Here is a 72,089-nt window from a genome sequence, read left to right as displayed (position 1 = left end):
ACATTTTTCTGGGAATGTCCTGATTTCTTACTCACCTCTGGACACTTTGCTGGACATATGATTCTTGGTTAACAGTTCTGGTTTTGTTTTCCTTTCAGCATTTTGTAAATATTATTCCACTGCCTTCCAGTTTCCATAGGTCTAATGAAAAATCTGCTTATAATCCCTCATATGTGATGAGTTGCTTCTTATTTGCTGCTCTCAAGATTCTGTCTCTGTCTTTTGAAAGTTTTATTTGAAAGTGTCTATTTGTGATTCTCTTTGAGTTCATCTTAATTAGATTTTGTTGAACTTCATGGATGTTTAGAGTTATGGCTTTTATTATATTTGGGGAGTTTTTAGCCATTATTATACCAAATGTTCTTTCTGTCTCATTCTCACACTCTTCTCCTTTTGGGACTCCCATAATATATTGGTCTATTCAATGATGTCTCAAAAATACCTTAAGCTATGTTCCCTCTTTTCAATCATTTTTATTTCTGTCCCTCAGACTTAATAATTTCCATGGTCCTGATTTCAAGTTCACTGATTCTTTTGCTTTCTTTTTAAATCTGCCTTTGAATCCCACAAGTGAAGTTTTCATTTCAGTTGTGTTTTTCAGCTCCAGAATTCCTTTCTGTTTTCTTTTTAGGTCATTATTTATATTCCCATTCTGTTCATACATATTTTTCTTAACTCTCTCACCTCTTCCTATAGTTTTTTGAGCATCTTATGACATTTCTTTTAAAGTTTTTAATTGTGGATCTGCCATAAGGTCTTTTCCAGAAGAGTTTCTGTTTTGTTTTGTTTTTGTTCTTGAAATGTGCCATATTTCCCTTTCTTTGTATATTTTGTGAATTTTTAAATGAATTTAATGTGTTAACTCAAAATCTCATTCCCCTTCTTTCCCAGGACTTGTTGTTGGCTTTCTGTTGTTTTCTTTATTGTTTTTGTTTTGTTTTATTTTATTGTTGTAGTCTGTGTGCCAAGGAACACCATGAGGTGTAAGCTTCAGGTCTAAGACTTTTATAAGTCTGTCCCTTTTCTTGGGCATGTGTGGTCATTTTCTAATTTCCCTCATATATGCACCAGCTTTTGAATACTTTAATCTTTAATATCTGCTTCCCAAAAGGAGAAAAGAGAAAAATGAAGTGTTACTAAACAGCAAGAGGGGCCCTGCTGTTACCCTCTAGGCAGAATTCCAGAAGCAAAGGTTTGGTCATAAAAGAAAGGAGTCTTTATTTTAAAACTACACAATTTTGGAGACATGCACTAGTCACTTAGCCTATTACTTGAGGCTCAACTTTTTAACTCCTGAGTTTCCTTATCATTCCCCCTATTAGTTTTTAGTTATATTATTTCTTTTTTTATTTAAAAAATATTTTTTTTAGAGAGAGGGGAAGGGAGGGAAAAAGAGGGAGAGAGACATTGATGTGGATGTATGAGAGAAACATTGACCAGCTGCCTCTCGCATACCCCCAACTGGGGACCTGGCCCTTAACCTAGCACGTGCCCTGACCAGGACTGAAACTGGTGACCTTTCATTCTGCAAGCTGGTGCTCAATCAACTGAGCCACACCAGCCAGGGCTAGTTATCTTATTTATATAGAATTAGTTTACAAACTAATACAATGTAAGATACAAAAGCTACCCAATTTTTGGAGAATGGCAGGCTTCTGCCTCAGAGCTTGTCCCTTCTAGAACACCTGAAGAAGAATAACCCTGCCACCCTCTGCCAGGCCAGCCTGATCCTAGCTGTGCCTGGAGTTTCTCCTTCCATCCAAAATCCATCCAAAATACTGTCCTTGGGGAAATGCACGCAGCTGCAGCAGGATCATCCAGGCATCTTCAAGAAAGAGAGCCCAAAAGACAGTCTCTGCCTTCCTTTTATTTTAAATCTGCTGGCCCATAATTCCACATGCTCCAGAGGTACTCAGTTTCTTAGACAATCCTGTCCTAGACTGTTTACCATTGCCTCGAGCAACCTCCTCTTATTGTCCCTCCTTAATCCTCCCCAGTGATCTGATCTGATCTTTCTGTATCAGGAGTGAATGAAAGGATGCTGACCCTTTAAATTCTCTGGTGTCACTTCAGTTAGAGAGGAGGGGCTTGAAAAAATAGGAGAAGGTACATCAAAAATGGCCACTTGCCTCTTTGTCTTCCAATCTCCATGGTTGGAAGCAGCAATCAGTGATCACAGCACAGAACCCCAGTTTTTGAAGAACAAGTGTGTTTTGTTTTATTTATTTATTGTTTGTTTGTTTAGTCATTCATTTATTTATTAATTTCCTACTCTGGCTCCCATAAGCTATGTGAAAGCTGCTCCAAGGAAAGTTGCACAGCTACCTGCCATGGGGATGAGGGTGGGAAATGGGTAGATGCTATTGTGATATTAGCTGAAATTGACCAGAATTAATTCAGTTTATCATCCAACATTTCCCCTGGTAGCTGAAGGCCTCCAATAGACTCCAGAGTTCCACAATAGTTACCTCAGGCAGATTCTGCCAGTGTAATGATTGTCTAAGTAGAGAGTCATATTCCTGGTGCTTTTTGTGCTTCCATCTTCCCACAACCCAAGTGAGTATATTTTAAAGAGAATAATGTAGTAATATTGGTCTTTTTAATGAATAAAATTTTGATTTAAACAGAAGGGGATATATCCAAAGCTGGATATTTAAAATGGCTAGGTCAGACAGGAAATCTACAGTATGTTCTTCCATATATAGCAATGGAGATCCTTTTGGCCGCAAACTTATCCTAGTTTTTTCTTTCTCTACAGAAAACTGGACAGTGACCATTCCCACGGGACACTTGGTGGCTACAGTAGGAGGACAGGCTGAGCTTAGCTGCCAGTTATCCCCCCCACAGAGTGCAAAACACATGCAAGTGTCCTGGTTCAAGAGTAATCATTACAAGCTTGTTCACCTATACAGAGATGGCCATGAGCTGAATGGGGATGCTGCCCCAGAATATGTGGATCGCATAGAGCTTGTGAAAGAGGCCATTGGGGTTGGCAAAGTGACTCTCAGACTTCATAATCTCAGCATTTCTGATAATGGACAATACCAGTGTTCATTTAAGGATAGCGACTTCATGGATGTGGCCAGCATGAACCTGAGTGTAGCAGGTAGGTTTATGGTAGAACATTGCATATCAATGACCTTGTGGCCCCATAAGCTGAAATAGGTGGAAAATATATTATTTTTTTCTTTTTATTTCTTGTCTTTTTTATATTTTACAAAATACTTAAGGTGTATAAATAGCAAGAAAACCCCCTATACCTACTTTAAATATATACTATCAGTAAGTAAACAGTGCTGGGCGGGTGACCAAAGATAGTGTAATTTGTAGCTTGGATATGAAATTGAGTATCACCCCTTCTTATACCGCAGAATACAGATTAATGAGACCATTTTCCTTTCAATTTTCATTTTTGATCAATAGTTTATTTTTTATTGTATTTTTCCATAACCATTTATCCCCTTTATACCCTCTTCCACCTCCACTCAACTTGCCCCCCGCCCTGCTCAGTCACCACACTATTGTCCATGCCCATGAGTCCTTGTTCTTTTTAGCTTGATCCCTCCACCCCAACCCCACCTCCAGAGCTGTCATCCTGCTCTCCATCTATGACTCAACCTCAATAAAATAACTATCTTATTTCTGTCTCATTTACCCAGCATTAGGCTTGGAGACACAGGTCCATATTCAGGCTGCTAGCACTGGTGGACTTACGGTGGAGTGTAACTCAGGAGGCTGGTTCCCTCAGCCCCAGATGGAGTGGAGAGACAACAAGGGAGAGGTGGTTCCACATTCATCAAAATCCTATTCACAGGATGGAGCTGGATTATTCTACATGAAGATGACTCTTCTCCTCAGAAACGAATCAGAGAACAATGTGAGTTGCTACATTCGCAACCCTCTGTCAGGTGAAGGGAAACAAATAAATATCTTCTTATCTGGTGAGTGTTTGGTAAAGTTTACTTGTCAATAAAGTACCATATAGAGGAACTAAATGAGAATGTTAAAAAGCTTTGTACATTATCAAGCAGTATTTGAATGTGACTCTTTAAAATTGTTATGGGTGTTGGTAGACAGATATTGTCAGGTGCTGAGAGGAGGGCTTGAGAGGAAAAACAATTAGAAGGATAATGACAACCCATAACTGAAATACACATTACAGCTTTAAAGGGAAGTTCATTATTTCATTAGACCCTCACAATATTGTTAATGCAAGAATTTTCAAACCTGTAGAGAATTTTTATGTGTTTATTGTAGCCAAACTGATGACACGCCTGGGAGCAAGATCTCAAATGCTTGCAAGAATGAGTTTTACAGTTCTTTTTATATGCTTGGAATTAAGGAGGAAATATGAGGAAAATTACACGGAGGTGGGAGAAAGCCAGTGGGGGAAATCTCCATGATTAGGCTACATGATAGTTAACAAGATTGTGTGATCCATTGAGGGTGGTCATGCCTCCCAGGATCCTGACAAAGATTACCCTTACATTTCTAAGGTCTGTTAATCTAGATGTATAAGAACAATAGACATGGCTTGATTAAGGTGAAAATATACCTTTTACTAAAGAAGTTATAGGTGTAGGGTATGATTACCCACCATGACTTTCCCAGTTAGGACTCTATGATCAAATCACCCTGTGAGATACTTCTGGCCAGTGATTTATTACAGAGCCCCATTTTCATTTACAGTATTAATGTGTAAGCTTGACAAGTTTTTAGTTCAGTGACTTGAAGGATGTCACTTCCCTTCCTGACTATAGTTTTCTCATCTTAGAAAGAAGTATAATTATGCTGCATAGGTTTTTGTGACATGTTGTAATACAAATGTATTAGTAGAAGCAAAAATCTTTGCTTACTATTATTTAATATTAATAGTACTAATGCTGTCTTTAAAACTTCCTGAAAATTCAGTAAGAAAGGATTATTACAGCCATTTATAAGTAGCTAGGTGTTGAGAGAAGCCAGTCAAATCAACAGTAAATAAAATGTGGAACTAAAGCTGGACATCAAAGGCCAAACAGGAAAAGGCTATGTCCTATGTGTGACAAAGGTATACCCTTAGCTAACACCTATGCAGAGAAGTCTAGGTTGATTACAGGAATAGAGTAGTGGGTCTTCAGATATCACTTCAGGGAGTCTCTTTCTAGCCTGAATATAGGCACAATCTTTTATCTTAAAAATCTTTTCTAATCTTCTTGGAGGATTAGAAAATAGACTGAAAACAAACAAACAAAACAAAACAAAACAAAAGAAAAAAAAACACCTGTTACCCTGGTGAGATAGGAGTCTGTAACAATGATATGGGAAATAGGTATGGAGGAAAAGATAGTAACAGTTGGTAAGATTCTATAAATATTTTAAATAAAGTGCTGATGGAACTTACTGATGGATTGAATAAATAATGAAAGAGAGGAATAAACAATAATCCTAAAGGTAGGGGCTTGAGCCATGAAGGATAAGTTTTCATGTACTGAGATGGGGGAGTTTGTGAGAGGAGCATATTTTGGAGACAAGAGCATGCCTATAAGACATGCAAAGGAAACTGTTAGATATGCATTAAAGTTTTGTGGAAGAGACCAGCCTTGAGACATAATGTGAATGTCTTCAACTACAAAAAAAAATGGGAACAGAAAAAGTAGAAAAATAGAATCCTAGAACTGAATTTTGGAGCATATCTTTTAGATGTCCTTTGGATGAATAAGAGAAACCTGCAAAGTATCTGAGAAGGAATAAGGAAAGAGGTAGGGAAAAACCAAATACAGCAGGCAAAGAGCAATATTTAGAAGTATTTGTTTTGATGTCACCCTTTTATTAATGAGAAACATAATTTCCATTAAAACCTCTTTTTAATCTTCCTAATGTTTTTTATTATTTCACTAAAGATAGTTGGTTTCCTATGTAAATTAACAATTGTATATTGATAGATAAATTCAAATATTAGTTTCAAATAGAATTGAAATTAGAATAGGCTTTAAAATAAGCATAACATACAGAAGGTCCATAGGCACATGAAAAAATGCTCAACATCACTAGCCATCAGAGAGATGCAAGTAAAAACCACAATGAGATACCACCTTACGCCTGTCAGAATGGCCATCATCAACAAATCAACAAACAACAAGTGCTGGCGAGGATGTGGAGAAACGGGAACCCTACTGCACTGTTAGTGGGAATGCAGACTGGTGCAGCCACTATGGAGAACAGTATGGAATTACCTCAAAAAACTAAAAATGGAACTGCCATTTGAACCAGTGATTCCACTGCTAGGATTATACCCGAAAAATCCTGAAACCCTAATTCAAGAGAACTTATGCACCCCTATGTTCATAGCAGCCCTGTTTACAATAGCTAAGTGCTGGAGACAACATAAGTGCCCATCTGTAGATGAGTGGATCAAAAAACTGTGGTACATTTACACAATGGAGTTCTATGCAGCAGAGAGACAGAAGGAACTCCTGCCATTTGCAACAACATAGATGGAATTAGAGAGAATTATGCTTAGTGAAATAAACCAGGCAAAGAAAGCAAAATACCACATGATATCACCCAATACAGGAAACTAAAGAGCAACACAAACAAATGAACTAAATAGGCAAAGACTAGAACAGTAGTCAGTAGGGGGGAGGGGGGAGGGAGAGAAGGGAGTTAAATAAGGAAAGGGTCTAGTCAAGGAACGTATATGAATGACTCATGGACATGGACAACGGGGAGGGATACAATTGTGGGAGAAGGGATGGGCTGGGAGGGGGGAGCAATGGGGTAAAAATGGGACAACTGTAATTGAATAATCAAAAAATAAAATTAAAAAAAAGAGTCATATCTGATGCAATTAAATGAATAATAACTAAAATGGAATTACATAATTAATAAATTTTGAAGAAAAAAAACTTTCATGGACTATGTGAGCAATATTGTTATCATTTTTCACATTCTATATAATAAATAAAGATCTCATACCTTTATGCAATTCACAAGTATTAAACAAGTTAAAATTTAGCATAAATATGAAATCTGCACAAACACTGCATAGTAAACTTTGCTTTTTCTGAAAAGCTATCCAAAAATGTTGTTGCTCTCGTTAAAAAGTACCAAATATATGGTGCAGGCAAAAAAACAACCCAAAGGCAAATATGTAAGATATTTTCTTAATTATATACTAGAACAAATATATAATAATAGAAAGTAAAAATGCCCAAGGAAAACCTTGGAAAAACATTAAATGCATAAAATGCATAGTCACAAGCCAGATACAGAACCTACTTGAAAACAACGCATACTCTCTGTAAAAGACCTCAGAAGAACATAAATATCTGTGGAGGAAATATTTCGTTTTGAATGCGAATATTTACATCCATAGAGACAAAAACAATCCAAAATCAATATAGTCATTTCATTATAGTCAGTTATTAAATAAATGGTTTTTTATTATAATTCACATAAAATATATTCGTTTCAGGTATAAAACATAGTGATTGGGCATTTATATAACTTACAAAGTGATCACCCTGGTAAATCCAGTACTCACCTGGTACCATACATAGTTATTACAATATTATTGACTGTATTTCCTATGCTGAACTTTGTCTCCCCAATGTATTCTAGTCAGTTTTTTAAATCTGATAAAGTAAACTCTACCTCCTTATTTATTTAAACTTCTTTCTACCATTTATAGATATTCTTTCTTTCCTACTAACTTCAAAATTACTTATCAAACTATTTTTTTTAAAGGACATCCAAAGGATTTCTGTCTGAGATGTCTTTAAATGAAGAAAGTGATTAAGAATAATTTGTGGTAATTTATGACCACAGGCTATTATTTACTGTCACAGGAAAAGGCCATTCTACCAATAATAAAAATTAAGAAAGGGAGAATGAGACCCAGGTCATAAGGAAACAGTGTATACCAAATTATAATGTATGCATTTTAGTGCATTATTTAAAAGATGAAACAGTTCTTGTGTAATGTTGAAATAATTGTCTATACCTCAGGAAGAAAGACTCATGCATATAACTCTATGCAAAAATAAATTTCATATGGGTTAGAAGTTAAATGCTACAACTGAAACACACACTTTTGAAGGAAAATACTGTATTAGAAAGAACTTACCTAAAATGCAAACCATAAAAGGAAAGGAAGATCTATTTGTCTTCATTACCTTTACGCCCTAAGAGCTCCCTAGATCCTTAGGTTGTCTTAAGCCATTGAGCTTCTCAACTCCCAACATGAGTTTTGGAGTCCATGATTCCATTGATTGTTTCCTTTATAATCAGGGAGTGTTTGTACTGGAATATTAGCAAGAGACAAGAGAGACATTTCTTTCATTCCACTATTGCCTCTGTTTATGTTCTGTGCCAAAAACACTCAATCCCAGGCTCTGTACTTGCCAGGAAACTAGTTCCACTGATCTTTAGCCCTAGAGATCAAATACAAAAGTAATAAAATAAAAAGAATAAAGAAAATGCAGGATCTGAAGGGGAATCCTGCTTGTTAGCAGTAAAATTTCTAATTCAATAGTGGTGCATGTCATGGGTTTATTGAACTTCAAATTGCTCTGCTTTTTCTTTCAGATGCCCTGTTTCATCCACACCCCATCTGGCTGATAGTTTTAATTTCACTTTTGTATGTGATACCAGTTTTCATTGTTATGCTCATTGGCTGTCAATGTTTCAAAAAAACAGGTAACTGCTGCAACAAGGCTGTAATCATTTAGTGCATCTTGTTTAATGTGATGCCCATGTCACATGGAGTGCTTAAGCAAAGCTGTATGACATTTGTCAATACATGCCAAGCCTTACATAGAATGACTTAGGGTTTGTTTCTCACTTTACAAGTGTTAAACTTCATACCTGTCAATTATGAGCTTCCCAGGACAACGAATTTTTTGAGGAATGAGGGTCAGTATGTCTCCCAAACTACTTAGGCCCCCAGTTACTTCTGTGCCCCAAAAGGAGTGCTTTCTCTCTTAGATAAGAGTCTATTCCGTCAAAATGAGGTGGATCCAACCTCTGCTTCAGTCAGAATAATTTAGTGATGGACAAATCCTGAGTTTTGCTCTAGGATACATTTCATTTGGTCATAATATTTTTGCCTGCACAGATTGCCATTAATTTTTAAGATACTACCTCCATTCAAAGACTCGAACAAAACCAATGTGAAAAATAAATAGGTCTCTAAGCTAATAAGTCTTTTGTAACCAGACTGATTCCTTGGGTTTTATGGCTCAGGTGAATGACTATATCATTTTTCCTTATGAATATGTTACTGAAGATACAGTAGATAGAGTGGCCCATCAGGTACAAGGACATTAAAGACAACTTTTTCAAAAAAATGACCAAACTCATTTACAGCTGAGTAAACTGCTATATTAAGGATGTGAATTTGGAGCTTGAGTAGACAATTTAATGGAGATGAGTCAAAGGAGAAGATATAATCCATTGTGCTCATTTTTCTATCAGATCCTTAAAACCTGGTACCACACTTAGTCAGCTCCTACCGTATGCTAGGCATTGTGATAATCATTTTACAGAATTTATCTAAATTAATCCTAAAAGGCAGTGCTACTATTGTCAGCATTTTATAGATTAGATGTCCTGGCTCACACAGTCAAGATTGGAATGCAAAGGTGTTTGGCTCCAATTCTCATGATCCAATCACTGGGCTTCTCTCCAGTATTTGGTTTCAGGTTTCTGCCTGCACAGCTTAATGGTTGAGGAGGCTATCAACTCACATGGCAGCCTGTTACATAGTTATTATGGGAATTGCCTGCATTTTGAAAATCTAATCTACTGGTACATGTTACCTACCAATTAGCTTTTTCCCGCTTCCCTATGAAAGTTTTTTAATGAACTGAGATCATAACTTGACTACAACTGAGTTCCTTTAGAGTACCTGATTGTACCTTTTTTTACTTTGGAAGGTGATATAGATCAAAGAATAAACGGATACATATTTTAGTAATATACGAAAAAAACATTTTAATCCTCTCTGTTTAACTTGTAGAAACAAGCCGCTTGACAGTGGAATTCAAGCTGAAAGGTATAAGTATGTTCAGAGTCTGTGGATACAACAGTTTTTTTCTTTCAGCCAATTCAGTGTCACCACAGCTCCATCTGGTCAGTCTCACAGCCCTCAGAATCCCCACGGATCTGGTGAAGTCTCCTGGGGCCTCATGAGAACTAGGAACGGGAACTCCTCTTAGCCCGATTAAGAGCAACAAATCCAGTCCTCCCAGGCCCTGCCACCTCCCACAAATTAAATACGCATCCAGAGCCTGATCTAGATTGAGCGTACATGGGGCAATGACTGCTTTTTCTGATAATAGTCCTTAGGCCAGTGATGCCCCCCGATGCCTGCATTCCTCATTTATTAATTCTAACCCTCTCTCTTCTAGTGTGCCTACGTGACTTCATTCGTTTGTTGAACACAGTTTGGGCTCAATTAATATGTTTTGGAAGCCTTTGTATAGTGCCTGCTATGTATCTGCTATCCCGGAGAAGAGGTAAGTGGGTCAGTAGTGGGGGACTCTCTCTTTTCCTGGAAATCTGGGTTGTTTATCCAAAGCTGTATGACTCTTTCATCATCCCCAGGAAGAACAGTGGTTTGGGTGACATTACAGAGGACCAAATTCCAACACTAAGATTGTTGTGGGTGTCAAGGACTGAAGGTCCTGTAACTGCTGCCAATGTGCTCAACTGTGCTTGAGGACATAGCGCTTTCTGCTACAAGGAGGGAAAAACGTTCTGGTGGCAGAAAACATGATTGGGTCCAACCACTCATTTACTTTATTGGAGCCACTGATGGTGTACATTTATGACTCTAGGTCACCGTTTCTTATCTATTTGGGGTTTAGTGTCTGTACTGAATATATAATGTCAGACATAAATGTTTTCTATCTGAGTAATATTCACACATACCTCTTCAGTTTGCATGCAATTTCCGAAGGCCTATGAAACATTGAAATTCTTCCTTGGGCCTATTGCCTATGAAATGAGGCAATCACTTAGAGATCAAACTGATAGAAGAATATAATAATATTCAAAAATATTATATTGACATTTGACAATTCTTAATTGTCTAGAGGACTCTAAGGAAATGCATATATAGGTTAACTACCATTAAACAAGGGGGAAAAAGCCTTTATTTTACTTGAGACATTGTTTTCAAACCACAAAGGACAAGTTTAGAGCATTAGTGTGGTCACAGCAGGACTTTCTCTCTGTCCACTTAGTCCCTGTCCTCATGCTCCATAGGCCTTGAACAACAACACGCATGGGCCTTTTTTTCAATTCTTTCTACTGAAAATTGCAAAACCTTACCTTCAAACTTATTAAACCAATGGATAAAAACACCATATTTTTAGTACTAAAGGAAAATTAAGGTTTGTGTAAACAAATCAAGTACTTGGATAAAATGTGGGGGAAAAAACCAGTAAACACAAGTTAAATTTCCCCTGGATGCCTTAATTTCAACCAAGTCTTAGTTCTCCCTCCTGAAGATTCTTTAGGAGCAAATATGAAAAACCAAGAGACCAGGATACAGACCAACTCAACCACTGCAAGAGATGTCTGAGGCAAATATAAAATATTCCTGATTATAAAGGGAATCTCATTTTAATGATCACATAGCTGTGGTTAGCGTTTAAAAAAATAAATACCTAGAAATTGATCTGGGTCATGTGTTATGTATATGTCTAACTTTACAAGAAACTGCTCAAGTGTCTGTATCATTTTATGGATCACCAGCAATGAATAAGAAAGCATTTATTCCTCATGTTTTCCAATATTTGGTTCCTGTAGTCTCTCTAATTTTAGATTAGTGTTTGTAGTGGTATCTCATCTTGGTTTTAATTTGTCTTTTTCTAAGATTTCATATAAATGGAATCAGACAATATATTCTTTTTTGACTGGCTTCTTTTACTTGGCATATTGTTTTAAAAGTTTATTCATGCTTTAGCATGTATCAGTTCTTCATTCATTTTTATTGCTGAACAATAGTCCATTGTGTGAATTCAGAACATTTTACTTATCCATTCTTCAATTAATGTACCTTGGGTTGTTTCCAATTTCGGCTACTATTAATAATTCTGTTATAAACATTGAGTAAAAAGAAGATGAATATCATTCCATTTATTTAGATCTTACACAGTTCTTTCAACAATGTTTTATGATTTACATTGTACAAGTCTATTTTGTCATTCTATTCCTAGGAACTCTATCTTTTTTATCATTCTGAAATGTAACATTCTTTTAAAATTATAGATAACATACAATATTATATTAGTTTTAGGTGTACAACATAGTGATTTGGCATTTATATACTTTATGTATAATCTTCCCATCTTAGGCTCTATAACTTAATGACACTTGCAAATACTCTTTTACCACATGAAATACCAGGCATTACATTAGATGTTGACTATCTTTGGAGTCCATTATTCAGCCTGCTGCCATGTGCTGTCCTTTATGAAAATTGAACAATGACTCCAGGCCCAGAGGTCAGAGTCATGAGTCACAAAGAATTATCCCTAAGACTTGAAACCTAATGGAGTTTGCCTGGTTGAATTTTGAAATTGCCGAGAGTGGTAACTACGTTTTTCTTCTCATTTTCTCTGTCTTTCAATGGGAATGTCTATAACTATTTTCCTGTACTTATTGCACCATTATATTTTAAGGCAGATAATTTTTTTTTTTTTAGTTTCACAAATCATGATGAAAAGGAATTTTACCCTAGGACAGATTATACTCAAAGCCTTACTCATCTACCTCCAAATTTACTTAGTTTGTCGGACAATATCAGTTCCTTGCAATTGCAGGACTTAAGTCCAATTTCCTAGGAGATTATCTGCAGGGGACAGAGGGGCTGCCTGGATTTCTTCAAATGGTTTTTGTCATGATCTTCTAGCAATGGTGGGTCTAGTCCCTTTCAACATTTGAAATCTCTGACTTCTTCTTCCACATATTTCTGACTGCAGCCAGAGAAAGTCTCTGATTTTTTTTTTTTTTTTTTGGCTCATATGATTATATTTTCCCCACCTAAATATTCCTTGATAATCTCATTTCAAGCTTCATAACCTTAATTCTGTCTGCAAAGTAAGTCTCCTTTTTCATGCAATGTAACATATGTAGAAGTCCAGGAACAGGAGATTGGGTATCTTTGGGTGATGGCCATTCTGTCTATGACAATCTGTGTCATTCCCAAGTCTTTACAACTCTCCCAAACACAAAATCCACTCTACTCATCCAGGGTTCATCTTATTGCAACATCAACTCAAAATTAACAATAAGATAATCAAAGAATGTTAAAGAATCTATTCTATATAGTTGTTATGGTTGACTGAATTAGTCCATTTTTAGTACTAAAATAATAACTTCTAAAGAATAAATTATCTGTACACATAAAGTTACATTAAATTTTAGTTCCAGAATATTCTCTTACCCTAGTTCTCACTTCAATTAATTTTCTAATTTTTATACCTTTCTCAGTCTCTCTTTCAGATTCTCTGCTTTCCTTATACAGTGAATGGACAACTGATCTTATAAGTATAGTATTTGTGCTGATTATGTTGTATGCTGTACTTATCGTTTATTTGTGCCTGACAGTAAAAGGTAAGTGGTCAGGGTTAGTCATGACTCTATCATTTTTCCAGCACATATTTATATTCTATTTCTTGTAAGGCTTCACTTTCTGCCTGTTTGTTAGCCCAAGGTTCATCCTCTTTTCAGAGAAAAAACAACATAAGTCGTCCCAAATTATGTTTTGTCAAGTTATATATTTATATACTAAGGTTAAGTTGTCTCATCTCAAGTGCACAAAGAGCGACTCTTCTTCTGCCTGATCCTCAGACTTCTGCTCTGCACTTCAGCTAGTAACACACAGAACCCTAGCGGTGCTTCTCAGACTTATCACTGTCCTCCTGCAACATGTGGGTCAATTTTTATGTTGGCATCTGTATCTCTAGCACCCCCATAGATTAATTTATCCAGCACTTTTGTTATTCTATTCACTGAAAATTACTAAGACTTGATTCAACTTTAACATTCTTTAACTCTGCTCACCCTGCCTCCTTGAATGAATTTCATCATTTCTCCACTTTAGTTCAGCCAGCAATCTCAAGTAATAAGCAGGAAGCTAAAAATTCTTCGGATTTGTTTTTTTTGCCAAATTTTGATATGAATGAGGGCCAACAAGTCTTCAGATAGATAATTTTCCCCTAAAAACTTACTGTAAGTGAATTTAAATTCACAAAACCATGCGTTATTTCCATTGCTTTTTGGTATAACTTTCTTAAATGAACACAGTATTAAATGAACAGAGAATATCTATGTGTATCACTAGATTTTAGAAGAAACAAGAACAATATATATGAGATTCTAAGGGGTAAGTGTGTTTTAAGCCCACAATTTTACTTATTCTAATTACTTTCTTATAAGTAAGAGCAAATAATAGTCAAGGCCATAAAGAATTCACCATTACCATAGACTATATGAAAATGACTTAAGAAAAATTCAAATGGAAATGAGACTATATTAAAAATTAGATGAATAACTAATATATAAGAAATAAGTAAAACAATTTAATCAATAAAATTTTCATTTAAAACTAAATACACAGTATTGTAATAGTTGTCAATATAATGATTACTTAAATAATGTAACAATATATTAATAACCTAGTCACTGAACATCAATGGCTGCTAATATCACAAAAAGAAAAAAAGAATAACCTTGAATCTGATTAAACCTCTATTTTAACCTCTAATTTGTAGGACATAGAAAAAAAAGAAGAACATTTAAAAATATTCAGCAGACATTAAATGAGCAAAATGTAGACACGGAAAACACTACACAAGAAATGATCCACTCTGACCAGCGTGACTCAGCTGGTGAAGTGTCGTCCTGCAAAGCAAAAGGTTGTTAGTTTGATTCCTGTCAGGGCACATGCCTGGGTTGTAGGTTTGATCCTTGGTTGGGGCACCTGCAAGAGGCAACCATCAATATTTCTCTCACAAATGAATGTTTCTCCCCCTTTATTTCTCCCTTCCCTTCCCTCTCTCTAAAAGTAAATAAATAAAATTATTTTTTTGAAAGAAGTGGTCAAAGTTCTTCAATAAATGTTGCTAGAAAATAGAATGAGAAAAACAGAAGATTAGCATTATAGTTTAAGTCAAAGGCATATCAACCAATTACAACTTGTACATTTATTTGGATGTCTATTTAAACCAATACACTGTTGAACAAAAGTGATACAACTCTAGCTAAACTCATCAAGAAAAAGTATTGAGAGCCCAAATAAATAAAATCACAAATTAAAGAGGAAAAATTACAGCCAGCATCACAGAAAGACAAAGAATTATTAAAGAATACTATGAACAATTATTTGCCAACAAGTAGACAACCTGGAAAAAATGTATAAATTTCTGGGAGCACACAACTTTCCAAGACTGAACTATGAAGAATTAGAAAATCTAAACAATTACTAGCAATGAAACTGAAGCAGTAATCAAAAACTTCCAAGATCTAGGAATAAATTTTATCAAGGAGGTAAAATATTTGCACTCAGAAACTATAAGACACTGAAGAAAGAGACTGAGGAAGATACAAATAAGCGGAAGCATATACCATGTTGGATGGGTTGGAAGAATTAACATCATTAAAATGTCTGTACTACCCAAAGCGATCTATATATTCAATGAAATTCTTATTAAAATATCAATGGCATATTTCACAGACTTAGAACAAATATTCCAAAATTTTATATGAAACTAAAAAGACCCTGAACATCCTGAGCAATCTTGAGAAAGAACAAAATGGAGGGATCACAATACCTGATATCAAACCATACTCCGAGGTCATTGTAATCAAAACAGCCTAATACTAGCATTAAGAACAGACACATAAATCAATGGAAGAGATGGGAAAATCCAGAAATCAACCCATGTCTTTATAATCAATTAATATTTGACAAAAGAGGCAAAATCATACAATGGAGTAAAGACAATCTCTTCAATAAATGATGTTGGGGAAATTGGGGTGGTACATAGAAACAAATGAAACTATACCATACTTACACCACACACAAGGATAAACTTAAAATTGATAGAAAACTTAAATGTAGGTTGCAAAACAATTAAAATTCTAGGAAAAAACATAGGCAGTAAAATTTCAGACATCCCTGGGAGCAATATCTTTACTGAAACGTCTCCGAAGGCAAGGGAAATAAACGAAAAACTAAACAAGTGGGACTACATCAAACTAAAAAGCTTCTGCACAGTAAAAGAAACCATCAGCAAAATTAAAAGGGTGCCCACTGTATGGAAGAACGTATCTGCCAATGATACATTTGATGAGAGGTTAATTTCCAAAATATATAAAGAACTAATACAATTCAACACCTGCAAAACAAACAACCCAATTTAAAAAATGGGCAAAGGACCTGAACAGACACTTCTCCAAAGAGGACATACAGATGGCCAATAGACATGAAAAAATTCTCAATGTCACTAATCATCAGATATATGTAAACTAAAACCACAATGAGCTATCAACCCAGACCTGTCAAAATGGCTATCATCAATAAATCAATAAACAACAAATGCTGACCAGGATGTGGAGAAAAGGGAATCCTAGTGCACTGCTGGTGGAAATGAAGACTGTTGCATCCACTGTAGAAAACAGTATGAAGGTTCCCCCCAAAAATTAAAAATGGAGTTGCCTTTTGACCCAGAGATTCCACTTCTGGGAATATATCCTAAGAATCCCAAAACACCAATCAGAAAGAATATATGCACCCCTATGTTCATAGCAGCATTATTTATGATAGCCAAGATCTAGAAACAGACCAAAAGCCCATCAGTAGATGAGTAGATCAAAAAGATGTGGTACATTTACACAATAGAATACTACGCAGCTGTAATAAAGAAGGAACTCTTACCCCTTGTGACAGCAAGATGGACCTGGAGATTATTATGCTAAGTGAAATAAGTCAGTCAGAGAAAGACACATACAATATGATCTCACTTATATGTGGAATCTAATGAACAAAATAAACTGATGAACAAAATAAAACCAGAGACATGGCTACATGGAACAGCCTGACAGATCTCAGAGGGGAGGGGATGGGGTGACTGGAAGAGATTAGCCAAAGAACATATATGCAGATATACATAACCCATGGACAACAATGTGGTGGAGGCCGGGAGGGGAGGCAGGGACAAAGGAGAGGAAAATGGAGAACATCTTTAACAGTGTCAACAATTTTTAAAAAAGAAAGAAAATACTCATGAACATGAACAACTGTGGTGATTGCTGGGGATGAGGGGTAGAAACAGCTATAGAGTGATAAATGGTAGTGGATAGAGACTTGACTTGGGGTGGTAAACACACAATATAGTGTACAAATTGTGCACCTGAATTCTGTATAATTTTGTTAACCAGCATCACCCCAATAAATTCAATAAAAAGGAAAAATGGGGGGGGGGTCAATGACTGAAGGAAATTGGAAAACTAAAAAATATGTAGAAATTAAACAACACACTCCCAAACAACCAATGTGTCAAATCTAAAGATAAATTACAAAGTTTCTTGAAACAAATGAAAATGGAAACACAACATACCAAAACATGTAAGATATAGCAAAAAAAGAAAGTTTATAGGGATAAATGCCTATATTAAGAAACTTCACAGGACTAGAATAAAAACAGAGTTCAAAGCTGAAGGAAGGAAATATCAAGGTTAGGAGAGAAATAAATAAAATAGAAAATAGGAAAACAATAGAAAAAATAGCAAAATAAAATTAGATTTTAGGAAAGACCAACAATATTGTCAAAACTTTAGGTAGGCTAAGAAAGAGGGAAGGCTCAAATAAATAAAAATAGAAATGAAAGAGAATACACTACACTTGATGCTACAAAGTATCCTAAGAGAATACTAAGAACTTTTATACTCCAAAACATTGAATAACCTAGAAGAAATAAATACCTTTCTGAAAATACACAATAAACCAAATCTGAATTATGCAAGATGTTAATAATTGAGGAAACTAGGATAGGGTTTGAAGGGGCATTTGTCTACCTATATTTTCCTATTTGTAGGTTCTTAATGGCAGAACAAAAATAAGAAAGGAAAGCATCAGTGAAATTAAAGAAATTAACCAATCAGAATACAAAGAAAAAAGGTTAAATAAAAATGTAAAAATAAAAAAGATTTTTATGTAGATGAGTGGATCAAAAAACTGTGGTACATTTACGCAATGGAATACTATGTAGCAGAAAGAAAGAAGGAACTCCTGCCATTTGCAACAACATGGATGGAACTAGAGAGAATTATGCTTAGTGAAATAAGCCAGGCAAAGAAAGAAAAATACCATATGATATCACCTAATACAGGAGACTAATGAACAACACAAACAAAGGAACTAAATAGAACAAAGAGCAGAATAGCAGTCAATAGGGGGGAGGGGAGAGGGAGAGAAGGGGGATAAGTAAGGGAAGGGTTTAGTCAAAGAACGTGTATAAATGACTCATGGACATGGACAACGGGGAGGGATATGATTGCGGGAGAGGGGGTAGGTGGGGTGGGGGAGAGAAATTGGGAGAAAAGGGGACAACTGTAATTGAAAAACCAAAAAAAAAAAAAACACGAGTACACAAGGTTCATAGCACTATTACTCTTAGAAGCCAAAAAGTGGAAATAGTCTAAATGTTTGTCAACTAATGAATAGATAAATAAAATGTGCTAAATCTAAAAAAAAAAAAAAAAAAAAAAAGGTTTTTAAAAAAAGTATCAGAAAGCTGTATGACATATGGCCTAACATTTGTGCAACTGGAATCCTGAAAGCAGAAGAGACAGAATGGGATAGGATTATGTTTTTAAAGATTTTATTTATTTATTTTCAGAGGGAGGGGAAGGGAGGAAGAAAGAGAGGGAGAGAGACATTGATGTGTGAGAGAAACAATGATCGGTTGCCTCTCACACGCCCCAAACAAGGGACCTGGCCCGCAACCCACACACATGCCCTGACTGGGAATTGAATCTGTGCCCTTTTGGTTCACAGGCCAGTGCTCAGTCCACTGAGCTATACCAGCCAGGGCATTGGATAGAATTACTTTTAATTCAGAAATATATTTACAGCTACAAATTTCAGAATCTCATAAACACCAGGCAGTGTAAATATGGTGGAAATCAAATCTAGGAACATTATAAAACAAAGGGAATAATGAAAATAGCCAAAAGGGAAAAAAGACACATTTCAAATGGATAAACTGAAATTACTGATTTTGTCCCCTGAAACAAAGGACACCAGAAGACAAAGGAGCAAAATTTTATAAGTGCTAAAGAAAGAAAACCTGTCAACCAATAATTTTTTAAAGATTATTTTGCTTGTTTAATTATTATCCAGTAAAATTTACTTTTTTTTCTTTTTTGGTATATAGTTATATTAAATTTAACACACATATAGATTGTAACCACGACTACAAGCAGAATATCTAGAAGTTTCATCAACCCCCAAAACACACTCCTAACTCCTAGCAACATTGTGATGCTTTGTTTTTGAGAAAGTCACATAATGGAATCATGATATATGTAACCCTTTGAGAAAAACTTCTCTCATTCAATATAAAGCTTTGAGATTCACCGATATTGTTTTGTATCAATAGTGCATTCCTTTAAATGCTGAGTGGTATGCCATTAGATGTACCACATTTGTTTATTCATTCTTCCATTGAAGGACATAGGACTGAAAGGGTATCTCTTTTCTACAATTTTGATTGATTGACTCTAGTTTTACTGAGATATGCTTGGCTAGTAAAAATAGTATATATTCAAGATGTATAATGTGATGTTTTCACAATATACATATTGTGAAATGATTACCAAAATGAAGCTAATTGACCTATCCATCACCTCAAATAGTTACATTTTGTGTGTGTGAAAATTTCAAGTATACAACACAATATTATTAACTATACTCACCGTGCTGTACATTAGAGCTCCAGAATTTATTCGTCCAGCATAACTGAGCCTTTGCATTCTTTGACCAGACCTATTTTGGCCACACTGGCAGCCCCTGCAATGCCCATTCTCCTCTTTACTACGATGGGTTTGACATTTTTAGATTTCACAAACAAACGAAATCATTCAGTATTTGTCTTTCTGCATCTGGCTTAATTCACTCAGCACAATGTCCTCCGGGTTTATCCACATTGCCACAAATTGCAGGATTTTGCTTGTAAGATTGTATAAATTGCTACAACTTGGAAAAGTGTTTGCCACTATCTATTAAAAGTGAACATATGTATAGCATATGAGCCAGTAACCCATGTTTAGGTATCTAATTAGTGTCTTTGTCCAAAGGACATGTACAAAAACATTCATAGCAGCGTTATTTATATATATAAATAAATATATATTATATATACATGAGATATCTTAACACATTTATTCTACAAGGGAAGAGGCACTGGATGCAGCCAGCATCTTAACACTTTTGGCAGCATCTGAACGCTTTCATTCCATAAGGGTGTACCTGGGTGTAACCTCTGCCTCTCCCATAGAATAGGTGACTGGCCTGTCCCCAGCCTGGTCACAGAATGGCCTTCTCCAGTTTCCTACCCTGCTTCCAGTCATTCTCATAAGTAACCACTCTGAAGATCCAGCAGGTGGGTGCAAACTCCTTTTGTTTGTTTGTTTTTTTTTAATTTTATTTTTTGTTATGCAATTACAGTTGTCCCATTTTTCCCCCATTGCTCCCCCCTCCCAGCCCATCCCTTCTCCCACAATCATATCCCTCCCCGTTGTCCAAACTCCTTTTGGGTAGCACCTCTTAGGGATCTATACTCTCCTGGTAGCCCACACTGCGCCTTTATCTACTCATTAGAGTTTTAGCTCAAGTCTTCAGACCAGTGTTAACGGTGATGGTGTCTTCTCTTCTTTCTATGCTCCACCCAGATAAGTCAGTGCTTGCATTTCTTCTACTCTTGGAAATTTCAGGCTACCATTTTCCTTGCAAACTCAGCAGGGTTCAAGAAAAAGTTATGATTTTGTTGATTACCCACCTTTTCTTTGTTGTTAGGCTGGGGGAAACACTCCAACTTTATGGATCCTAAGAAGAAGCCAGAAATCTTTAACATTCTATTTTGGTGAAAGGCAATTGTACTTTTTAATAAGGTTTTATTCGTCATTTTTTTTTTACGGTTATTGCCTATGTGACAATCTAAGAAATAACTGGAGATCATATAAACCCTCCTACATTCTTATGAGCAGAATTTTCCCATCAATCATGTTGAAACTCTGACTCTAAACAGAGAGTGAGAGCAAGTGTTCTCATTACCTTAGGCAACAGATGGAGATAATGCCTGATGTCACTTTTTCTTTACAAGATGAAGCTTGTTCTACTGTAACAGTGCAGTCCCACACTCAGAACTAGAGAATAATGTTAGTCACTAAACAGCTGAGCTAACAGGATTTGGAAGATCCCCAGTACCCATCCCAATACCCCCAGTTGAGAAAACTTCATTACTCTGCCTCTCAAATACTTCCTGTCAGAAGCCCTGAAAAACTGTAAGGACATGTCAGAAATATCCATTACCTACAGAGCCATAGTTTTCAACCTGGTTTACACAATGAAATCACCCCGGGGAACTTTACCTTACCAATGGCATCTACAAAAACAGAACTTGTAGAAATAGAATAGAATGGTAGTTAGCAGGGGCTGAGAGTTTGGGGAATTGGGGAGATGTTGTTTAATGGTACAAACTTGTAATGGTAGATAAATAAGTTCTGGAGACCTAATGCACAGCATAGCTATTATGGTCAAACAACACTTTGGTATAAACTTCAAAATTTCTAAGAGACTATGTCTTAATTATTCTCACTACAAAAAAGAAATGACAATTTTAAGACAAATAAAGATGTTAGCTAATGCTATGGTGGTAGCCATATTACAATATATAAATGTATCAAATCAACATATTATATGTCTTATACAATGTTCTATGTTAATTACATCTAAAGTTTTATAAAAGAACATCACTATAATGAGGAATGCAGAGTTAAAATGAAAAAAGATTAAAACAATAAAGTCTGTAAGCTAGTTAACAGTTTAAAAAATGTATATTCACAAGTGGAATACTATTCACCCATAAAAAGGAATGGGGTACTGATACCTGCTGCAGTGTGGATGAACCTGGAAAGCATTTTAGCTACATGAAAGAAGCCAGTCAAAAAAGCCAGGTATTGTATGATTCCATTTATATGAAATGTCCATAATAGGAAGATCAGTATAAACAGAGTAGGTCAGTGATTGCCAGGGAATGGAGCAAGGAGGAAAGTGAAAGGCACAGGTTTCTTTTTGGAGTGATGATGCTACAACATTGTGAGTACCCTAAAACCCATTGACCTGTACAGTTTTAAATAGTAATTTTTTTGTTATGTGAATTTATTCTCAATTAAAAAAGGAAGGCCCTGGCTGCTGTGGCTCAGTGGATTGAGCGTCGTTCTGCGAACCAAGTGTCGCTGGTTCAATTCCCAGTTAGGGCACATGACTCGGTTGCACGTCAGGTCCTCAGTCGGGGGCGCAAGTGAGAGGCAACCACACAGTGATGTTTCTCTCCCTCTCTTTCTCCTTTCCCCTCTCTCTAAAAATAAGTAAATAAACAAACAAATATATAATTTTTTTTAAAAAGGACACACAAAATAAATAAATAATGCCAATGGCATTCCCTACCCCAACGCAGTTCTAAAATATTCCCTTGTTGACTCAAATGTGTGGTCTGGGAGAGCCTGATACATAGGTATATAGGAAGTGCAAGGTGGATGATTTGGTGAGATAAGAAAGGAGTTCCTGCCCTTTGCTAGAGAGGAGAGCAAAGGTAAACGCAAACAACCAAGTGTCTTTTAACTTAACCTTCTTAGGATTCCAAAACTACATTAAAATCAGTATGTTCCAAACCAAACTTATTCACAGCAACCACATTTAGCCGTCTCATATTGCTCCCCTTCCCTTAAGCCATACCTCAAACAATATTCTCTCCATTCATCTTGTCAGTTAAATGCTGAACTCTGGGAGAAATCCCAAAAGTCTTCATTTCCCTCAACTCCCTCATTCAATCAATTCTACCTTTCAATTCTATGTCCTAAATAGATCTCAGATCTTTCCAATTTTGCATCATCTGCTCTGCCACTGCTTTAAGTCTTAATTGTATTTGTCCCAGATTATTGATTTATATATATATATATGTATGTTTTTATTTAACATATATTCATATGTCCCATCTAGTCCATATGTTTGTGTATGCATCAACATAGTCATGTGTTTGTAGAGGCATATATGTGCAAATATCATCACTTATGCATGTATTATACATATATACACCATTAGGATAAGTATGCATGTACATAAAGTACATAAATATGTATAACTCTTTATAACTATATACAGATATTTGTGCACACATGTACATGCTTATATATGTAGTTATATATTTTAATACTCGTGTATGTATATTATCTAGGTTATATGAGAATTATGTATGTATTGTGTGTGTATATATATATATATATATACATAAGTATATATTACATAATACTTCCTAAAATTCAAACCACCATTTTACCTTAATTTCTCCGTACATCTCATCTACCTCATTCTCTGATCATATCTCCCATTCCATCGACAGAAAACTAATTGCAGTTTTCTGAATTGAACATTTTCTCTCAAATGCCTTTCAAGCCATCACTTCCTCAACCTGGAAAACCTTTTCTGCTCCTTCTGCCCCTCTTCTTAAATGGGCTAACTGTTGTTTTATTTTGAGAGTCCTCTCAGCAGTGACTACCTCGAAGGCCTCCTTGAATGCCTGGTCTGGATTGAGTGACTTTTATTTATGCTCCCACAGTTCCCTTCCTTTCCTTTCTAAGTACAGCAGAGCATTCAGAATAAATTTCTTTACCACAGCCCTTTTACTCAGCACAGGTTACATAAAATACATGCATCAGGCTGTGTGTTGCTCCCTTTCAGAGAGAGGCACGCCGTGTCGGTACTTGTGGTGTTAGCACCGCAGTCAGTGCCAGGTGCAGTCACTGGAGCTGAACAGGCTCCCACCCAGGGCCTGGAAGAGCCAGTCTCCTTGGAGTTCCCCTTAGGAAGGGAACGCAGGACCAGGCTGGCAGAATCAGGCGGCCAGAGGTGGAGGGCAGCAGTCAGAGGAGCTTTAAGTAGTCTGGCTAGTTCTGGCATCCTCAGAACTTCAGGTGACTCACCTGGGATTCATTCTCTAGGGACAGCAGTGAGCTGCTTCTGGATCACCGGTAAGTGTAAGATTTAGGATCCGCTTCTCTCTTCATAGTCGGTCATCGCTCTTCCATCCCTTCCTCTTCCTGTGTCTTCTGGGAGACCTCCTGTCTCTACATTTCAAGGAACTTAACTGTATTTATAGATTAGGGAGATAGTGTGAACAGAGAGAGGTCTCAGTCACTTCTAAGGAAAATCGTTTCTCCATGTTTATGAGTTATTTAATTCTCACTGTGCAGTATTGTGCCATGGCAAATGTGGGGCTCAATTTCTGGAGTCAGCTTTGGTGAGGCACGAGGAAAATATTATTTTCATGCATGTTCTTCCCCAGTCACCTGGTAGTGTGACCAGTCACCTTTGCACAGTGTGCTTTACAACCTGAATTCCTGTTCTCTATTGTAACTAACTGAGCTTAACAAAATTAGGGAGAAATACCTCATGGTGGTATATTTACTAAGAGTTTTTAAATATTAAATATCTACAAAATTCTTGGCTATCAAAATATAACATGAATAACCTTCATGAAAGATATTTTAACACACCTTCAACAGGCTAGGAGGGTATAGCAAAAACACTTTAATTTTGCTTAAATTAAAAACAAAATTGACAGAAAAAGGGTGAATTAGATACTACTGTTTCTATAAAAGGAAAATTGCTGTAATAATACTCATTTAAAGACATGCATCACTTTTTTTAAAATTTATTCCTAAAGTTTAACTTTTATTTTTGAATTAAGTTAGCATATCAGATGAAATAATATGATGGACTAATTAAGGTGAATTTTTTTCTTTTGGTAAGTTTTTTTTTTTATTATTGATGACACTATTACAGATGTCCTCCATTTATCCCCCCTTAGTCACCCCCCCAGCTCCAGCCCCACCTCTGGCTTTCACCATATTATTGTTTATATCCATGAACATATACATATATGTTCTTTGGCTAATCTCTTCTAGTCCCCTCATCCCCATGCCTTGTCAGGCTGTTCAATGTATCCATGTCTCTGGTCATATTTTATTCATCAGTTTATTTTGTTCATTAGATTCCACATATAAGTGAGATTATATGGTATTTGCCTTTCTCTGACTGGCTTATTTCGCTTAGCATAATATTCTCCAAGGCCATTCATGCTGTCACAAAGGGTCAGAGCTCTTTCCTTTTTACAGCTGTGCAGTATTCTGTTATGTAAATACACCACATCTTTTTTAATCCACTCATCTACTAATAGGCTCTTGAGCTGTTTCCAGATCTTGGATATCATAAATAATGCTTCTATGAACATGGGGGTCCATATATTCTTTCTGATTGTTATATATCTCTTCTTTTGTGATAAGATTTGCTTGCCTGTCAGGTTGAATGTGATTTGTATTGAATTTTATAGTCCCTTGTTGGCATATTTGTTTTTTGTTTATTTAAATTTTTAACATTTGTTACAATATACATAACAAAATTTATTATTTTAACCATGTTAAGAGTATATTCAGTGACATTACAATCATATTGTCGAGCAACCATCACTACCATCTACCTTCAGAATTATTCCATCTTCCCAAACCGAAACTCTGTACCCAATAAATACTAAGACTGCATTTTTCAAACATGTTTTAAAACTATTATCCATGTACATTGTATGAAATATGTACCTGATCAGGATTTTCATTTGAGATTAAAATTTGTGCTAAATTTCAAAGGACATTTTCTATTTTAAATTTATTCCTGTTAACTTCTATTTCTAACATCATATTAGCTTTCATTCCAATTTTCTTACAAATTCTCTTTGGAGAGGTGTGGAGAATGGATGCAAATGGGCAAAAGGAGCTATCCAATATAGTCCACCACCTTTGCCTCTTAGCAAGAGCCTCGGCCACAATCTAGTCTTGTCTTTTGGCTTGGTGAAAAGTTTGCGTCCTTACCAAAGGGGAGCCCAATCCTATGAGACACCATATACTGATATTGTTTTGGCCAGATTTCCTGCCTGGGACCCAGACCATCACAGTCAATATCATTCATGTAAAATATCTGGGCAAATGGGCAAAAGTCATGGTTGGTTGATAAACATAAAACATTGCTGTTATAGAACCAGGTGGCCACAAGAGGCTAAACAAGATCATTGTAGCTGCCTTCCTGCACTGCTCAGTCTGCTTTCACCCTCCCTTCAATCACTACCTCAGCTCCATGCAGTTTTTTTTTTTAATGTGCTTTATTGATTATGCTGTTATAGTTGTCTCAGTTAATTTTCCCTTTGTTCCCCTCCACCCAGTGACCCCCTTCCTTCCAGTTGTCCCCCCACTTAGTCCATGCCCATTGGTTATGCATATAGTTCTTCTCAACATTTTCCTGTCTACACCACTCCCTCCTACTATGCTTCTTAATTCCTGTACCATCTCCCTCCCTTTCCCCCCTTCCCCCTCCCTGCTGATCTCCCCCCATAATGTTCCTCATACCTATAATTGTTTTTCCACTCTCATTGCCTACTTAGTTTACCTTTGTTTTGATTCCCTAGCTTCTGTTGTTGGTTGTTGTGATATAGTTTTCATTTTAATGTTCATAGTTTTGATCCTCTTTCTCCTAAACAAGTCCCTTTCACATTTCATATAACAGTGGTTTGGATCTGATGAACTCCTTCAGTTTTACTTTGTCCTGGAAGCACTTTCTCTGCCCTTCTATTCTGAATGACAGCTTCGCTAAATAGAGTAATTGTGATTGTAGGTTTTTGCTTTTCTTTACTTTGAATATTTCTTGCCATTCCCTTCTTGCCTGCAGAGTTTCTTTTGAGAAATCAGCTGATAGTCTTATTGGGACCCCTTTGTATGTAATTCTCTTCCTCTCTCTTGCTGCTTTTAAGATTCTCTCTTTATCCTTAATTTTTGACATTTTGATTATAATGTGTCTTGGTGTGGTTCTCCCTGGGTCCTGTTTTTTTTGGAACTCTCTGTGCTTCTTGGACCTGTTGAGAGAGACTCTGGGTCCCTCGGAGTGGATGAGGAAACTACTCAGACAATCTCCACCTGAGGAAGGAAGGGACTGGGTTTTCTCTAGTGGAAAATAGTCCTCTTTTCTTTATAGCCAGGGTTTTTACCCACTTTCCACATGTGGAATTACTTAAGGAAAATATGCAGCCCTTCTCCAAATGGTAGGGAGTGAAAGGGAGATGCAAATCAATACAGGGTTGAAACATCCAGGTATTTTACACAAGGTCAAAAGCATTTCCTCCTACTTAATTGTTCTGTTCTTCACATTTTACTGACAAGGATTTGAAGCTTTACAGAGAAAAACAGAGCGGGTTCCCTTTTCCTTAAAAGCCACTTTGTACTTCTATTTTATCTTTAAAATCCCCTGGAGGGTGGGATTCAGAGCAGGCCTGGGAGACAACCTGTGGGCTAAGGGCCCAGCTGGGGGCAGCTCCGCACAGCGGTCAGAGTCTCTTAAACCAAGCCTGTCTGCTTCCCACATCTCCCCATGCCTGTCTGTCCTCCACAACCTGTAATTCTGGTTTTTTCCCCAAGTTAGGGAAGTTCTGCTTTATTATTTTTTCACATAATTTTTCAATTTCTAGTTCTTCTTCTTCACTTTCTGGCAACCCTATGATTCAGATGTTGGCCCGCTTATAGCTGTCCCATAGGTTTCCAAGCTTCTCCTCATTTTCTTCACTTTTCATTTCCTCTTTCTGCACCGGTTGACTGTTTGTTCCTTCCCTATGTTCCGATTTGTTGATTTGATCCCTGGTTTTCTTTCCCTCACCACTTGTTTCGTATGCGTTTTCATTCATTTCAGCAGGACTAGCCTTCATTCCTTCCCCATCTTGTTTAAGATCTGCTGTTAGGTCTGTAAGGTTTCTTATAACCAGAACTCTGAACTGTGCCTCAGAAAGATTTCCTATCTACTGGTCTGATAGATCATATATTTGCTGTCTGGTCATCTGCGTCACCGGGATCTCTATCATGATCTGTGTCAACCTGGCAGTTTTGTGTTTACCTTTGCTTCCTGGGCGGGGCTGTCACACCGCCTATGCTATAGGGGGTGGAGCCCCATGCTCTCGTCGCTACCAGGTGACCCTTCTTACCATGCTGTGATGTTTTCTGTGGGGATGGGGGTCCAAAATGGATTCTTGCCATTTACTCTCCGCTGAGAGACCGGGAACCTCCTCCTCCATCCCCACACCCTCCGGCCCTCACAGTCCAAGGCAATGGGGGTCTTCCTTTCCCAGCATTGGAATTATAAGCAGACAGGTTTGATCTGCAGCCAGGGGTGCTCCCCAGGTGCTTCTCTCCTCACCTTAAATACGGGTGTCTGTGCTTATCGCCATCCCACCACCATTGATGCAGCTGCCACCACCAGCACAGCTTGACCTCTCCACCCAGGCTTTGCCCCTTCTACCTGTCTGGATGAGCTCCATTTGTTTATAACTTCATACGTTGGACTTCCATGTAACTTTATTTTCTGGAACTTCTGGTTATTTATGGTTTTGCAGTAGTTGTATTCCTTCTTAGTTGTGGAAGGAGGTGGAGGGAGATGGAGCATGTCAGCCTAGGCCTCCATCTTGGCTGGAAGTCCTCCACACAGTTCTTAACCTGATTGGGGTCCTTCAAATCTTTGTCTCTATGGATCTGAGCCTTTAGCTGTTTACCTTTATTTGAGTTGCTTCAGTTTTGTATTGACTGGGATAACTCTTTAGCCCCTGGATTCATTTCTCTAGCCCTCCTGTAGCCTGTTTTCCTGATCTTGGTTTTGTGGTATGAGAAGCCCCAAAGTGGCTAAGGGATAGTCTCAGCTTCTGAGTCTGAGAAGCATTAATAAAGAGATTATTTACAAATGTGTGAGCAAGGTGTAGAGAAACCTTTAGGAGTAGTGCAGTGCCCTGGAACAGAAATATAGGGGTTGGGACCACACCTGAGCCTGAAGGAACAGGTGCAGAAAGCAGTAATTAACACCTGAAGGCTGCACAGAAAGGCTGTGTGTGTGTGTGTGTGTGTGTGTAAATATGTAAATGTGTAAATGTGTAAATGATGACTTTTGGTTGGGCACACAGCTCACTACAGCAACCCAGAAAGAAAGAGAGCTAATACAACAAATACTTTGGCCCCACTCTTTCATTCCTGCAATCTCCTGCTTATTATTTATCCTTACTAACCCTTCCCAGAATCCAGAGGGAAGAGAGTCAATTGTTCTAATCCTTATAGGTCAGCTTTTTGGGAAAGAGAGTAGGTAGGAGCAGTATGCAGATTGGATCAGCAAGAGCAAACGGGAGATGTCCAGAGCATCTAGTATATGCTAGACACACTGCAGAATTCCATGACATATTTTGGGATGAGAAGATATACTTCCAGTTCTTAAAGACTTAAAAATCTAATGGTGAAGTCATGTATACATGACCTAAAAAGTGTTATGGAGTATGTTGTATATAAAAAAAATCAATATAATAAATAAATAAAAATTTGCATAGAAACCTAAAATTTGACCTATTGAAAGTTCAGTTGCTTTTTTTTTTCTCCCCATTTTCTGTCAAGACAAATGACACAATTTATCCACAATCACACATTTGGAAAACCCAGGAGACATGAAAATACATCTTATTCCATACATTCAGAGACTCATTGAGTCCTAACAGTTGTATAATTGTTGTGTCTTTTATCTTCTGATCGATCATTCCTTACAGGACTTCACCCACTTGGACTGAAATATTTGTTGCAGCTTGCCATGTGGTATTCCCTTCTGGCCTCTCCCTGTTCTCCAGAATCACATTCCAAATATGTAAATCTGGATATACTATGCTGCAAGTTTAAATTCTTCCTTAATAGCCAGAGATAACATTTCTTGAGCTTTTGTTATGGTCCATTTTTTAATCTGAACATTTAACTATTTTAACCCTATGAAATATGTACTTTTATTATCTGTGTTTTCCAGATAGTAAACTGAGGCACAGAACAATTACATCAATAACCTGAGGTCACAGAACTGGTGAGTAGCAGAACCAGGAATGGAGTCTGGTTCCAACACTCCTATTTGCATCAGTCTAAAATATCAAACATGCATAATAGAAATGCTAAAACAAATGAATAGTATATATTCCTTATATACTTTATGGCACTTATACTTCAGTACTTATCAGGCAGAATTCTGACCACTTTAGATACAGTAATTACCTTAACTTTAATAATAAATATAACGAGCAAGAACTTATTGTCCCCATTGACAGATGAAAAAAACAGAATCAGGGGGAGTTTTAGTAATTAGTCTAAACTCATATAACTAAATAGTAAAGTCAAGATTTAAACTGAGGCAGCGTCATGCCAGAACCTTGGCTGAACCACCATGCCTACTGCCTCTCAGCTTCTCAGGACTTCCCCGGCCTGAGAAAAGAACCTAAACCCTTTCCTTGGGCATGTAAACCCCTTCACAATCAGCTATCTGCCTCACTCTTGAATCTTACTATGTATACATTTTTCTCAATTCCTCTGCTCAGTAGTGCTGCCCTGTGCTGAATCTGATGAGTGTTTTCATTGTCTTTATACTTTATGAAAAAGCCACCTCATTTTTCAAAACGTAGGCACCACCTCACTAATAAATCTTCACGAATCTTCCTGCTGCCTTGAGGCTGCAGACTGAATTGCTCTCTCCAGGGTCCTAACACCTGCCGCATCCATAGCATGGCATTTACACAGTATTGGAACCATTCACCTGTCTGTCATTTCACCATAACCCTAGTGCTTTCCAAATCTTTTTTTTTTTTTTTTTTTTGAGGGAGAAAAGGATGATGTTCACATTTATGTGCTGAGCCAAAAGCCAATCGTTACAACCATTATAGAGCTGACAAAAAGCCTTCTTCACATTTGACTGTGAAGGATAATTTCACTTTCCCAGGTTTTACTGGCCATATGGGTTAATCCATTTGTATTTTATTATGAGTTCTTCAGAAGCAGAAAATTCAGATTCTGCTTACTAAAAAAAGAAAGTCAAATTTCCTTCTAGAATGGTCACTAGGTTCATCCCTCCAGAAAAATAAGGCTAAATTTCTGTATTTAAACAGTTCTATGTAACTCAATATAACTAACTGTGGCATATGCTTGAAGTAGTGAGGGTTGAAGGGTTGAGGACTATTTCCTAGACCTGCTATCACCTTCCCTGGGGAAGCCTCTCACCTGATGGAGTTTACAAACAGGAACATAATCAACATCTAGCCTAGAGGAAGCTATCCTTCAATGGGAATGAAGTCTATGGCTAGACTTGGTCATGATAGTGGACATTCTTCAGAGTAGAGTTACCAAATCAGTCAAATAAAAGTTACACAGAATGCCAAATATTACATGGAAAATGCATGTAACATAAAATTATTCACTGTGTGGATGAAAAAGGGAGGTTCTATGGAAAGTAACCTCACAAGGTGATCTGATCATAAATTCTTCACTGGGCAGGTCATGGTGGGTAGTCACACCCCAAGCATATAACTTTTTAGTAAAAGGTTTATCTTTGCCCCAAGGAAGCTCTGTTCATTGTTTCTGTGCATTTAGGTTAACATGCCTTTGAAATATACTGCAAACATCAAGAGAGCCCATAATCTAGTTGGCTATCCTGTAATCCGATCCCTGCCTTGCTTTTGCCCAACTTCATGTAATCTTCCTTACAGCCCCTCCTTAACTTCACAATGCACAAAGGAAACGGCAAAACTGTTATTCTCCAGAGCATTTAAAATCTTGCTCCATGGAATATGTCATCAGAATGGCTCAGATAAACTCTTTTAAAATTATATTTTATTAATTATGCTGTTACAGTTGTCTTGATTTTTCTCCCTTTGCTCCTCTCCACTAAACACCCCCCCCACACACACACCCACACTCCCTCAAGCAATCCCCACACCATTGTTCATGTCCATGGGTCATGGGCATAAGTTCTTTGGCTCCTCCATTTCCTACACTGTATTTCACATCCCCATGGCTATTCTGTAACTACCTATTTGTACTTCCTAATCCCCTCACCTCTTCACCCATTCTCTCACACCTCCCTCCCATCTGGCAACCATCAAAATGCTCTCCATATCCATGCTTCTGTCTCTGTTCTCCTTGTTTGCTAATTTTTTAGATTCAATTATTGATAGATATGTATTTTTTGCCATTTTATTGTTCTTAGTTTTGATCTTCTTTTTCTTAAATAAGTCCCTTTAACATTTCATATAATAATGGTTTGGTGATGATGAACTCCTTTAGTTTTTTCTTGTCTGGAAAGCTCTTTATCTGCCCTTTGATTCTAAATGATAGTTTTTCTGGGTAGAGCAATCTTGGCTGTAGGTCCCTGCTTTTCATGACTTAGAGTATTTCTCGCCAATCTCTTCTAGCCTGTAAATTTTCTTTTGAAAAATCAGCTGACAGTCTTATGAAAACCCTCCTGTAGGCAACTAACTTCTTTTATCTTGCTGTTTTTAAGATTCTCTTTTTATCTTTAACCTTTGACATTTTAATTATGATGTGTCTTGGCGAGGGCCTCTTTGCATCTATCTTGTCTGAGACTCTCTATGCTTCCTGAACTTGCATGTCTGTTTCTTTCACCAAATTAGGGAAGTTTTCTGTCACTATTCTTTCAAATAGATTTCCAATTTCTTACTCTTTCTTTTCCCCTCCTGGCAGCCCTATGATTCAAATATTGGACCCCTTGAAGTTGTCCCAGAGGATGCTTATACTATCCTCATGTTTTTGGATTCTTTTTTCTTCTTTTTTTGATTGGCTGTCTTTTGGTTCCTTAGGTTCCAAACCATTGATTTGAATCTCAGCTTCATCCACTCTACTGGTGTTTCCCTGTAAATTGTTCTTTATTTCAATTAGTGTATCCTTCATTTCCAAGTGGATCTTTTTTATCTGCTGAGGTCCTCACTAAGTTCGTTAAGCATCCTTACAACCAGCGTTTTGAACTCTGCATCTGATAGATTACTTGTCTCCTTTCGTTTAGCTCTTTTTTTGGAGTTTTGATCTGTTTCTTCATTTGGGCCATGTTTATTTTTCTCCTCTTTTCAGCATCTTCCCTGTGTTTGTTTCTTTGTATTAGGCAGAGCTGCTTTTACACCCTGTCTTGGTAGCATCACCTAATGTAGTAGAGTGTCCTGTAGGGTCCAGGGGCACAGCCTCCCTTATCACCCAAGCTAGGTACTTGAGGTGCACCCTTTGTGTGGGCTGAGTGCATGCTCCTCTTGTAGCTGAGCCTTGGTTGCTGTTCACAAATCAATGGGAGGGGTTTTCCCTGGCCAGTCAGCTGCAAAGACTGGCTTTGACCACTGACCACCAACCTCCACCATCCGTAGAGTATCAGCTACGCAGAGGCAGGTTGGTGGTACTCCAATGTGATCTGTAGCTGTCCTCAGGGTGTGTTTGGCCCTAAGGTTTCCTGGGTGCTGCAGCCCAAGGTCAGCCTCCCCTTGTTTTTGCCCAGGGCACCCTACCTGAGCCAAAAACAATCTGAGATGGCTGCTACCTGTGCTGGGCTTGGAGACTCCCAGGTGAAGCCAAACTGTGAATCTAAGCTGGTTGCTGCTAGTGCTGGGCCTGGGGCTCACTGAAGCCAGTTGTTGCTTGTTTGGTAGGATATAGGATGTATGAAGCATGATCCAAGACCAGCCATTCATATGGAAAAGCAGCTTGGGTGGGCCTGTAAGTTCGGTGGGGTGGAGTCTCTGGGGATCTCCAAGATGGGTAAAACAGAGTTAGCCAGGTTGATGGAATCTCAAATATGGCACCAGCTTGCTGGCTCTGTGGGGGGTAGGGTATAAAAAAGAGACAACAGCCTCTGCTCGCCTTGATGCCAGATACTTCAGTTTCTGCCTGTATACCACTGGTCCCTTTCAAGCTGCTACCCCAGTGCTGGAGCTCAGAGGGAGTGAGTCTGAGTAGGAGAGTCCATGTGTGGACTCTTTAAGAGGAACTGCTTGGGGCTCCAGCAGTTTCTTCCACCAACTCAATCCCCACTGGTTTTTGCAGCCATAAGTTCTGGGGATTTATTGTCCTGGAACTGGAACCATGGGCTGGCGGGTCTAATGTGGGGCAGAGACTCCTCACTCCCAAGATATTCCTCCCAAATTTTTACCCAAAACATGTGGGTGCAGGACCAGAGTGTTCTGCATCTGTATCCCTCCTACCAGTCTGAACGAATGTGGTTTCTTTAATTCTGTAGTTGTCAGGCTTCCATTCAACTTGATATCTGACAGTTCTGAGTGATGGTTGTTCTCTATTTTAGTTGTAATTTTGATGTGCTTGTATGAAGAGGCAAGCCATGTCTACTTACACTGACATCTTGACTGAAATACCTGCTCAAATAAACTCATAAAAATTATTTATAGGTTTAGACATTTTTACATCAATAACTGTTTATTGATATAAAACTGTTTATCAAATTTAACTGGGACTCTTACAACAATTTTTGGCAACATTAGTTGAGAGTTCATTACTACAGAAAAAAAGATGTGGAAATATGTGATTTCTGAAACTTCTTACTCCTGTTATTGCTGTTTCTGAATCTTCCTCACTTGTTATCACAGGTATAATGGAATCTACAAGGCTCTCTCTGCCCAGGTATTTTGTTATCCTGCTCCTCCTTCAGATGATAACACCAAGTTCAGGTATGACCCTCTTTTCTACCTGTATGAGCTATGGAAATATCAAGTGTGCAGAAAGGGTGGGGACCAAACAATAAGGTCAAGCTCTTTAGACCGTCATTCCTCAGGTTTCATACCTAGTTATGTAATGAGAATGTGTACTATAGGGTCCTGCTTATGGTTAGGCAAATTTATTTCTAATCAGCAAGTCCTCTTTATCACATATCTGAATTTGTTTTAAATTCCTAGGAGAAGAAGCAGATGAAGATCTAATACTTGCCCTTTATAACCCAGTATTCATACTGAGGAGACTCAGTTTATATATCACTTATACAGTAAGGAAGTGGACCAGGATATGGATCCATGTGAGTTGCCTGTACAGTAGGGAACCCAATGAAGAAAAATGGAATGCTGGTGGGAGCTTTACAGTTGATAAAATTTGCGTTCAAAATAGGATTTGTGCAAAGCAGGAATAAATATAATTTATTGAGAGACAAATAAAAGCCTGAGACAACAAATGGCATAAAAGATAGAATTTTCAAGCAAAAGTAACTTGTTAAATGGCAGAGGTCTTATTGAGGCACACTTTTTTTTTTGGTAGCCTGTCTTTGGTTGATAAAAGTAACACTGCCACAAATATCTTGCACATGTGTTTTGAGCAAACCTGTGAGCGTATAGGTAGGAAATATTCCTATGAGTAGAACTGCTACTCAAGGTTATGTGCTATTTTATTATATTGAAAGTGTTATTCTGAAATAGTTACTAACAAAAATTTCCCCCATTGGCATATGTGAGTTTGTCAGGTGCTATTACTATTTCAGATATTGCAGGAATTAGAGGTATCAGAATTCTTTACTCTTCTAAAGTTACAGATGAGAAATAAATCTCGTAGTGATTATATTTGACATTTATTAATGAATGAAATTGAGCATCTTTCAAAAAATGTTATTTCTTTTTTCCAGAACTGCCTGAATATTTCTCTTTTGCACCATTGACCTTTCTTTTGTTGGTTTTTAAGAATTCTTCAATATTAGGAATTAGTGTTTGTTCTGTTATACCTGTTCCACATACACATGACCAATTTATAACTCAATTTACTGACTTGCTAACTATATTTTGATAGGCATAATTTTTTTGTTTTGACTTTTTTATTTTACTTTGTGGATTTAACATTCACCACCACCACCACAGTCCTCCTTTTTCTTCTCATTGACTTTTTAAATTTTCCTGGACTTTATTTTCTAGAGCAGTTTTAGATTTACAGAAAAATTGTGCAGAAAGTACATAGTTCCCATATAATCTCAGTCTTTCTTCCTCACCCCCAAAGTTCCCCTATTATTAACATCTTACATTAATGTGGTACATTTATTATAACCAATGAACCAACTTTGATAGATTATTATTAATAAAGTCCAAGTTTACCTTAGGGTTAACTGTTTGTGTGAACCCACATGGCCTCTGGATATTGGCCCCATGTTCCTTACATCTTTAAAACAGTCTGATACCCATTAGCCCAAAAGTCTGCCAGAAACAAATTCAAATTTTTACACATCCAATTGTTTTAAATATATCACATATAAACATATTTTTAGCTATTCAATAACTGTCTGCTTTGTATACCCTATAAAACTGCACCTAACATTTCCTAACCATAGGTAAGCAAAGCCCTGTAACTATAAAGACTCCAAACCATTTGCTTTTCTTCAGAGCTCTCCACTCCCCATTGTTCTATGGTGTGGCATGACCTAGACACAGAAGCCCCTCTTGGACCCATCTCTCCCCTGGACTTCCCTTGCCCTCCTGCCTCTTGGGTGGTGTTTCCCATGTCTCTAGACAGTCTCATGCTGGGAGGACTGGTGCCTATGCAACCCTGTCAAGTGTTGCTCACATAAAAGTTTATTGTGTGTTACTGCCATCCTGTAGTTGTGTCATTTTCCCTTATCAGCCCTCAAATCCTCATATTTACCACATAAATGCATATTTTTACATATCCACCATTATAGTATCATACAAAATAATTTACAACTTAAAAAATGCCTTGCCCTGGCTGATGTGGCTCAGTGGGTTGAGCAACGTCCTGTAAACCAAAGGTTCACTGGTTCGATTCCCAGTCAGGGTACATGCCTGGGTTGCAGGCCAGGTCCCTAGTTGGGGGTGTATGAGAGGCAACCGATTAATATTTCACACACCAATATTTCTCTCTCTCTCTCTCTCCCTCTCTTCCTCTCTCTCTAAAAACAAAAACATAAAATCTTCTTAAAAAATGCCTTAAGCCTCACCTACTCATCTCTTCCTCTCCTGAAGCCCTGACAAACATTTCTGTCTTTATTGCCTGCATATTTTTGTTTTTTCTAGAATGTTACATAGTTGGAATCATCCAGTGTAAATATTTTCTGACTGGCCTCTTTTACGTAGCAATATGCATTTAAGCTTCTTCCATGTCTTTTCTTTTGTTCCTCTTTGGAAACATGGAACAGACTAACAGTGACCAGAGAGGAAGGGGGGAGGGGGATAATGGTGGAAAGAAGGGGATGAGACTAGTCAAAGAACATGTACAGATGACCCATGGACATGGACAACAGTGTGGGAATTAACTGTGGGAGCAGGGGCTAGAATGGACAGAGGAGGGCAAAGGGGGAAAATTGGGAACAACTGTAATAGAATAACAATAAAAAATGATATAAAACATTAACTTATTTTCCAGTTATAGTTTTTCGTTATCTTTTTGAAGAACCAATGCTTAGCTGCATTGATCTTTTAAAATATTATATTTTAGAATCTATGCTATATTTTTACTCTAATCTTTATGTTTTCCTTCCTTCTACCACTTTGGGCTTTGTTTTTCTTTTTCTTTTTAGTTCCTTTTAGCATATGATTAGATTGTCTATTTGAAAGTTTTCTTATTTCTTGAGGTAGGCCTTTTATTGCTATGAATTTTCCTCTAAGAACTGCTCAGGCCGTGTCCCATAGAATGTTGGGGCATTGTGTTTTCATTTTTATTTGTCTCAAGGTAACTTTTATTTTTTTTCTTTTATTTCATTTTTAACCCAGTCATTGTTTAGTAACATGTAATTTAGCCTCCATGTGTTTTCCAGTTTTCTTCTTGTTATTTTTTTCTTTGTTTTGTTTTTCGTTGTTATTAATATCTAGTTTGATACCATTGTTATCAAAAAAGGTGCTTGATATGATTTCAGTCTTCTTAAATTTATTGAGACTTATTCTGTGGCCTAACATATGATCTATTCTGGAAAATATTTCATGTGTACTTGAAAATAATGTATATTCTGTTTCTTTTGGTTGAAATGTTCTAAAAATATCTAGTAAGTGCATCTGCTACAATGTGCCATGTAAGGCCACTCTTCCATGTTTTTTCATGGCTGGATAGTTCTTTGTTTTTATTGCTTAATAATATTTCATTGTATGGATGCAACACTACTTATTCATTCACCTATTGAAGAATATATTGGTTGCTTCCAATTTCTGGAAATTAGAAATGAAGATGTTGTAAACATTTGTGTGCAGGTTTTGTAACAACTCACTTGGGCTACACCTAGGTGCATGATTGCTAAATCTATACTAAGCATATATTTAGCTTTGTAAGAAACTGTTAAATCATCTTCCAAAGTAGTTGTACTAGTTGCATTTGACAGGCAATGAATGAGAGTTCCTTTAGATCTACATCTTAATCAGCATTTGTGGTATCAGTGTTTTGGATTTTAGTCACTTTAATAGGTTTGTGGTAGTATCGCATTGTTCTAATTTATGATTCCCTAATAACATATAACGTAGGGCTTCTTTTCATATTTTTTTTTTCAATCCATGTATCTTCTTTGGTAAAGTGTCTGCTCAGAAGTTTTGTGCATTTTCAATTGGGTTGTTTACTTCTTGTCAAGTTGTATGTTCTCTATAGTTGGGATGCAAATCCTGTAACAAGTATATTTTTTGCAAATATATTTTTTCTCAGTCTGTGGCTTGTCTTTTCTTTCTCTTAACAAAAGCATCTTCAGAGCAGACATTTTTAATTTTAATGAATTAAAATTTCAAATTTAATGAATTAATGTTTGATTTGTTACATCTTTGCATACATTTTTTTACCAGTTTATAATTGAATTTGTTCACTTTTTATGTTGCTCAGTTAAAATTTTTCTTCTTTTTGTGGTTTCCAGGTTCTGTGTTTGCCTAGAAAGTTTCCCAGGCCACATTCCAAGATTATAGCAATCACTTTATCTATTTATTTTTTACTTTCAAATTAATCCATGAAAAATATTTTAAAGAGTACCTAGTTATGCTTTCTATTTGTTAAGTAATCTGTCTTTATACACTGATTCCAAATGTCATTTTTGTCATATACTAAATTCCCCTATGTATTTAAATTTTTTGATCTGGTAGTCTTGAACAGGTTGTCTAAGCCCAGACTGGTACATGATCTGATGCCATCAGGGGCAGATCCAGGAAGTGCAGATCAATCTAAGAAGCAGCAACAAACAAAAAAGTCACAAAAATAGGGACATGGGGAAACAACCACCCATCAAAAAAAAAGGAGGGATCCTGAGAAAGAGAGCTAAATGAAATAGAGGAAAGCAAACTATCAGACATGGAATTCAAAACATGGATTAGAGAGAAGCTCGATGGGATCAGTAAGCTCAAAGAAAACTACAAAGAATCTTAGGGAAACTACAAGAAACTCCAGGGAAACTACAAGGAACTTACTGAGAGTTACACCAGCATTTAAAAAGACATAGAAGCTATCAATAAGAGCCAGGAGGAAATGAAGAATACAATTTCTGAATTGAAGAATACAGCAGAAGAAATTAAAATCAGGCTAGAGGAAGCAGAAGATCAGATCAGTGAGCTGGAGGACAATACAGAAAAAAATTCCCAGACAGTGCAACAAAATGAAAAAAAGACTAAAAAAGAATGAAGAGGTTTTAAGAGAGCTGCAGGACAACATGAAACATAATAATATCCATATTATAGGAATACTAGAAGGAGAAGAAGAGGAGCAAGGGACAGAAAACTTCCCTAACCTGATGAGAGAGCAAGTCACACAAGTCCAGGAAGCACACAGGGTCCCAATGAAGATGAAGCCAAACAGGCCCACTGCAAGACACATCAAAATTAAAATGGCAACACTGAAAAACAAAGAGAGACTCCTAAACACAACAAGAGAGAAAAAGCTAATAACATACAAAGGAGCTCCAATAAGGTTATCATCAGATTTCTGAACAGAAACACTACAAGCCATAAGGGAATGGCAAAAAATATTCCAAGCAATGAACAACAGAGGCTTATGACCAAGACTACTCTACTTAGCAAGGCTCTCATTCAAAATGGAAGGTGAAATAAGGAGTTTCCCAGACAAAAGAAGATTGAAAGAATATATCTCCACCAAACCAGCATTGCAAGAGACACTAAAGAATCTGCTTTAAGAAAGTGAAGGAACAGAGAGAGACAGAGAGGAACACAAGTACAAAAGGGGAAAATGACAATGAATAAGTACCTATCAATAATAACCTTAAATGTAAATGGATTAAATGCACCAATCAAAAGACATAGGGTAGCTGACCGGATTACAAAGCATGATCCACATATATGCTGTCTACAAGAGACACATGTAGAACAAAAGATATACACAGACTGAAAGTGATGGGATGGAAAAAATATTTCAAGCAAATGGACTTGAAAGAAAAACTGGGGTAGCAATACTTACATCAGACAAAACGGATTTCACAGCAAAGGCCATAAAAAGAGACAAAGAAGGACATTTCATAATACTTAGGGGAAAATTTCATCAGGAAGATATAACACTTGTAAACATATGCACCCAGAATAGAAGCAACCAAATATGTAAGGAAAATTTTGAAAGACCTCAGGAAAGATATAGACAGCAACACACTCACAGAAGGGGACCTTAACACCCCATTTTTAACAATGGACATATCTTCAAAGCATAGAAACACCAAGGATATTGAGGCATTGAACAACACTCTAGATCAAATGGACTTGGTTGATATATATAGAACTTTTCACCCCAAAGAAGCAAAATATACATTCTTTTCAAATGCACATGGAACATTTTCAAAGACAGATCACATAGTAGGACACAAAACAAATTCAAAAATATTGAAATTATATCAAGCATCTTCTCAGATCATAATGGCTTGAAACTGGAAATCAACCTCAAGGAAAAAACTCAAAAACATTCAAACTCATAGAGAATGAATAACATGCTATTAAATAATGAATGGGTTAACAATGACATCAAGGAAGAAATCAAAAAGTTTCTGGGAACAAATGATAATTAACACATAACAACCCAAAACTTATGGGATACAGTGAAAGCAGACCTGAGAGGAAGGTTCATAACAATGCAGGCCTACCTAAAAAGGAGAGAAGAATCTCAAAGAAAAAATCTAATCCTACAGCTACAAGAACTAGAAGAACAAAAACAAACAAAGCCCAGAGTGAGAAGAAGGAAGGAAACCATCAAGATCAGAGCAGAATTAAATGACATAGAAACTAAACAAACAATTCAAAAGATCAATAAAACCAAGAGCTGGTTATTTGAAAAGGTAAACAAAATTGACAAGCCTTTAACCAGGCTCATCAAGAAAAAAAGAGAGAGGACCCAAATAAATAAAATCAGAAATAAAAGAGGGGATATCACAACTGATACCACAGAAATATGAAGGATTGTAAGAAATTATTATGAAAAACTGTATCACAAGAAATTTGACAACCTAGATGAAATGGACGAATTTCTGGAAACATATAATCTTCCAAAACTGAATCAAGAAGAAGCAGAAAGCCTGAACAGACCAATAACAACTAGTGTAATTGAAGCAGTAATCAAAACACTCCTGGCACACAAAAGTTTTGGAGCGGATGGCTTCACAGGTGAATTTTACAAAACATTTAAGAAAGAACTAGCTCCCATCCTTCTCAGACTATTCCAAAAAATCCAAGAACAGGGAAGACTCCCAAACTCTCTCTATGAATCTAGTTTTACCCTAATTCCAAAACCAGGTCAAGACACAACAAAAAAAGAAAACTATAGGCCAATATTGCTGATGAACATAGATGCTAAAATCCTCAACAAAATGTTGACAAACTGGATCCAGCAACACATTAGAAAGATCATACACCATGATCAAGTGGGATTCATCCCAGAGATGCAAAGATGGTTTAATATTTGCAAAGCAGTAAATGTAGTACACCACATAAACAAAATGAAAGACAAAAACCACATGATCATATCAATAGATGTAGAAAAAACATTTGATAAAGTACAACACCCATTTATGATGAAAACACTCAGCAAAATAGGAATAGAGGGAGCATATCTTAACATAATAAAGGCCATATATGAGAAACCTGAAGCAAACATTATACTCAGTGCCAAAACCTGAAAGCATCCCCCCTGAGTTCAGGAACAAGACAAGGATGTTCACTCTCCCCACTCCTATTCAACATAGTCTTGGAAGGTCTAGCCATAGCAATCAGACAAGAAAGAGAAATAAAAGTCATCCAAATTGGAAAAGAGGAAGTAAAACTGTCATTATTTTCAGATGACATGATAGTGTACATAGAAAACCCTATAGACTCCATGAAAAAACTACTCAAACTAATATGTGAATTTAGCAAAATAGCAGGGTACAAAGTCAATATTCAGAAATCAAAGGCATTTCTGTACACCAACAATAAAATGTCAGAGACAGAAACTAGGAAAAAAAAAAACATTTACTATAGCAACAAGAAAAATAAGTACCTAAGAATAAACTTAACCAATGAGGTAAAAGACTTGTACTCAGAAAACTACATAACACTGAAGAAAGAAATTAAGGAAGATACAAATAAATGGAAGCATATACCATGTGCATGGATGGGAAGAATCAACATCATTAAAAAGTCCATACAACCCAAAGCAATTTATGGAGTCAATGCAATCTCTATTAAAATACCAATGACATATTTCACAGACCTAGAACAAATACTTCAAAAATTTATTTAAAGGTTTTTTTAAATAATTTATTTATTTGTTTGTTTATTCTATTTTTTAAGAGAGAGGGGAAAGGAGAAAGAGAGAGAGAGAAACATCACTGTGTGGTTGCCTCTCACTCGCACCCTCAACTGGGGACCTGATGTGCAACCTTGTAATGTGCCCTGACTGGGAATCGAACCAGTGACACTTGGCTCAAAGGCCGATGCTCAATACACTGAACCACAGCAGCAAGGCCCAAAAACTTATATGGAATCAAAAAAGACCCTGAATAGCCACAGCAATCTTGAGGAAGAAGAACATGGTAGGAGTAATCACAATACCTGACATTGAACCATACTACAAGGCCACGGTAATCAAAACAGTCTGGTACTGGCATAAGAACAGACATATAGATCAATGGAACAGAATAGAGAGCCCAGAAATAAACCCAGGTCTATACGGTCAACTAATATTTGACAAAGGGGGAAGGAACATCAAATGGAGTGAAAATAGCCTCTTCAACAAATGGTGTTGGGAGAACTAGAAAGAGACATGCAAAAAAATTAAACTAGACCACCCACTTACAACATACACCAGAATAAACTCAAGATGGATCAAAGGCTTAAATGTAAGCTGTGACACCATAAATGTCCTAGAGGAAAACATAGGCAGGAAATTTTCAAATATCCCATGTACTAATATTTTCAATGATATATCTCCTAAAGCAAGGAAAACAAAGGAAAGAATAAACAAATGGGACTACATTAAAGTAAAGTGTTTCTGTTCAGCAAACAAACAAACAAACAAACAAAACATCAGCAATATAAAAAGGGCACCAACCATATGGGAAAATATATTTGCCAATGATACCTCAGAAAAGGGACTGATCTCAAAAATATATAAAGAACTTATACAACTCAACACCAACAAGGCAGACAACCCAATTTAAAAATGGGCAAAGGACCTGAACAAATACTTCTCCAAAGAAGACATACAGAGGGACCAAAGGCATATGTAAAAATGCTCAACATCACTAGCCATCAGAGAGATGCAAATAAAAACCACAATGAGATACCACCTCACACCAGTCAGAATGGCCATCATCAACAAATCAACAAATAACAAGTGCTGGCAAGGATGCAGAGAAAAGGGATCCCTAGTGCACTGTTGGTGGGAATGCAGAATGGTGCAGCCATTTTGGAAAACAGTATGGAATTTCCTCAAAAAACTAAAAATGGAACTGCCTTTTGAACCAGCATTCCATTGCTAGGATTATATCCAAAGAATCCCGAACCACCAATTCAAAAGAACCTATGCACCACTATGTTCATAGCAGCACTATTTACAATAGCCAAGTGTTGGAAACAGCCTACGTGCCCATCTGCAGATGAGTGGATCAAAAAACTGTGGTACATTTACACAATGGAGTACTATGTAGCAGAAAGAAAGAAGGAACTTCTAACGTTTGCAACAACATAGATGGAACTAGAGAGAATTATTCTTAGTGAAATAAGCCAGACAATTTAAGAATAATACCATACACTATCGCCTATTACTGGAGACTAATGAACAACACAAACAAACAAGAAAAACTGAACCAGAGGGCATAAGCCTGTGATCCCATTACCTGAGTGATTGTCTAATACAGCAAGGATGCCAGCCTGTTAAACCAAGCACTCCATTTCCAGGGACATCCAACTGACCTGGAGTCTGCAAGATCCTTCCCCATGTGGGAAGGCCACCCTCCCCGCTACACCCCCACTCTTATTAAGGACTTCTGCACCCAAGAGTAGGTAGGATGATGACCATATCCAGTTTGAAGCAGCTAGAGGAGTATGAGACCTTCACCCATTGTCCTTTATAAGATTATAAAGGGTTCTAAGTCTTAGAGGGGCAATTGTTATTTTTTGTTATAAAAAATAAATTAATTTAAAAACAAAAAAGAATAATATGGAAAAAAGTGAAGCCAAAGAACTTATATGCACGACCCATGGACATGAACCAACGGGGGTGGGATTGCTGAGGGAAATGGGGTACTGGGCGGAGGGAAGCAAAGGGGAAAAAAGTTGGAACTATTGTAACAACATAACCAATAAAATATACTTAAAAAAATAAATAAAAGAGGACTTCTGGCCAAGGTGGAGGCCGAGACTGACATGCTCCATCCCCTTCCATGACTAAGAAGGAATGCAACTACCACAAAACCAGAAATAACCAGAAGTTCCAGAAAATAAATGGAAGTCCAACATACAAAGTTATAAAGAAGTGGTGCTCGTCCAAATGGGTAGGAGGGGCAAAGCCGGGCAGAAAGGTCAAGCTGTGCTGGCAATAGCAACAGTGGCGATGGCGGCAGGACAGTGGTAAGCACAGACACCCATATTTAAGGGGAAGCAAGAAGCACCTGGGGAACATCCCCGTGGCAGACCAGACCCATGTCATCTTACAGTTCCAATGCTGGGGAAGGCAGACCCCCATTGCCTTGGACTGTGAGGCCCAGAGCAGGTGGGGATGAAGGAGGAGGCCCCCGGTCTCTCAGTGGAGAGTGAACAGCAGGAATCCATCTTGGACCCCCACCCCCACAGAAAACATCACAGCATGGTAAGAAGGGTCACCTGGTAGCGACGAGAGCATGGGGCTCCACCCCCTATAGCATAGGCGGTGTGACAGCCCTGCCCAGGAAGCAAAGGTAAACACAAAACTGCCAGGTTGACACAGATCATGATAGAGATCCCGGTGACGCAGATGACCAGACAGCAAATATCTAGTCTAATGAAGCAGCAGATAGAAAATCTTTCTGAGGCACAGTTCAGAGCTTTGGTTATAAAAATGCTTACAGACCTAACAGCAGATCTTAAACAAGATGGGGAAGGAATGAATGCTAGTCCTGCTGAAATGAACAAAAACACATACAAAACTAGTGGTGAGGAAATTTCAGAAATCCAGGGATCAAATCAACAAATTGGAACATAGGGAAGGAACAAACAGTCAACCAGTGCAGAAAGAGGAAACAAAAAGTGAGGAAAATGAGGAAAGGCTCAGAAACCTATGGGACAGCTATAAGCAGGCCAACATCTGAATCATAGGGTTGCCAGAAGGTGAAGAAGAAGAACTAGAAATAGAAAAATTACGTGAAAAAACAATGAAGCAGAACTTCCCTAAGTTGGGGAAAGAAAAAACTTACAGGTCCAGGAAGCACAGAGTGTTCCAAAAAAACTGGACCCAGGGAGAACCACACCAAGACACATTATAATCGAAATGTAAAAAATTAAGGATAAAGAGAGAATCTTAAAAGCAGCAAGAAACCTGGCTGCTGTGGCTCAGTGGATTGAGCTTCAGCCTGCAAGCCAAATGGTTTGATTCCCAGTCAGGGCAGATTACTAGGTTGCACGTCAGGCCCCCAGTTGGGGATGCAAGTGAGAGGCAACCACACAGTCATGTTTCTCTCTCTCTCTTTCTCCTTTCCCCTGTCTCTAATAAATAAACAAACAAACAAATTTTTTTTTAAAGCAGCAAGAGAGAAAAGAATTACATACAAATGGGTCCCAATAAGACTGTCAGCTGATTTCTCAATACAAACTCTGCACGCAAGAAGGGCTTGGCAAGAAATATTCAAAGTAATGAAAAGCAAAAACCTACAGCCACAAGTACTCTATCCAGCAAAGCTGTCATTCAGAATAGAAGGGCAGAGAAAGTGCTTCCAGGACAAAGTAAAACTGAAGGAGTTCATCAGATCCAAACCACTGTTATATGAGATGTTAAAGGGACTTGTTCAAAAGAAGGAGGCTCAAAACTATGAACATTAAAATGAAAACTGTATCACAACAACCAGCAACAGAAGCTAGGGAATCGAAACAAAGGCAAACTAAGTAGGCAACAAGAATGGGAAAAGAACTATAGGTATGGGGAACATTATGGGGAGAGATCAGCAGGGAGGGGGAAGGGGGGGAAAGGGAGGGAGATGGTACAGGAATTAAGAAGCGTAGTAGGAGGGAGTGGTGTAGACAGGAAAATGTTGAGAAGAACTATATGCACAACCAATGGGCGTGAACTGGGGGGGTGACAACTAGGGAGAGGGGGGTCACTGGGTGAAGGGGAACAAAGGGGAAAGAAATTGGGACAACCGTAACAGCATAATCAATAAAGCATATTAAAAAATAATAATAAAATAAAATTTGTTATTCTTTATTTTTTTCTTTTCTTTTTATTGTTGTTTTATTATAGTTGTCCCATTTTTCCCCCATTGCTCTCCCCTGCCCCACCCACCTCCCCCCTCTCCCACAATCTCCACCCTGTTGTCCATGTCCATGGGTCGTTTATACTAGTTCCTTGACTAGACCCTTCCCCTTCTTTTTCCCCTTCTCCGCCTCCCCTCTTACCCTGGTTGCTGTCAGTCTGTTCCTTGTTTCCACGTCTCTGGTCCTATTTTGCTCATTTTTTTGTTTGTTTGTTTATTTGGTTCCTGTCCCATTGAACTCTCTTCTCATGGGCCAATTTTACATTTTAAAAGGAAAATGATTGATTTATAAAATACATTTAAATATCTTTTAGAGGTAATTCATAATCAGTACTTTTTTAAAAAACTAATTTTCCATAAAACTTTAAAGACATCTATTTTCAAAATAGGTCAAGTTATTTTTATTTTGGTGATCTTAAATTGCAACATGGAATTGTCCTTGCCTTATTGTTGGTTGTAATAGAAAATATTCTAGCATTTTCAGTTACATTTTTCAAAAATTATTTTTTTTGTACAATTGTTATAAACCTGAATATTTATTAAAATGAGTATTATATAACCTTAAAATGTTTCAAGTTATGTATACAATCTCATAGAGAATAATGAAATAATTTAACTCACGTAATTATTACATTAAAATAGGTACAAAAGTTCACATGATAATTAGCTTGTAATCACTACTTGTGATTCTTTTGTTTGTTACATAATGCACTTAAGACACACTCAAAAGAATCAGTATTTTAGATATTTAAAGTTTAATTAAGGGACTAAAATTAACTTCATTGGCAATACTCAAATATTTCAAATTATTTTCAAATATTTATTATATAAGCCTGTAATGGGAATTAAACAATATACACATAAAATAGTATTTCTTTTTAGATACAAAATACTTTTCAATGTTTAACTATTAATTGAGTATTCACATATTGGTACTGAGACTTTTGAAATTCTTAGAGTCAAACTGTCAACTATTTCTGCATCCTTCCCTCAGTGAATGGGGCAGGGGACAAAATTGAGAGCATCTATAACATCTCCTGTTCCCACAGCTGATTCTAGTCAGGGACTAAGTATTGACTTTGAGAGTTTCTTTCTCTAAACTGAAAGGACACCTATTATAGCCCTGTTTATTAGAAAGCTAAAACAAAGAATGCAACATCTTAATGTGGGGACACTCAAAGGAGCACGTGGTGGTGTTATTAAACATCTAGCTGGTGATACCCAAGAGAGTTGTGAAGTTATGTGTTTAACAGAGAGTTCATATAATAAGAGAATATAGAGAATAAGGTAAGTAATAAACATAAACACATAATTGGTGAGACGTTTTCAGTTGAAGAAAATTAGAGTTATCCAATTCAGGAAGCGCTATGAAGCTTATGACAAAAGAACAAATATACATTTATACATAGATTCAGTAAAGTAAAAATGTATTAAATCTTAAAAGCAATTTAATAGAAAGAGTATTTATCAAGTAAGGAGCAATGAGTAGATGGGTAGCAGATTTTTCAATAATAGTAATGAAAATTATATTTTCATTTCTCTTAAATTAAGCTATTTTCACAAAAACAGAACAACTCATCCTCAATAAAGAAGGGTTAAAATTAATGGAATCTCAAAAAACTAGTCAGGAATGATCAGTACAAAAGTGTTTTATGAAACTAGAAAATATTAGTAAATTGGACAGTTTTATGTAAAAACAGAAAAGAACATTTACAAAATTTTACTCAAAATCTTGAAAACCATTCTATATCAATTGCCAAATAAGTTAGTAGAGTGGAAAAAATCTTTTCAAAGAACTGTCCTAAAATAAGCTTAAATTTTAGATTTATTGTTGCTCTTTTCCAAATTTTAGACTTAATTTGCATGCTCTGTGAGGAACTCAAGAGGATAAAGAAAAATAGGAAGGATTTTCAATGATATAACAATGACTATTAATCCTAACATCACAATCTGAATGAGAAATGTTTAAAAGTAGATAAATTTCATTTATGAGTGTAAATGTAAAGCTATAAATAAAATACTATTAAACAAACTCAATAACTTGTTTTCTTTTAAGATTTTATTAATTTTTTTGAGAGAGGAGAATGGAGGGAAACAGAGAGGGAAAGAAACATCATTGTGTAAGAGATCCATTGCCACTCACATGCCCCAGCCAGGAACCTGGCCCACAGACCAGGCATGTGCTCTGGCCAGGAATCAAACTGGTGACCTATTGGTTCACAGGCTGGTGCTCAATACACTGATCTACACCAGCCAGGGCTCGATAACTTGTTTAAAGTAATTTAATGATTCTTATATTGTACTGATCTCCAAACTATTAAACTTTATTCTTAGAAAAATTGTGATGTAATACCTTAAAATAAATAATACTAATTAGAAAAAATGATTCCACTTATATTAAAGGTTTTTAATATGTTTCAACCTCCTTTTTTTTCCTCCTCTTTCTTTCCTCCTTCTTTATTTTAACTCCATCTTTTATATTCTTATGCATTTTTCCTCTCTTCCTTTTCCTCTTCCTCGGTTGTGTTTTGCCACTCTTTCAGCCTTTACTCATGCACATTGATTTGTGTCTTATCAATTTTTATGAAAAGAATTATTGGGATATTGGAACTATATTGAACTTATACTTTATTGGGGGAAGGATATTTAAAACTTATAAGTGATTAATTCCTCCTGTTCATGAATATGGTATATTGTTTTTCATTTAATATTTTTAGGCTTAGAATATTGCCATGCATATTGAGAGTGCTTAAAATACTTTAGCAATTACTAACTTTGATTACACAGTGCCTGAACTTATCTTTAATTTCTTCCTTATTCTGTTATTGGATGGCTTGTGTCTAAATGTGGACAATACTTCTCTGGCATGCAAATTTAGGATACCTTATTTTCTTATTTAAATAATTCTGTATTTAAAGTCTCCTCTTATGAATCTATTATATTACATAATTACAAAGAAACCAACTTAAAACATATACATGAATAAACAAATATATTTTGTTTCTTATTACATAGAGGTTTAACATACATCCAAGTTTTATTTTCCCTTTCAATGAGTTGTGTGGTATTTGGCTTTCTATTGTATGAAACAGAAAGCTAACAAACTCACTTAGCAGAGATATATAATGACTTAATAAACTTTTACTCTTCTTTGAGTCCAAAATAAAATACCTTCCACTAAAAAATGTGAAACAACATAGTCTAGGTGGTGCAGAAGTCCCCACTACATAGTCTACTACAGAGAAAAATATCTCTTTGGAATTAAAAAATCTTGCCTATAGAGCAATTTTTGTGTTTGAAAGAGATGAAAAGAGTAATCTGTCAAGTGTTGAGGTCAGTGTAGATTTCTGCAGTCTAAGCAAGAATGGTTGGTGGTTGGCTTGAGGGTGAGAGAAAGAGCAAGAGTACTGATCAACAAATATTTTTGGAGAAAACTGTTGGCCTGTGCTGGTCAGTCAGCCTACATTATGTGATTAAGCACTTAGCACACAGAGTCCTTTGTTAAGGACTGGTGAAAGACCCCTTTTAACTGGTGTCTTTTTTTCTATTTTCTTGACATTTTCATCTACAGCTTAAAGAGAATCAAATTGGAGGACTGTCTGTGACAAGATACTAAAACAGGATAGTAGTTCTATAGGTGATATTTGTAGTGGGTGTTTAGAACCCATTGTTACCTAGAATGGCAGAAACACAGATGATACTTACCAGTCAAGTTACAAAATTAATGTGGAATTATTAGGAACAGAATTATATTTTATATATATATATATATGCATATTTATACAATATATAGATGTGGTAGAATGGCCTCCGACACCTCACTGAAACATGTGGATTGCCATGTATGTGTGTATATGTGTGTGATTACATATACGTTTATAGTGATTCAAATACAAAGCACAACCTGGGTCAGACTCTTACTATTTGGTTACCATCTCCCTTCCCAGAGCAGTTTACAGTGACTGGCTTACAGGGACCAGTCTTGGCTCCATTCGGTGGAGTGGTTGAGCTCCGCTGTCAGCTGTCCCCACCGCAAAGTGCAGAACACATGGAGATACGCTGGTTCCGGAACCGCTACACACAACCTGTTCACTTATACAAGAACAGTAAAGACCTGTATAGAGAAGTTATCTCTAATTATGTAGAGCGCACATTGCTCCTGAAAGGAGATCTCACAGATGGTAAAGTGACACTCAGGATCTTCAATGTCAATGTTGATGACAATGGACAGTACCACTGCCTCTTCCGTGACGGTGATTTCTATGAAGAAGCCATCCAAGAAGTGAAAGTTACGGGTAAGGGTGGATCCCTTTGAGGCTTCTGTGCATCCATGATTCTCAAACCATGTGAGGCTGAATATTAGGAAACTTCTCAGTGTTTCTGACTTTTTATATTATGTAGTTCCATTAGCAAGCTCAAATCCATGCATTTAGTCTTGAAACTGAGAAGAGTGTAGGATTAAAAATGCAAATTGTGTCTGCACGTATTACCATTATCAGCAAGAAATGTTTTCCCAAGTCTGCTTTGGACAGAGCTGCTATTGTGTAATAGTTTAAATCTTTATTATTATTATTATTTTGCCTACATATTTAGGCAAGTTCTTATGTCCCAGGCAATGTTCTGAAAATTTTCAAAAACTAGTTTATTTTCTCTAAGCTGATATATACTGCTTTATCTTGATAATAGTAGTATACAGTAGTCCCTCACTTATCGCGGGTATTATGTTCCAGATCCCCCTGTGAAGTAGGAACCTTACATTCATTTTACACTCTTAAACCTACGTAACTTCAACAACATATGTATATGGTAGCGCAAAATCCCATGATATAGCGAAAAATCTGCAATAAGTAATTAAATATTTTTTAAAACCCCGCGATACAGTGAGGCCACGATAAGTGAACAGCGATATAGCGAGGGACTACTGTATTACTTATTTTATGCAAATAATTATTATATGCAGGCATACATATTAAAATTTAATAAAAGTTGTAAATATATTTATATCGTTTGTTTACTTCTAACTTATGACAGCTCAAACATGAATAATGATGAAGATACAAGAATAAACATTAAGCAATAAATTCAAGAGGACTGAGATCTTGACTGCTTTTGTTCATTGTTATGTCCATAGAGGTAGCCAGTCTCCAAGATTTAGTAAATAACCAACATTTTTGAATTAGTAAATGGAAAGAACAGGTGTTTTCTCCCTTTAGTTGTTAATTTGCACATCAAACCCTTCAGTCTGGCTCATCCTATTTCCCTTGTGATTAGTTTGTAGTGACAATCAGAGCCCCACAATGCTTGGCTATCAGTATATATAATGGAATAGAAATTAGAGTGGGGTGGGGGTCTTTTCCTTCTCTGTTCTGTTTTCACTTTTCTTCACCTAAATATATTGTTTTTCCCCTTTTTTTCCAACTAGCTACAGGCTCAGAAACACAGATTTTTGTACATCCTCCTAATATCAAAGGTATTGTGGTGGAATGTAATTCAGGAGGTTGGTTCCCAGAGCCTCAAATGGAATGGAGAGACAGCAGAGGAGGGGTTGTTCCAGCTGCATCAAAATCCCATTCACAGGGGGTGGACAAACTGTTCGACATGAAGATGCTCCTTCTCCTTACACAGCGCTCCGATGGGAAGATCACTTGCTACCTTCGAAACCCTGTAACTGGTCAAGAGGAAAGGACAAACATTATTCTATCAGGTGAGATCTGTGTGTTTGTTCTTCAAATGATGACCATCTTCATAAAATTTACAAACTAAATAGAAAAATTAATACACTTTCTTTACTTGGTTTCTAGGATGTTACATTTTCTTGGCTTTAGTCATCATCTCACTCATTTTCTTTCTTATTTTCTTTAGCTACTTTATCTTTTATCTCTGCCTTTTTGATATAAGAGTTCCCCAAGGCTTAGTCTTTGACCATTTTATCTTGTATCCTAGCCCAATCTCATGGCTTTACGTACCATCAATATGACAGTGGCTCCCCAAATGGTATCTTCTAACCAGACCTCTCTTGTATCTTCTAACCAGACCTCTCTTCCAAATTCTAGTGTCATCTCTAAACTCAGCATTTCAACGTGGAAGTCTAATAAATATCCCAAATTACACACATCAAACAATAAACTCCTAATCACCTTCTGACTTGTGTAATTTATTGCCTTTCCAATCACACTTCATATTCTCAGTTTCAAAGATCAAAATTCTTGAAGTCATTCTTGACTCCCATCTTTTTCTCATATTCCCTATCACATCTGTCAAAAAGCTAATACTAGTTCTACCTTTAAAATAAATCCAAAGTCTTCACACTTTATTTTTGCCACCAATAGAATCTGAAAAGTTCTATTTCTATTCATGTCCACTATGCTATATTCTCAACATACACATAGGAGAACTCACTTAAAACATGAGACATACAACATCACCTTTTGTTTAAAACCCTTCAATAGTTCCCATTTTATTCAGAGTAAGATGCCCACAATGCCCTGCATCATCTGTGCCCCCATTACCTATCTAACCTCTCCCCTAATAGTCTCCTTTCCCCTCTATTCCGGTCACACTGACCTCCTTGCTGTTTCACAGCCATGCCAGACTAGCTCCTGACATGGAGGCCTTTGCTCTAGTTTCTCCCCCTTCCCAGACCACTGTAATTCCACTAAATTTCCTTATCTCCTTTAAATCTATGTTCGACTTTCACCTTTTTCATAAGAACCACTTTGACAAGCTAATTTTAAAAATGCAACCTGCCCCACTATCTGGGATTCCTTATCTTCTTATCCTGCTTTAATGTTTGAACATAGTATTGTATCCTTTTAATTTACGCTGTAACTTATTGAGTATTTTTATTTGTCCCTTATCTATCTTCCTCTCTAACACATAAAGGTAGAAATCTTTGTTGGTTTTATATACTTGAAAACTCCAAATGCTGCCAGTATTACATGGCCTATAGTATGTAAGCAATAAATATTTGATACTCGAATGGTTGAAATGAAACAAAATGAGTGCCTTATAAACTGAGTAAATATATATGTATTAATATCTGTGCATGTTCATAAAATTAATGTTGGAACCAGATCCTGAAAGGAATATTCTAATTCAAGAATAATAGGAAAAATTCTCTAACAGGCTTAACAATTTGCTACTTTGAAATTACTTTTGTGTTTATTAGCTCATTTGATCTTCCAGAAAACAACCAAAGCTTCGTAGCATAGCTGTGTCAGGAACAGCAAGCAGTTACATGGGAAAAAGAAAGACTGGACTTCTTGCCCTCTGCCCCCAGAGTTCATAGCAGGAAACAAAGAAAGGAAAATGGATAAAATCTTTGTTAACAGATTTACAACTTTAGTAAATTACAAAAGGCATATTTCTGAATTAATACATTCCTAAAATAGATATTAACTTTTAAAAAACATATATTAAAAGAAATGTAATTAACACAGACTTTGGGGATCGAGTTGAAGTTTTGGGAAATAGAGACATCTGAGGGAGATCTTATTTTTCATTCACTAAACATCACAAAACATAAATAAGATTCAAAACTTATGATAAAGAAAACATCATAACCAAAATTCAGTCTCACTTAGTAGTCTGTCTCTGTCTGACTTGTGAGCTGACAAAGCTCTTTTTCATCTCACTGGGTTGCAGTGTGGGGGAAGCTCACCTGGATATAAGGTTGGCCCCGAAGTCATGTGGTTCTGAGTCCCGTAAGTTGTACCACCTCAGTACAGGTTCCTGCCCACAAAACATACCTAAAACTGTGAGTGGCAGAATCTGTAATTGGCTCTCTAACAACCTCTTGGGTTTACTTCCTTATACATAATAGAATGTTATAGGTAGAATAGCTATTTTTCTCTGGGAAGAAAGAATCAATTACCAAATAAAATGGCAAGTGTCCATGCCTAGTATATGTAAGCCAGCGGGCTGAAGATATTTGTGTATAGCATAGAAAGGGAGAAAAGTTTATATAAACATATGTCTCTAAGTGTATTCTGAAGCATAATGCCAGACCCAGTGAATATACTGGAGAATTCAGGACTGCACATATATTGATTGCTTAGACGAAAAGACTGAAGAACTGAGACTTGGTGGGAAAAAACAAGCTCTGTCAACCCCCCTTTAGTCAGGGCGAACATGAGATAGAATGGATGAGAAGAAATGGGGTTGGTGGGGAGAGGGGTTCCTCCGCTCACCTTTACTCACACCTGCCTCAGCCTCACTCCAGACCCTTTCTCACTTTTTGACCACCCGTTTAAAACTGTCTTCTGAAACTGGCTTAGGGATAATATCCCTGGTCCATGGGGTCTTGAACAGAAACATGTTTCAGGTGCATTATCATTCCTGGTTTGACGGGTCCCAACACTCCAAGTTTCCTAAGTGGTAAGATTTGTGGCTCTCTATTTCAGATGAATTGTTTTCATGGAACCGTTTTTTGGTGCCGCTTGTCAGCATGATTGTGATTATGCTGCTGCTTTTTATCTTGGTGCCCAGTATTGACCTATGTATAAGATTGCGAGGTAAGTAAGTTTGAAGGGTGGGGGATACAAAAAGGGTGGGTGTGCTAAAGCTGTAATCAGTTAACTAGTTTAGTTAACAGCCATTGCTATAGTTACATAATTTTTTGTGATGAGAACTTCTAAAGTTCTACTCTCTTACTAACCTTCAAACATGCAATACTGTATTATTAACTGTAATTGCTGTGCTCTATATTACATTCCTGTGACATTTATTTTATAACTGGAAGTTGGTATCTTTTGATTCACTTCACCCATTTTGTCCATCCCCCCATGCCCTGCCTCTGGAAACCAACAATCTATTCTCTGTGTCTGTAAGCTTGTTGTTTTTTGAAATTTTTTAAAATTTTTTTTAGGTTCCACATGTAAGTGAAATCATACAGCATCTGTCTTTTTCTTTCTGACTGACTTCACTTAGCATAATACCCATATTGACACAAATGGCAAGATTTTATTCTGTGGTGTGTATGCAGGTGTATCTCATTTTCTTTATCCATTCATTCATTGATGGACATTTAGGTTGTTTCTATATCTTTGTTATTGTAAATAATTCTGCAGTGAATATGGGGATGCATATACTTTTAAGTTAGTGTTTTTCTTTTCTTCAAATAAATACAGTCATGTGCCACTTAATGACAGGGATACATTCTGGGAAGTGCATTGTTAGGCAATTTCATCACTGTGCACTTACACTAACCTAGATAGTATAGCCTACTACACACCTTGGCTGTATGGTATAGCTCATTGCTCTGTATGGAAGAGAAAAATAATTTTCCCTTTACCTTTCTGGGTTCTTAGCTGAGACATCACTGTAATTAAAAAAAAAACAAAAACAAAAACAAAAACAAAAACAAAAAGAGATTAACAGGAGAAAAATAAACCAGAGTTTAGCATCCTGTATTCTTCTTATACACATGGGAGAGACCCCGGAAAACTAAATAACTCAACAAAATGGCTGAAGTCAGCACATTAAATATCACCTTCAGCTGAAGACTAAAGAAGATGTCGAAGTTGGGGGAGTCAGTAATGTGGAATTACCAGAAAAGCACTGTAAACAAGTGTAAGGTGATTATGCATATTTACGTCATTTTCTTCTGTATTGATAAAAGTTTGTAGAGATAAAGCCATCCCCCTCTTGGTAAAACTAGGAAGACACCCTTAGAAACATAAATGCATTTTACAAAGAATATCTTCTACTCGGTTTTCAGAGCTTCTCCCACATCTGCTGTTTCTTAAAATTAAGAAGCCTAAAATAATTCTTATGCCAAATGAACATATTTTGGGGGTGACAAACTCGGTTCCTTTACAGCTCCTAGGCTAGAAATCTGTACAGCATGTTACTCTACTGAATACTGTTGGCCATTGTAACACAATGGTAAGTATCCATGTAATGCATTGCACTACTACATCATGATGGCTAAGACATTACTAGGAGGTAAAACTTTTTCAGCTCCATTATAATCTTATGGGACCACCATCATACATATATATGTTCTGTTGTTGACTTAAATGTCCATATATGGCACATGACTCTACCGACAAATTGAGTTGCTAGATCATATGGTAGTCCTAGTTTCAATATTTGAGGAACCTCCATATTGTTTTCAATAGTGGCTGCACCAATTTACATTCCCACCAACACTGCACAAGGCTTCCCTTTTCTCCATATCTTGGCCAACACTTGTTATTTCTTGTCTTAATAATAGCCATTCTAACAGGTATGAGGTGATAACTTATTGTGGTTTTGATTTACTTTTCCTGTTGATCAGTGATGTTGAGCATTTTTCATGTACTCATTGACCATGTATATGTCTTCTTTGGGAAAAAAAGTGTTTATTCAAATCCTCTGCCCATTTTTAAAATTGGTTTATATTGAGTTGTATAAGTTTCCTTGTATAGTTTGGATATTAAAACCACAAATCAGATACATGATTTTAACTGCTATAGATTCTGAGGTTGTCTCAGACCTTGTATATTCATACACCTGCCTCACACTTGCACCCTTTTGTGGCAGAATTCTTTAGCTTGTGTATCTTCTCTTGATTTTACAACACACCATGCTACTGCTGTCAGCCTCCTTTGTTTCCCTGAAGGTACAGTTCTCCCTATCCCACACACCCTGGCCTGCTTTCTGCTCATGTTCCCTATCTACCAGTGCTTGCTCTCATGGCTGCCCTCCAGAGCAGGAACTGGGAGCCAGCCACAAAGGGGAGGGAGGTGTGGATTTGGCATGTGGTGTGCTGGGTGTGCCAGCAGACCTATTTGGAAGATCCTTAAATTAGGTTTTTCCCAAAGCTAATAGGCGGACCTCTTGATGGAATCCAGAATGCATTCTGCAAGAACCATATCCCATCAGTGCCCTCCTTAAATATTATATGCACTCTCGTGATCTGTTCCCTCCCCCTACTCATGGAGCTTCCAGTTGAATACACTGGGTACTCTGAGAGATGAATGAATCTTTTGGAAGCTTCCTGCACAGCCAGGGAAGCCAGGCATGTACTCACTGGCTCTCCCATCACCCAAGAGAGAAATCACAGCCATCTCATTTAACCCTAAGCTGATCCTACTTGGGGAGGGGTCAAGCTGATCCTCTCATGCATTCCAATGCATCCACACTTTTTTTTGTTGACTCCTGTGAAGTGCTGGAACTTCTCCTCAGGAAACCTGGACTTCCACAGGACTCTCTTAGGCAGTAGGTAACTGCTTAAGTCAATGGTTTCATGTGTTTCAGAACAGCAGAGAGGATCCAGATCCAGTTCACGGTCTTCTGTAAGTTCCAGAGTCTGTACCACAGACTGTCTGCATGTTAGCCGATGCACAGGTGGGCAAGACTCCTCCTAGGCCCCTTGGTATAGGGCCCTATGTACCACAATTCCCACAGAAATACTTTTTTTTTTTAAAGATTTTTATTTATTTTTAGAAAGGGGCAGGGAGGGAGAAAGAGGGAGAGAAACATCAATGTGTGGTTGCCTCTTGCACACCCCCAACTGGGGACCTGGACTGCAACCCAGGCATGTGCCCTGATCGGGAATCGAACCAGAGACCCCTTGGCTCACAGGCTGGCACTCAGTCCACTGAGCCATACCAGAGAGGGCCAGAAATACTTCTTTTTGTAGCTGGGTGCCAAATTTTGTTGTTGGGGGTTGGGGAGAGACAAGGGACCTCTTATGACACCATAATGCTCATGAATCTTGTTTGTCATAACTTAACCACTAAGTAAAACTGTGCTTATAATTCTCCAGCCAAAGAATGGGCACAACCTGGGACAGTGAATGTTTTCATGGAATGACTAGATAGCCACATGACAATATGATGATATCTGCTAAATAAGATTTTAAACAATATGTTGTCTACTAACCCTTTGATTCATGAGATTCTTAGGCAGTCAAAGGTCTCCAGAGCTATCCTTCTCCTACCCTCTTTCAAAGCTGGATAAAGTGATAATGACCAGTGCATAACTCTTGTCTTATGCTCTCTAATGAGGAACATTGGTTCATGGGAGAGGTGGAGGGAAAATTTTTTAAAAAGGTGAGTTGCTTCTCTCCAGGTCCATTTAGCCTCAGCCAAACACCTGTCTCATCCTAGAAACAGTTGTGCTTCTTGTCCTGGTCACCACCAGCTTCAGACCTAACCCTTTAGAACCATTAGGTCCATTAGCTAGCTCCTTTAGAGTACACCTTAGTCTTATTTTTTTTCTATAGTCCTATTCTAAATTAATACAGAGGATGGCATTAAAATATAGCTCTTGCTTGGTGCACTTTTCCCCAATCCGAAGTACCTCCACATCAATAACCAATAATCATTATATGTCTTTTTCTTCAGATTGCCCCCACACATGCAGAGCTCCTGTGGCAGTGTGCATAGGAATAACGCTATCATTACTCTGTGGAATCATCTTTTTCATTTCCTATTTGCATTCCAAAAGCAGAGGTATGTGGGATCAAAAAGGTAGAAACTTCCTGAAAACATTTCCTTTCCCAATGCCTAGTCTCTGGTAATACATTTAGCCAAAGAAGAGTGATATTTATTTGAATTACAGGACAAAAAGAAAAAATTGGGCCTCATGTCATAGGGTTTGGATTTCAGCCTCCTGGATATTTTGGGTGAATGATACAACTGCTGATGCTTCTGCCACCTAGGAAAAGAAAATATTTTCTTCACTTTTAGTAGCTCCAATCATCACATCACCTAATAAAGCAGGCCAACTCTCTTTATACTTTTAGCCTAGAGGGGGTAGTAATTCAGTTTATCTTAGACTTTTGGGGGTCACAGATATCTGTTATAGATGGAAGCAAAGCAAAGGACCCTCTTCTCAATATAATTCATATATCTGCACATATTTTGCTCAATTTCATAGTGTGCATAGTACCTGAAACTGATCCTTCCTTCTCCTCTTGGGTCTCTTTGAGGGTGAAATTATAAAGGTAATTGTGTAAGTATTGGAATAACTGAAACTAACACATTTGAAAAGTGCCCTCAGCTCTCTTTTTGAGGTCCCCATGGAAATTATATATACAAGGCAATGAGCAGAAGAGTAAGGTAATTCTTTATTATAAGCTGGAGATACAGCAATAGCCAAAAAAAATTACAATGTAGAAGTCATAAAGTAGGGCTGGATTATTCAGAGAATTTTATTTATTAATTTTCTCAGTGTCAGAGGAAATAAGCAAGATGCTATAGTAATAGGTAGTATATATATTACATACTTACTGGGTTTTCTGTGGACTTTATATAAGTTAATATACCTTTGACCCTTGAACAGCATGGGTTAACTGCACAGAGCTACTTATATGTAAATATTTTAAAATAAATATATGGGAAAATTTTTTGGAGATTTGAGACGATTTGAAAAACTCGCAGATGAAATTTGCAGCCTAGAAATATTGAAAAAAATAAGAAAAATATATGCCATGAATGTATAAAATATGTGTATGTGTTCTCTTGCTATGATCTTCTTAACATTTTCTTTCCTCTAGTTTACTTTATTGTAAGAATACAGTACATAATACATGTAACATACAAAACATGTTAATTTTTTATGTGACTAGTAAGGCTTCTGGCCAATAGTATAGGCTATTAATAGTTAAATTTTGAATGAGTCAAAAGTTACACTCAAATTTTCAGCTGCTCAGGGGATCCTCATCCCTAACCCCCAAGGTGTGCAAGAATCAACTATACTTGCTCTTCAGTGAATTTGATGTTATTGGTGATGAAATCTGGTACACAAAGAAGTTAGATACTTATTTATTACATAGGCAAGTGATGGAGCCAGGATCCTAGCTCAGGCACTTAGGTCCTTTAGCCCTCTGTTTCAGCAATCAAACTGTTCCTTTATGAAAATAAATTAAAAGGAAATAAAAAAGAGATTTAGTCATAACTATTTTGTGAAAAGTAATAGATCACTGCAGGGAAATACAGCCTGGGCACTTAGTGATTTATGAGGCTTCCAGGAGATAACCAAAAGCTTCAAGATAGGCTTTAGGTCACTGTCATGGTCAAAACTGACTTGAGATCCTGATAAATGAGTCACAAGATTAAAACTTTCTTTGTGCTTGCTCTACCCTGAGAACCTAAAACTGAGTTACTACAGAGGCCTCTACTTCACATGGCTGACAACATTTGAAAATTAGGCAGATAACTCTGGCCCATCCACTAACCACTTCTCTGATTGCTGCTGACCTTTCTTCTCTTTGCTTAAAATGGACTTTCCCCTGTGGATATTGCTTCCTCTATAACCTCTCACCCAGCAGCCTCCCTCCCTATACAGGCAGCATTCTATTTGCCCTGCCTTTTCTGGACTGACTTTTCTTCTTGGTGCTTATCAATTGAGAAATCACTTATCAATTTATTTAACAAATATGAGTTGCCAGAAAATTCCACAATCACTGCATACTTTAATTTTGTAACATTCTTATGTGATGTCTATAATCTCTCCATGTTGAAGATGCAGATACAGAAGAACATAAAATTTGATTAACTTGTATTGTTACAGAACCCCTGGGCTGCTCCAGTTGAAAATAAACCCACGGGCTCTTTAGTTAGGGGCCCGATTGCCCGCCGCCAAAATTATAACTCTCAATACCAGAGTTTAGTGAAAAGAAAAAGAATTGTTTATTTAACAGTTATATAGATTTAGTTATTTGCGGATTTCTGTTAAGTCTTATGCTCTTTAAAACACCCACAAACACATATCCTTGCCTCCCCCCCTTCCAAACCAGGCTAGTTTTAGGAAAGTCAAAGAAACTGTTTCCCTACTTTCCAAACACATTTCAGCTTTACCAGCAGCTGCCAATCATTCAATCTGATTGGGGAGGTCCTTTCTGTGCTGTGGTGCCCTCCAGCTCTCAATGCAGGACCGCCTGGATTCTCAGCCTCCTTGCAAACTGTCTTCTTCCTGCAAACTACGCGGATCTCCTTTCCTTCTCAAAACCGCATGGCGAGAGCCTCTTAACGCAGCCTGGAGGCCCCTTCTCCAAGCCACATGGAGAAGGCCCCTTCACCAAGCCACGTGGAGGGAGCACACGAGAGAGCGAGAGCGAGAGAGCCCGAGTGCTAGAGTGAGAGCCCGAGTCAGAGCGCGAGAGTCTGAGCCAAAATGTCTGCAGCTGCTTATATATCCCTGACTGCGTCATCTGACGCAGTGGGCGTTGCAAACAGTTCTGACCATTCACAGAACCTTACGTAGGCTCTGTGTGCTTTCCATACCGTCCCCTGGTTCAAGACACCTCCCATCTGCCTGAGGCTTTGGATGCATTAAAACTATTTGCATAAGAAAAACAGTAGCCACCAGCCTCAGGCATGTGGAAGCATTTGAAAAGCTGCTTACTTCTCCCCATCCCCCAGCAGCAAGCCCTGGGGATTTTTGGACTCCCCTGTTTCTGTAACAGTTTCAGTTGATTTAGCAAGTAATAAGATTGATTATTCCTGGAATTTAAACCATGTGTCTCTTCTTCTGAATATTTTATGATAAATCAGATTGCCTTCCTAAATGCAGGTAATTGTTTCTTCTAAAAAGAGATAGCCAGCATTTGCGTCTTCAACAGACACATTCTGCTGTGCCTGTTCTCTGTGGAGTTTACACAGAGAATCCTTCAAGAGATGCACACCATTTATTTCTAAGAATCAGTGCCAGCCTACAGCCAGACTTCCTTGGTTATATGATTAACTGTGCGAACTTGGGAAACTTAGTCTCTGAACTACAGTTTTTTCATTTGTGAAATATTGATGATAAAATATACACATTTTATAATGTTATTTTAGGTTAAATTTGTCCATATATCAAAATCATTTAGCCTGGCTTTGCACACAATACAAGCAATATTATCTTTTGCTATTATTATCATTATCATTATTGTTAGCATTAGTTAGGAATTCTATCATGAATCCCTTTCTGGTTACCTCACCTGGTAGGAAAACTGGACTACATGTTTGCCATCCTCCTTTCTCCCTTCCCTCCTGAGCTCATGCTGAGTCTTTCTTCACTTGCATCCCATCATGACCTTATCTTGCTTTTTGAGCATGAGACAGCTCTAGTCATGAGAGAGTGTTACAGAACAGCAATTGGGGTCCAGCTGTTCACCACCACCCTATAGGCAAAATTCCAGAGGCAGAGTTTGGTGATAAAGGAAAGGAGTCTTTATTCAAAAGTACTCACTTAAGCCTATCATGTCACAGCTTTAATTACTTCAGCCTATCAATTAAGGCTAAACTCTAACACCTGGTTTCTCCTAGCTTTCCCCTTGTTTCTATACAGTTAGTTTTAAAACTAAAGCAATGTAAGACACAAAAGCTACACAATTCTGGAAGAATGGCAGGCTTCTGCCTCAAAGCCTGTTACCTCTAGAACACCCAAAGAATAAACCGACCACCCTTGCCGGGCCAGCCTGATCATAGGCTGTACCTGGAGTTCCTTCCCATCCAAAATACTGTCTGTTGGGAAACACAGGCAGTTGTAGCATAATCATCCAGGCATCCTCAAGGAAAAAGAGCCTAAGAGTTCGAGCCTGAGCCAGAGCCAGAGCGAGCCAGTTCAGGAGCCAGAAAAACTTGTGAGCCAATGAGCCAGCCCACTTTTTATTACCATTGGCTCTGGAGGCATTCACCTTCTCAGCCAATCCCATCCTAGACTGCTTTTCATGGCCTTGGCAAACTCCTCCTACAGCCCCTCCTACTTCTCCCCAGTGATCTTAATCAGATCTTTCTGTATCAAGAGGAAAAGAAATTAAAAACTCAGCTTAAAAAACTAAAAGCATTCCCCCTGAATTCAGGAACTAGACAAGGTTGTCCACTCTCTCCACTCCTTTTCAACATAGTGTTGGAAGTCCTAGCCACAGCAATAAGACAAGAAAAAGAAATAAAAGGCATCCAAATTGGGAAAGAAGAAGTAAAACTATCATTATATGCAGATGACATGATAGTATACCTAGAAAATCCTATAAAATCCACTAAAAGACTATTCAATATAATAAGTGAATTTGGCAAAATAGCAGGGTACAAAATAAATATACAGAGATCTAAGGCATTTCTGTACACCAACAATAAAATATCAGAGACAGAGACAAAAAAGAAAATACCATTTACTATAGCAACAAGAAAACTAAAGTACCTAGGGGTAAACTTAACCAAAGAGATAAAAGATCTGTACTCTGAAAATTACATAACATTGAAGAAAGAAATTAAGGAAGATACAAATAAATGGAAGCAAATACCATGTTCTTGGATGGGAAGAATCAACATCATCAAAATGGCCATACTACCCAAAGCACTTTACAGATTCACTGCAATCCCAATTAAAATACCAATGACATATTTCACAGACCTAGAACAAATACTCCATAAATTCATATGGAACCAAAAAAGACCCCGAATAGCAAAAGCAATCTTGAGACAGAAGAACACAGCGGGAGGAATCACAACACCAGATATCAAACAATACTACAAAGCCACTGTGATCAAAACAGTCTGGTACTGGCATAAGAACAGACATATAGATCAGTGGAACAGAATAGAGAGTCTAGAAATAAACCCAGGCCTCTATGGTCAACTAATATTTGATAAAGGAGGAAGGAACATAAAATGGAGTGAGAAGAGCCTCTTTAACAAATGGTGCTGGGAGAACTGGATAGGGACTTGCAAAAAAATGAAACTAGACCACCAACTTACACCACACATGAGAATAAACTCAAGATGGATCAAAGACTTAAATGTATGCCATGACACCATAAAAGTCCTAGAGGAAAACATAGGCAAGAAAATTTCAGATATCTCATGTAACAATTTCTTCACGGATACATCTCCTAAAGCAAGAGAAATAAAGGAAAAAATAAATGGGAATACATCAAACTAAAGAGTTTCTGCTCAGCAAAAGAAAACATCAGCAAGATGAAAAGGAAACCAACCATATGGGAAAACATATTTGCCAATGACATCACAGACAGGGGACTGATTTCCAAAATATATAAAGAGCTAATACGACTCAACATCAAGAAAAGAAACAACCCAATTAAAAAATGGGCAAAGGACCTGAACAAACACTTCTTCGAAGAGGACATACAGAAGGTCCATAGACACATGAAAAAATGCTCAACATCATTAGCCATCAGGGAGATGCAAATAAAAACCACAATGAGATACCACTTTACACCAGTCAGAATGGCCACCATCAACAAATCATCAAGCAACAAGTGCTGGCGAGGATGTGGAGAAATGGGAACCTTACTGCACTGTTGGTGGGAATGCAGACTGGTGCAGCCACTATGGAAAACAGTATGGAATTACCTCAAAAAATTAAAAATGGAACTGCCTTTTGAGCCAGCAATTCCACTACTAGGATTATACCCGAAGAATCTTGAAACACCAATTCAAAAGAACTTATGCACCCCTATGTTCATTGCAGCACTGTTTACAATAGCTAAGTGCTGGAAACAGCCTAAGTACCCATCTGCAGATGAGTGGATAAAAAAACTGTGGTACATTTACACAATGGAATACTATGCAGCAGAAAGAAAGAAGGAACTTCTAACGTTTGCAACAACATGGATGGAACTAGAGAGAATTATGCTTAGTGAAATAAGCCAGGCAAAGAAAGAAAAATACCATATGATATCACCTAATACAGGAAACTAAAGAGCAACACAAACAAATGAACTAAATAGGCAAAGACTAGAATAGTAGTCAGTAGGGGGGAGGGGGGAGGGAGAGAAGGGGGATAAGTAAGGGAGGGGTTTAGTCAAGGAACGTGTATAAATGACTCATGGATATGGACAGCGGGGAGGGATATGGTTGCGGGGGGGCTGGGTGGGGGAGAGAAATGGGGGAAAAATGGGACAACTGTAATTGAAAAACCAAAAAAAATATATATATATATATATATATGTATATATATATATATATACATATATATATATATCAATAACATTCTAATAACTATGTTTGATGTCAGATGGCTATGGGATTGATTATGATGATCACTTAGTTATTTATATAATATCTAATCACTGGAGTTTATACCTGTGTTAACTGTAATTGAAAAACAAAATAACATTTTAAAAACTTTTATGTGTCCTTTAAAAAGCTAAAAGAAATAAAAAATATATATAAGACCACAAATAATCAGAAAATAATAAATGAAAATAAATCTAAAAAAAACAACTCAGCTTAGCTTAAACACACACACACATTCCTTTGAATTAATACCCTTAGCATCTTTAGACTATTTTATTTCCAAGGTTTTTCTTCAATTTTGTTTTAAATTATTTTCTATGCCTTATGAGAAGAAGCTTGAAATTCTCCTAAATGCTGATGTTAGAAAAATAGATATATATGATCAAGAGAAAGAGACTTGCTAACTCTTCACTCTCTGATTCCTTTTGCACAACCACCCAGAACAGTTTTGCTATTTTTAAAAATTTATTCTATTAACATTATAAAAGGAATCTCTGACCTTGTGAAGGGCAAATAATTTATCTCAAATCATAGGGGGAAGTGGATATTAATTATGTGACTGCTTCACCCCCATTTGTACAGTCTAAGACCATATGGAATATTTCGGATCCTTTATCTGCATGACATGAGAGTTGAGGCCAGCAATCATAATGCTTTATAAGTCTTTTATTCTCTAATAACAATATCATCAGCTATTTCAACTGCTATTTAAATGATATGGATTTAAGACTCCCTGACCCCTGTTCCCCCATCCTCACCATCTTGATTGTCTTTCTCTACAAGATAGAAATGTTAGGGGAGGAAGAAATTTTACTCTATACTTCTAGGCTCTTTAAGCTGGTCTAATAGTTAAATCAACATGAGACAGGTTAACAAAATAAAATAACCAAATTTAAGTGCATATGTGCACACAAGAACCCCATACACATAAGAGAGTCAGAGACCTCACACACCTGAGAGGTTTAGGGACAGAATGGTATAATGAAGTGTATATGACACACTGAGCTAAAGAATAAGTTAATATGCCTGGGGCTTCAGAGGGAAGAAGGGCAATTCACAGAACAATAAGAAGAGCAGCTGTTAAGTAACCAGAGGTTTGCCCTGACCTATAGGTTATCTCTGGTAATAAGTCTTATAAGGGGCAATGCCTTATTTCAGTTGCTTAAGGGAGAGGTAAAAATTTCCCTTGAGCTCACAGGGTCTTGATTGATTAAAATAATCGATACACCAAAGTAGCACATCTTGGAGAGGCCTGTTCTGAGCCCATTCAGTGTGAATCAATGAACGATTTCTGTCCGAGAGGCAAACTACAGTTGATATAGGAAAGTAGGCATAGCTGTCCTGTAGTTACATAGATATACTAACTGTTAGCAATGGTGCTCCCATCACAAGATACATTAACCAATATTACGAGATGGGGATGTTTTCTATTTTAGAATCACCCAAAAAGGATAATTTAAAGGAGACTTCTGCTCCAGGTAAGAGGGTGACTTTTGAGAATTTTAAGATCTCTTCCATCTCAGAGATTCTGCTCATTCTAAACTATTCTTGAAGGCCTACAGCACCAAATTAAAACAAAAACAAAAACAAGACATAATGTGTGTGTCTATACTGCAAATTCTGGCCAAAGAGAAAGCAAGTGTCATGCTGCCTGAGTGGATGAATGTGTATCTGCCTCTACATAGCCCTCTTCCAAACTTAACCCAAGCCTACTCATCTCCATGATCATCTACATAATCAGGCTACCTCCTCCCCACCCTCATGTAAGCGCAGAAGTAGAGAGGAAAAGGAATTTGAAAAGTAAATCTATTATAAATCCATGACCCTCAACTCTTGCATTTCTCTTCAGTTCCTGCTTCAGATCCACATTTCGATTTGGATACTATATGGCTGGAAGATGCGACTGTGCTCCTATGTTTTGTGACTACCCTCATCACCGTGATCATTTCCTTTGCTTACTTTAGATTCAGAGGTAAATGGAAGGGGAAGGGTGGTAACTCAGAAGGTATCAATCATCTGACTGAGCTCCAGATGTTCCAAGAGGTGACCTTCCTGTCCTTGTGCCCTAATAGCTAGAAAAAGGGAAAGAAGAAAAAACACCTATGCCCCATATAAGGGTTTCCTCATTGTAGACTTCTTGAGGCTCTTGGGGTTTCTACAAGTGCCAGTGTTAGTGCCTTAGATTCCAATGACAGTCTCAGTTCTAACTTCATAGCTGTGACAACTCTCTCAAGTAAACTTGGAAGGCTCAACTTTTTTATCTAGAAGCATTCACTCAAGCTTTCTGTATCCTGAGCTCTTTGCAAGGCTTGTTTTCTTCTATTTTGATCTCAGAGGCAGACTGAAAACAGTATTATAGTTTCTCTTTCAGAAACTTTTAAGTGTTCACAGAGGGTGGACCAGGAACATTTCTAAACCTATGTTCACAGAAGGGCACATAACTTTGAAATATCCCCTAATGCCCAAAGATGAAAGTCCTGGCTTTATTGTGCTAATATGATCTCCTTATGAAAATGGAAAGAAATGCAGACTTATTCACCCAGGAAGAAAAAAAATGTAATTCTTGATAATTGTACTCCCCGAGTAATTTACAATCCTAAAAAGTTACATTTAAAAAGGTAGGCAGCCCTGGCTGGAGTGTCTCACTGAATTGAGTACTGACCTGTGAACTGGAAGGTCACAAATTCAATTCCCAGTCAGGGCACGTGCCTGGGTTGCAGGCCAGGTCCCCAGTTGGGAGTGTGTAAGAGACAACCAATTGGTGTTTCTCTCCCTCTCTTTCTCCTTCACATCCCCTCTCTCTAAAAATAAATTAATTTAAAAAAAAGGTAGGCAAAGTTATGCAAATATATACTCTTGATTATCAGCAGACCCCCCCCCCACCCCATATACAATACAAATCCATGTTGAGTTTTTATGTACGATATAGAGTGTCAACAGTAAAAAAAAAAAAAAAAAAAAAAGATGAGCTACCTGCAAGCTTCCCGGTGAGGCTTGAGAACCACAGCATTGCACACTGCTGTTTAAGTATCTCATGCTAACCAATTGTACTGCCTGAGAGCTTCCCCGACAGGCCATCCTGACTCCTGTCTATGTTAGGGTCTGTGTCATAAATTTTGACATGAGAAATTATATTTACTTAAGAAAAAAAGGCCCTAACCTAGAACCACCAAGAATGGGTACTTTTTGTTTAAATCTTTGTAACCATTGACTCTTGGTTTTCCTTATACTACCTGTGGAAAGCTGCCAGATGTTAAGGTGGTCAATTAGGACAAGCCAAACTGACTGTCCACAGTCAAGCCTTCCCCTGCTTTTGTGGTATAAGCCAGAAAGGAAAGCAACGTTGTCTCCTCACAGTTCCATTTGCCCCATAGAACAGCATGGGCCCAGGTCAGGTGACCTGCAGTGTTGGTGGGAAAATTGTGTCTCATGGCAAAAGAAGCACCGAAATAAAAGGCTTTGCAGTTTTGTGGACTAAGGGACGTGTGGGAGTAGAGAGAGGAAAGAGAGACAGAGAATGATTAGAAGTGGAAAAGTACTGAGTCAGAGTGGAGAAGGGTATTTACTCAAGATAACTGCCACCTCCCTCCCCCCCTAAAAAGGGTCTCAGCAGAGGTGACTGGAAAGCATCTCAGCTGAGACCCCCAGTGAGAATGTCTCCAAAAGGAGGTCCTGGGCTAGGATGGCAGATATGCATAAAGCATGGCTGCCTGGAGGTGGGGGACTATGTCCCTGACAGCAACTCGCTCCAGAAACTGCAAAGCCTTGATCGGCTGGGCACCAAGCCTGATGTGGAGAGGACCGCTTTCCCACATGGGCCTGCTAGGCAAGGCCTTTGCAATTTCCTGTAGTCAGACAAGGGATCACACGTAGGACTTTGGCCTGGAGTCAGAGTCCGCATTACCTCTGTAATGTTGAGAAACAGTCCACCAGCTGAGATTAAACCAATGAAAGGGACAAGTGGGTGCTTCCTATAATACAGATTTATGCTTCTCATTTCTAGTTTCTGCCACCAAGAACAACCACCTAGTCATTATCCCTATGTCCACAGGCCTGGATTATGCAAAGAGAGAAGATGCAAATTAAATCAGACCCCTTTCCAGAATGCCTTTATTCCTTGCAGGCTTCCACCCTGCAGAAATTTCTCTCTCATTGATTTAAGCTAGAGAATTCAAATCCATGACTTCTAAACAACAATTTTCCAAAGATGTCTTTGGCATCTCAAAGAAGATCAATATGTTCTCAAACTCATTTTTATTTTAACTAGTTCCCTTTAGTAAGATGTGCATTTACAATGCCTTGAGTAAAATTTATTTCCTTGACAGTTTCCCTAGGAACTTAAGGGATTAAAAAAGCATTAAACGACTTACCTGGAACTATGGATGAAGAGACGATGGTGGAACAATATGCTAAGCACTCGGAAGCAAATAACCGTGCCCCTACAATTTTATATATAACCAAGTAATTCCAAGTGGAGGGGAAATAAAATATACTTGTATATTCAAATTTGCATTTCATTTGTAACTTTTGTACAAACTATGTTAATGGAAAAAGAAAGGAAGAGAGAAAGAAAAACAAACAAAGACCATAGAGATGGAATCAGAGGATAACAAATTAGAGGAATAACAGGAATAAAACCATTAACCAACATGGCAAAATAGAAAGTAACTCTCTGAAAGTAGAAATAAATCTACATCAGTAATTAAATGTTGTATCTAGCATTAATTAAACAATTAAAAGAAAGCTACTCTCCAGTTTATGATACATACAAGAGACTTAACCAAAGCATAATGACAGAGAAAAGTGGAAAATACAGGGATGCAAAGACCAAAACAATGCAACTTCTACAAAAAATTATGTGGAAAGATATATTAATATTGGGAAATATCTAATTAAAAAGAAATTAGTAGGAATAAAAAGGTCACTCACAAAATAAAGATAAGAATCTTATACCAAACTTCCCAAACATAAGTGCATAATACATATACACTAACAATGCACTCATATCTATAAAGGAAATACTTAAAGAAATGCAAGTAAAAATATACAACTCTATAAACACTAAGATTTTAATGCACTTCTGGGCTTCAGGAATTGGCAGATCAAATAATAGTATCTACTTCATAGATTCCTAGTGATGATGATCTGATTTAGTGTTTGTGTAGCACTTTTCTCAGGATCTAGCACTAAAGAAATTTTATTTATAAAATAAAGTAAAATAAAATAATATGTGAAAAGACTCTTAAAAATCACCATTCAAGGTAATGAAATCCAATACAATGGGATTTCATCTTACAACTATCAGACTAGCTAACATTTAAAAGCATCAAGTTGTGATGATTATTTGTGGAAATGGAAAATCATACATTTCTGCTTTGAAAATAAATTAGTAAAAACAAATGAGAGAGAAAATTGTCAATAATTAATAAAAATTATTATAGCATTAAAAAATTAAATTTTTACATTTCCACTTAGACTATGTGTTTGCTGGAGTTCTGAATGAAATTATAAATAGAAAGAGCAGGACAGAGAAAACATCTATGTTTCAAGGTGGAAATAAAAGTCAGTAAATAAATAAACTTTCAATAACTTGAATATATATTAAGCAAATACCATAGTCCTATCAGCTGCTATAGCAAAATGCCATAGACTGGGTTTATAAACAACAGGAATTTGTTTCCCCCATTTCTGAAGGCTGTGGAGTTCAAGGTCAAGCTTCCAACAGATTAAGTGGCTGCTGAGGGCCCACTTCTTGGTTCATAGATACCAGTCTTTTCACTGTGTCCTCACATGACAGAATGGCTAAGGGAGCCTCTTTTATTAAGCGAATGATGCCATTCATGAAGGTTCCACTCTCATGACCTATTCACATCCTAAAACCCCACCTCCAAATACCATTACATTGGGAACCTGGTTCCAACAGATGAATTTGAGGGGTAGGGGGACACAAATATTCAGTCTACAGCAACAATATTGAGTACACAGTTAGACCTTAGAAAGATTTACATCAACACAGATAAGGTTGAAACACAAGCACATCTTAGGAAGAATAACTCAGGTTTAAT

At 37.3% G+C, this 72,089-nt stretch overlaps 2 protein-coding genes and 1 long non-coding RNA gene across 6 annotated transcripts in view; all 3 read left to right on the top strand.

Annotated features, from left to right (window-relative positions):
• Positions 1-10,321, top strand: part of LOC150014867 (putative selection and upkeep of intraepithelial T-cells protein 1 homolog) — an 11,125-nt gene extending 804 nt beyond the window's left edge. Inside the window, exons 2-7 of one of the 4 annotated variants that reach the window (XM_090269419.1) lie at positions 1,112-1,192; positions 2,025-2,106; positions 2,759-3,106; positions 3,660-3,941; positions 8,569-8,679; positions 10,001-10,321. In XM_090269419.1, the coding sequence (XP_090125545.1) occupies positions 2,860-3,106; positions 3,660-3,941; positions 8,569-8,679; positions 10,001-10,173 (813 nt within the window). In that variant the 5' untranslated portion in view covers positions 1,112-1,192; positions 2,025-2,106; positions 2,759-2,859 and the 3' untranslated portion in view covers positions 10,174-10,321. Of the gene's footprint in view, positions 1-1,111; positions 1,193-1,590; positions 2,107-2,758; positions 3,107-3,659; positions 3,942-8,568; positions 8,680-10,000 lie in introns of those variants that run through there. The other 3 variants (XM_090269422.1, XM_090269420.1, XM_090269418.1) reach the window with 3 other exon arrangements.
• A 114-nt stretch (positions 10,322-10,435) lies between these two features.
• Positions 10,436-13,544, top strand: LOC150014866 (uncharacterized). The gene is made up of 3 exons (XR_016509702.1): positions 10,436-10,499; positions 12,695-12,906; positions 13,483-13,544. It is a non-coding gene; the product is annotated as an uncharacterized LOC150014866 (long non-coding RNA).
• A 21,260-nt stretch (positions 13,545-34,804) lies between these two features.
• LOC150014865 (putative selection and upkeep of intraepithelial T-cells protein 1 homolog) lies at positions 34,805-68,290 on the top strand. Its single transcript, XM_090269417.1, has 7 exons — positions 34,805-34,880; positions 51,019-51,366; positions 52,494-52,775; positions 55,474-55,584; positions 58,313-58,402; positions 59,404-59,511; positions 67,874-68,290. Exons 1-7 carry the CDS (start codon positions 34,805-34,807, stop codon positions 68,098-68,100), a joined length of 1,242 nt encoding a protein of 413 aa, XP_090125543.1. The 3' UTR covers positions 68,101-68,290.
• Positions 68,291-72,089: the final 3,799 nt, after the last annotated feature.

Source organism: Furipterus horrens, unplaced genomic scaffold (assembly GCF_987537825.1).
Source record: "Furipterus horrens unplaced genomic scaffold, mFurHor1.1.pri manual_scaffold_3, whole genome shotgun sequence".
Classification (NCBI taxonomy): Eukaryota; Metazoa; Chordata; class Mammalia; order Chiroptera; family Furipteridae; genus Furipterus; species Furipterus horrens.
Note: the sequence above shows the minus strand (reverse complement) of the source record. Positions and strands in the feature narration are given on the sequence as shown.

What these genes read in the sequence shown, in the direction of transcription:
- LOC150014865 (XM_090269417.1), top strand. Translation starts at nt 34,805, where the DNA reads ATGGAATCTACAAGGCTCTCTCTGCCCAGGTATTTTGTTATCCTGCTC. An exon ending in GATGATAACACCAAGTTCAG is followed by an intron (nt 34,881 to 51,018) that starts GTATGACCCTCT and finishes CTCCCTTCCCAG; the next exon opens with AGCAGTTTACAGTGACTGGC. An exon ending in CCAAGAAGTGAAAGTTACGG is followed by an intron (nt 51,367 to 52,493) that starts GTAAGGGTGGAT and finishes TTTTCCAACTAG; the next exon opens with CTACAGGCTCAGAAACACAG.